The sequence below is a fragment of the Peromyscus leucopus genome, chromosome 11 (genome assembly GCF_004664715.2).
Source record: "Peromyscus leucopus breed LL Stock chromosome 11, UCI_PerLeu_2.1, whole genome shotgun sequence".
In the NCBI taxonomy this organism is placed as follows: Eukaryota; Metazoa; Chordata; class Mammalia; order Rodentia; family Cricetidae; genus Peromyscus; species Peromyscus leucopus.
The window spans coordinates 34,348,911-34,420,999 of NC_051072.1; the positions used below are offsets into that span (position 1 = coordinate 34,348,911).

Sequence of the window (72,089 nt, forward strand, 5' to 3'; positions counted from 1 at the left end):
TGTGAAACAAAAATAATACTATATTTTATCTCATAGCATTTTTGTGAAATAACTATTATTAAGGCCTAACATGTAATAAATGTTTAATAATTACTAGCTGTCTTTGTAGCTATTACTGTTGTCACTTTAAATAAGTGTTTTAAAGGGAAGAGAATACAGTGTCAGAGAAGGCAAAGCTGATGGGATATTGGAGCAGTAGCTCTCAACCTTGGTTGGACATTTAGAATAACACAGGGAGTGTTCCAGAAGAAAAAAGAGATGAGGAGATGGCTCAGTGGGTCAAGGTGCTCGCCTCCAAGCCTGATGACCTGAGTTCAACTCGCAGGACCCACACAGTGGAAAGAGAGAATGAACTCCCACAAGACATCCTTGGACCTCCACACAGGCCCGATGGCATACATGTGCTCACACATGCGTACACAGATGCCCACATAAATAAATGTAATTTTTTTTTTAAGTTTCTCAGGCTTACACTTCAGACCAACTGAATCAGAATTCCTAGAGCTACAACTCGGGTATTGGTATTTTCCTCAAGTCCTCCAACCGATTCGGATATGTAGTTTTCCCTAATGACATCTGCATTAAAATGACTAAGAAAGACTGTATCAGAGAGGGGTGGTAGAGAAAGAGGTAGTCTCAAAAGAAACGCCTGTCTAAAAAGAAGCCATATAGGGAATGATCTTGGAGGTAAGGAGTACATTTTTGATACATGGATATATGGAGATAAAATATAACCGCTCCTTTTTTCTGTTGAATTTAACCTGGCAGTCTATTTACCAATCTGATAATCAAAATGCTATGAAAACAGGAAGGAAAAAAAATCCCTGAAATTTAGCACTATGGAAAAGTGACTAGAAAGTCATTTGCATCACATCCAGTGAGAAAAGTAATGCTTTGGAGAAATCTAGAAATATAAAAATAGCCAACACCAAGAATTCAAGGCTAGAGAAAGTGACCTAGAGTCGGGTGTAGTTTGGTCTATTTTCTGCTGTTTTGCCAAAATACCTAAGACTGAGTATTTTCTAAAGAAAACAGATTTGTTTAGCTCAAGGTTTTAAAGCCTCAAGGTCTAAGATCAGCCACCCCCATCCGGACGCTTTGGTAAGGACCCTCTTGGTTTTGTCCTAGCATAGAGAAGAATTCATGGAGAGAGGGCATGGGAGAAAGATTGATAATCTGTCAAGACAGACAGACAGAAACAGTGGAGAAGTCAACCCTGTGATAAGAGCCTACTCTCATGAGAACCAGGAAAGCAGTATTACCCTTCTGGGGTTCCCCCTGCAACTGTTGCCTTCCAGTGGGCCTTGCTTCTTAAAGATCCGAGAATGTCAACACAGCCACACTGAGGGCCAAAATTCCAACACATGGCCCTTTGGGAAACATGCTCAGAATATATACAAACCATAACAAGTTGAAAAGACTTTCAAAAATTAAGAAGCTGAAGAACTATTCAATAAAGAGTCCAGAGAAACCAAGGAATAGTTACTTATTGTTGGAATTTTTTAAGGTTAATTTCACACAGATTAAGTATCTTGTTTCACTGTCTAAGGAAACCAAATGACTTAAAATCCAGTAGACTCTACTGGACTCCTGTTTCATCAAGAGAACTCAAGCCACAATTTAAAAACAGAGCACTAAATGACATATGTGCCATTATATAAATCCACTAATCAAAAGGAAAATACATTTTCTGTTCTCACTTCTACAGTTGAACTTAGCAGAACAGCTTTGCTAGCATTCAGGACCCAACACTTCATGAAGAATAAGAAGAATCTCTATTGGCAGGCATCAGTTTCCAGTCCATTAGGATGCCAGTCTCTGGAACATGAGATTTTTGTGATGGCTGCTTTCTGTAATTCTGCCTTCTACCTTAACTTCAAAGCATTTGTAGCCTTCATTTGGTGACTACTAAAACAAATCGCTCAACATCCTGGAAGAAGTTTTCAGTTTGCTTATTTGCCTCTAAAGGCCTGTTAAGCAGATCAAAACATAACTGCAAGAGTAAAACCACCACTTGAGCCTTGATGTCCTGTTGTATTTTCCTTTGTGCTTGCTATTATGGGCCTGTGGAACAATGCAAGACCACCACATAGAGTAGAGGGAGGCTTGAATCATAACAGCTGTGATCTCAGTGCACACTGTGAAATTCTGCACAGCTCTGGATCATGATTGGGGTGGCACCTGTGCAAAACAGGTTTCCTCTGATCCCCTAGAAAGCCTTCTATTTCACACAGGCCCTGGGCTGTGTTTGTTGTCCTTAAGCCAGTTCTCTGCCTCGGAATTTAGACAATCGTTCAACTGCTCAGTTTCATCCCTCTAAAGCAATCCAAAGAGTTCACAGGAGATATATCAATGAGTCAGTTCATTCCTGCCTCACCCAACCATTCCCTATGTGACGCGCCGGGCAAGATAACTTTCATCGAGATGAAAAGGAATCTCCTTTGTCTACAATGCCGAAAGGCTTTTTATGAAGTCAAATCTTCCACGATATGGATGGCATAAAGGAAGAACTGGGGCACGTGATCGTTCTGTTTCTCCAAGGGCCTATTTCACAAGGAAAAGATGCACAATTGCCTGCCTGCCCCAAAGGAAACAGTTACCAAATTGAAGCCATCATTTACACTAAAAAAATTTCTGTGGTTTCTGCTTTTAAAAAGTTCGAAAAATGTCCTTCTTGGATGCTGCAGAAATCGTGACTAAGACAACTCTTCAGAGGTCCACAATAGGGAAAGGAAATGTCAGAACCAAATTTTCAGGCTCAATTATTCATCTCATAAATAAATTTTGAAGATGGGTTTCTCTTAGGAAAGCAGAGAAGTACAGTGTTTAGCAATTATGCAAACCCTGAACACTTGGCTCCTTGAAAGCATTTCTGTTGGTCTTGGAATGCTCTCTGCATCCAAGTAGCTGACAACGTTTCTTATTATTATTATTAATAACCCAAGACTTTAAGGAAGGTATGAGCTCTCTTTGCGTGAATAAAGAGACTCTGGCTTAATTCCATTTTTTTCCAGCTCTACGGTGAACCAATGGCTGCTGATTTTTCTACTTACACTCCACTCTTAGGTGTTTTCTAATAATAATTTGTTATTCAATTCAGAATGAATTTAAAGTCCTTTAAGAAGCCTTACAGAAACGTTGGCACAGAAGAAACACAGTTAAGCTCTCAGCAGTTGTGATAATTGTTCTCTTAGCATGCCTGGCCACTGAAAAATGGCTCCAAAGCAGCTTGTTGGTGTTTTGTAGCAATCATTACCAGAGGAAGCATGTGGACCTGGAGACTCCTAGTGAAGTTTCTTTCTGTTGCTTACTGCCTCACTGCTCTGTGGGAACCCTTAAAAAAGACGCCTGCAAGGCTGAGACTCAGCCCTCTAGGAGCTTACAGTTTTAAGCAGTGTTCGACTTGAGATGCTATGTATGTAGCATTATGCAAGACCCTACAAGAGCTCCAGAAATAGAAAGCATACCTTATCTTCAAAGAAGATTCAGTCAAGTTGGAAAGGCAAGATCAATGCTAGAAAGGTCATCAGCAAGGGCTGGAAATAGAAGAGAAATGTTCCAAGGATATGGGGGTGCCTTTAACTGGATTTTAAAAGATTGATGAGATTTGAGTAGAAGGAAGGTATCTAAGAAGCAGAATAAGAGGAATGAAAATGTGAAGGTAGAAATGAGTACATCACTCATGTGGGAATCAAATGGTGTTTTGTTCCCTCCTTTTTCTTTTGGTCTTATTAGATACATCAATAAGGACAAGGCCAAAATTATTTGAAAGAATTTCAGCTCATCTGCATGAACTTTCTATTTAAGTAGAAAAACCAGGGAACCACAGAGAGTGGATGGGAAAAGATAACTCAGTGGGTTGGAAAAGTCTCTCTGAAAGGAAAAAAATATGGGAAAGATTATAATTATAATCCAGTCTATTAAAGAACTGCCACAGGAACATAGAATCCTGGGGCACAAAGAGTCCCAGGAAGACACGATTTCTTTCACTCAGCTAGGTGACTGTATACATGAACAGAAAGAGAAATGAAAAAGAATGAGACTTGGGTGCCATACTGTAAGAGTGCAGATATTCCAAGGTGGTTCACCAAGTTCTCATCTTTGTGTTGGAGCTGTCACTGAAATTTTCCATCCACATGCCCCCACAATTCTTCACGAAACTTCTTCTTTGGCTTCTTGTAAAATCTATTCATGTTTAAAGACTTCTTCAATTGACTATCTTGACTGCAAACATATTCAGTCATGAAGCAAACACTTGCATGACTCTCCATCATCCAGGTAGGGCTCTAGTTTTCTGTCACACCCCTCCCACCAAGAAGTGAGCTTCTGTGCTCATCTGGTACATAAGAACTCCATCAGAAATCTAGGGACCTCATTATAAACTCTAAGCACTTTCCCAAGGAGAATATTTGCCTAAGTGAATTCTATCAAATGTGAATTTCTCAAACTTGTTAAAAAGGGATGGGAGTGGGATGATAGTATAGAATTTCAGTTATAGAAGATAGATTCTGGAAATTTACTTGTTAAGAAAAAAAAACTACTATATATATATATATAATATATATATAATATATATATATATATATTATTAAACTTTGCTTAAAGCAAGTCTTGAGCCGCAGCTTGGTGGTCGAGCACTTGCCTAGTTAGCATGCACAGGGCACTGGGTTGGTCCCAAGTACCACATGAAGCAAATGTGCTGATGCATACCTGTAACCCCAGCAGTCCAGAGGAGAGCCAGGAGGATCAGAAGTTCAAGGTCATCCTTGGCTATATATGGAGTTTGAGATCAGCTTGGACTACAGGAGACACTGTATCAAAAACCAAAAAAACAAGCAAAAAAAAAAATGTTGAAAAAAAGAGATTCCTTGTCTTCTGATTCAACCTAGCCCTGGCTTCTTTCTGAAGTAGTAATAGTAAGAGAATGAATGCCCCTCTCCCTCAAAAGAGTAGTTTGAAAAAAAAAAAAAAAAGCAAAGACTTGCTGTAGGTTAAAATTTCAGCCCAAGGTTGGGATATGCAAGCCCTGGGCCTCAGAAAAGGCAGAGTAGAAAGGCTACATGAGCATGTGGAGGAGGCCACAGGCGTCAGGTTGCATAGAACACAGAGAAGGGAGCAAGTCTGTGCCAATAGCTTCCTTCTCCTTTTTTATCCCATGCCGGAGCCCCAGCCCATTGTTTAATGCCAACCACACTCAAGGCAGGTCTTCCTTCCATGGCGAATTGTCTCTGGAAAAGCACTTCCAGACACACTTAGAAAGATGTTTTACCAGTCTCCGGGGACTTCCCCACCCAACCAAGTTAACAATCAAAATTAACCAGCACAACAGTCTACTTAAATCTTGTAAAGTTGTAGCATTCCAAACCCCATGGGATTGTAGCACCGTCCTCCTGTGTTTCCTGTCATTGTTCAGAATTGGCCTCCTTCTGGGCCATACATCAATCAAGGTAGGGAGTCACATCTTTTGATCACTGCATCCACCTAAACACATTTTAAGGTTAGAACCTTTAGGAAGACTTAGACACCACACCCTACTCTTCTTTATCTCTTTCTCCTTTTCTTTTATCCCCCTCCCTCTCCTCTTTTTTTCCTCTCCTTCCCCATGCCATCTCCCGTTGTCATACACAGAACATTTATGTTCACAGTCAGAACCTATGAACAGAAAGAAACCTGGTCCAGTGTTGATCCTGTGATATTACAGATGGCTCTATGGCGACCAATTTGGGGTATCAACCAAGATCAATTCTGTCTTATTGACTGTACTGATGACGTCTTCTTTCCCTAATACCTTTGTTCCTAGCTTGCCTTGTGTGTTTTAGATAATTGTCTCACGAGCTTTCCTCAACTTTTGTTAAGTCTAGTTATTATTTTTATCCACTAGAATCTAAAATCCTTAAAATTAGCAATGACATTGTTTTCTTTTATCTTCCTTCCAATTCTTTGTCATAATTCATTTGTCCTTAAATGTTCTTAGTGGATGAACCACTAACCAGACAGGAAGCCTGCTGAGAATTATTTACTTCAAGGCTGTAGTTGTAGATGATAGGAATATGTAGAAAAGGAAAAGGAATGAGAAGTCTTTGGGTCAGAGAGAGAAGTCAAAGGAAAACACATCAAGGAAGAGAATAAGAGGAAATGAAAATAATATGGAGAAAGGGGGCCCTTTGAAGAGGAAACTAAAGCATATGGCAGATTGGTGAAGGAAAGCTGAGCCGTTCTAATGGATGCACATAGGGGAAAAATTCCTGGTCCACGTGTATTCAGCTGGAACCAGAAAAAGGAAACACAACTAGTGATTGCACTTGACTGTATTATATTGAACTACAAAATGTTGCTAATGTCTGACTGTTCTTCACCTATGGGAAGAACAAGAACTTGATTGAACCATATATATGTAACCAGAGAGTTCCCTTGATGGTTACCCAGCTAGGGAAGGATGGTAAGAATAACTCTGAACACGTGACTCACTTACTTTGTTATTTTCTTTTGCCAAGTAGCTTTAAGGAAATTAAAACATAAGCAAATACTAAAGTTACCAGTAAAACATGACAAAATCAACTGCATTTATTTCTTTACATATTTAATATATATGCACATATATTTAAATATACACTTTATAGTAACTGTGAATGCACATTTTAATTATGACAGTCCCACTAATTATCAACTAAGTGGCTATTGGAAGGATAAAGTAACTTCTTCTTTTAACTTGTTTGTATCCCACAATCTGCCACAACTATATACATATGAGACAGGAGGCAAAAAGAGGGACTGAGGATTTCTGTTTTGTAACTTTATGTCGTCCAAGAAATGACAAATTGCTTTTAACAAATACATTAATTTTTTTGTCTCTGTTTATTTCTTTTAAAAAGAAAAAAGAGGAACAGAAACTTGACAGTTGGGAATAGAAAATACCTCACGGATGTGGATTTTATTGCAAGCTCTGTGCCTGAGTTAAAGACATTAACGCTGAATTCAGCCACAAGGATCAAAACTCCTACAAAACTCTTCCAGCCGCAGCATTTATGGCTCCAGGTTTCATTTCAGAAAATGAGAATGTGCTCCAGCATTGTGGTCCTAGGTCCCCTTCTTGCCTGCTGTAAGCGCAACCACAGTCTGTTCTCAATGCAATGGAAATGTTCAGTTGGTATTGTTTTCAACCACCATGGAAACACCTGCTTCCAAATTAATTTATAATCTATTTTACACCTATGGCTGCATGCCACATTCCAGCTTGGGTTTTTTTTTTTTTTTTTAGAGAGTTTTGGTAAAGTGTACAAGAAAATTTATAATGTCTGCTTCTTCTCTTTTTTGTTCTCTGTGACATAATGTTGGCTTTTACACATTTCATTTTATGTCCAGCTTTTTAAGATGTTAATAATATGTAAAGATATGTGATGTGTTGGAATATATGTGAAGTCTTTTTTTCTGAGTCTTTTAAAGCATATCCCAACACAGATATTGTACACTGCACATACTTTCCTTACATCTTGTTCCCAATTTCTCCTTTTATTTGGCCAGACTAGACCATGTGGTAAAGTATCTTTTGAGTTTCTTTAACAAAGAAACCTGAGGGTGCCCATAACTTCACTAACTTCAAATGTGAATGACTCACTTCTGTGAAAATATTTATTCCCATCCCCCCCTTAGGTTTTGTGGTAAAGGGAAGAAGTGTTTAATGCATCCCAGATGACCTTGTGAAGAGGGGATTATGAAAATCAGCTTAACTACTGTTTCATTGATTTTGTTTGTCCTGTTTGTCAAGTACACACCCACAGAACTCCATAATTTAGAAAAAAATAAATATATTTAAGCTATTTTCAACACTAACATTAGTATTTAGGTTGATAACACACATTTTTAAATACAGTTTAAATACTTTATGAAGAGAACCACCCTTTCTCACAGCAAAGAACAAAGAAACACAAAACCATTTAACGATTGAAATGTCTAGTCCCCACTGTAAGCAGGTCAATGAAACCAGCATGGATCCTACGGTCTTCAAACACCTGCTGTTGTCCAAGAATGCTGTTATTATGTTACTAGAACAAAATCATGTCAAATCATGAACTTGAGAGAGAGAGAAAAAAATAAGAGGGAAAGATGGGAAAGGAAGTATTAGCTACCAATAGCAAAACCTGAGCCATGAAGTCAGGCAAAATACTATTTGACCATCCCAGTTCCAAAACTGAGGGTGAACCATATGTAACTCCTGAGCATCAAAATTAAAGACAACCTTTTGTTCCCTCCCACTACTCAACAGTGGTCTATATAGATCAACGATGCAAATACTTGATGTCTCTTAGGGCAGTGGGTCTCAATCTTCCTAATGCTGTGACCCTTTAATACAGTTCTTCATGTTGTGGTGACCACCAACCATAAAATTATTTTTGTTGTTACTTCATAACTGTAATTTTAGTACTTTTATGAATCATAATGTAAATATCTGTGTTCTCCAGTGGTCTCAGATGACCCCTGTGAAAGGGCCATTCAACCCCATTAGGGGCCACAACTGACATGTTGAGAATCATTGTCTTAGGTTTTCTTTTGATGTTTTTACAACACATGGAGTTTTTGCTGCAGTAGCTGTTATTATTTGTGAGTATTTTAATTACATGCAAGTCAATAAGTAGGATAAAAGAAATAGTAAAGTGGTTTTATCAATGGCAATGGTCATAATGACAAGTGTCTTAAAGGCAACACTAAATGTCATTCTCTTTTCTTCATTCCTTTTTCTTTATTAAACTTCTATAAAGTTTTGATTCTTAGAAGAAATCATTAATATTTAAGGTTTTGTAATGTAATGTGAAAGTCACCATCAAGTTTAAAGTCTCAAGGATTATACTCTTGTTATTACACCACTGTTGTTTATCAAAGCAGTCTGCAAGTTCACACAAGAGTGTCAGCAAAGGGTGTCTTTATAGCTCACAGGTTAGGGCTCATAAGCCAGTCTCTGCATCCTACATCACTCTTGCTTCACATGTCTATCTCAGTGATCTTTTAAATTAAAAAGAAAAGTAATCAAATGCAGAGGAAGCAAATAACAGACATCTGGGCAGCCAGAAAGGGATTAGTAATATTACCTTATAAAATAATGAGAAGTGATTGCCTAATTGGTAAGCCATGCCCTCAGACGATAGTGTTAGTCATCTATTTATTCCTTTGTGTATTATGTTTGTTTACTGGTGTGTTTCCCTATCTAAAGAGCCTGCATACCATGCCACACTACTGTACATGCTAAATTGTAAAACTTCCATATTGGCTGACTAACCACAGATGACTAGCAACTTTCCGAGTATTTGCTGGAACTGCTTTAGGATATTACCAGAAAGAGATTAAAATTGTGGGAACAGAAAGACACTATTGATAACTTCCAGTCTTCATGAATCGCCAAAACACAACCCGAAAATATTTATAAATAATAAATTCTTTTCCTTAACTCTCTCTCTCTTGCTAACTCTGGTGACAAATCCTCCTCCTTGGAGACCAGAAGAAGGCATCAGATCTCCTGGAGCTGGAGTTACATGAAGCTCTGATCTACCTGACCCAGTTGGTGAGAACAAAACTCCGCTCCTCTCTGATTGCACCAAGAACCTGAAAAGCCTACTTCTTCAAGGAACATCCCCACATCAGAGCTTCAGCTATTCCAGCCATGCTAATGCTTCTCAAATCTACATTTCCGGTCCCAATGCCCTATAAGAATTTGTCGGTTTGGATCTCCCAGAAAACGCCACTGGAAGCATTTAGATTCCATACTTTCCTGACACCAGCTCCTTTTCCACCCCTTGCTTCAACTATTTATCACCAGAATATCAACATCACTCATCAACACCCCCAATTCATTATTCCACTTCACCACATACACTTTTTTTTTTCTTCACAGAATTTGCCACTACGTGCTCTGTATCTGATTAAAAACTTCAGTGGGAGCCGGGCGGTGGTGGTGCACGCCTTTAATCCCAGCACTTGGGAGGCAGAGCCAGGCGGATCTTTGTGAGTTCGAGGCCAGCCTGGACTACCAAGTGAGTTCCAGGAAAGGCGCAAATCTACACAGAGAAACCCTGTCTCGAAAAACCAAAAAAAAAAAAAAACTTCAGTGGGTCTCCGAAGTGGGACTTTCTCTTTATTCTCATTGAGGGTATTTCCCATCAGATTCTCAACCTCTTCTACCCTCCTCCTTCTGTGAAGTTGAAAGAGTTTCCCATTTGTATTTTTATTATGCTCCCCTCCCCCATTTAATATACACCCCATGAGGTCAGGAGGCATTCCAATGATTTGGTTCAGTTAGTGGGTGCACTAGGCACTCAATCAATATTACTCCAGCAGATAAAAGTATACATAGGCAAATGAAAGAGCTGGCCATAATGCTGGGGGTAGGGAATGCTCACCCAGAAAAATACAAGCTTGCATTTGAATCTGTTCTCACATCTACCCTGAACTTCCAATCAGTTGCGAGTCCTTATGGTCTGCCTTTTCAACATTTCTTCTCCACCAAAACCGAACCCCAAATAAACTCTAATCTGTCTTTTTAAAACAAAATTCCCAGGCTTCCTCCACTGTACTCATTTCTTCCTGAAGAATCTTTCTAAAAATCCTAGTTTTCATCACTCTACACAACTTAAAACTCTCTATGGCTTCCAGAACCCTGCATAATCTAACCACAGATACATTCTGCTTTTCCTGCTGCCTTCTAATTTCTAGTCACTGCTCAACTCTCCCTTTCATGAGCTTCAACTGATGGGGCTGGCTCCTCACTTGCAATGCTCTTTCCACCCTCACTGTCTTTGCTTAGGATACCACATCTAACTTAACACCTCCCCTCCTCCCCATTTATTCCAACCCTATACATTTTCTCGCGATCTAAGACCCAGTTCTGTTCCCCTAAGCTCTTGGAAACCCTCACCAACAAGCCCACCTCCATAGCCTGCTGCTCTGTCCAGTCTGAACCTCACTCATTCACTGTATTGATGATTTCATCATTTCACCTTGGCTCCTCCATACCCCAAGAAGGTAGCACACATGATACTAGACCATTCTCATGAACATTCCTGAACTAGTGCCCTACATAGTCATGAGTCCAAAAGCCTCATACACCTGAAAATATCTTTAAATTGTACCAAGATATTTCAAAGAGATCAGGCAAATATCTAAAGTGCCCCCCTTTCCATCATGATCTCTGACGTCTTCGTGACAGCTGCTCATGAACAGTTCTCCTCTTTTGGAGTTATATTCCCTACCACTAAATTCTGATCCATTATGATCTTCATGTTTTTCTCTGTCTTCTTACCCTTCAACTCTGAATTTATTATTCTTCTGGGAATAGCAATTTGCCTTTGTCTCTCACTCCTTTCAATAGCAGGCATTAACTGGAAGATTCCCTATCCTGGGAACTGTGAAAGTAAAGAGAACTTTTCTTCTTTCAAAGGCAATGAAAGAGGAAGAAGAGCTCTGAGTGTAACGGGTTAACACTGTTGTTGTCGCCATGACGTCCCTCCAGTTAAATCTTAGGGGATCACTGCACAGCTATATTATTTGTTTCTCCTGGAGGACTTCTCATCAGATCCTCAACCCTTTCCTACCTTTCCATCTCCTGTGATGTCAGAAGACTTCTCTTGATAGCAAACATCACTGTTGGGTAGACTAAGCTAGACAGTGGCCTAAAGCTTCAGTTATATGTTATGCATATGTAGCCCAGCAGCAACTGCCCCACCTCTGATCCCCATCCATCAAAAAAGCACAGAGGATGGACATGTGGCTCATGCTAGCCCTTCTCTATGCACAGCCCTCATCCACAGAGCGATAGCCTCATCACCCAGAAAGTTGTTCTCTCTGAGTTCCCAGACACCACCTCATCTGTTGGTAAAATGAGCTATGGCATGCATGACCCTGGCGCAGCTCAGTGCCATGGAACGTTGCACAGTCCAATCCCAGGAAATATCCACAAATGAAAACATCCACAACAGACCAGAGAAGGGTGAAGACAGTTGAATCTATGAACAGGAAAATGGAAAATCCAAAAACTGCTACAAGAAAATGTCCATGCTAACTGAAGGAGACTTTGGGAAGAGATTAGTTCTGCCAACAGAGTCAGCAAAAGTACATAACTAAACATCAGTAGTCAGTTCCCCACTTGAGCCCATGACCTCCTCATGCTTACAGTACCAGGCATGAGTTCCTTTGCATGATGTGGCTCTCATATCCAATCAAAGGGTAGCTGATTAACCTCATGACAACCATGCCAAGTTGCACAGAAGGGCACACCTTGCCCAGTAGGTTGGTTTTTAGGGTTCACAGCTAAATAAGAAAATGGATACCTTCTCTCCTCCAACAGCCTAATGGTCCACCTTCTGGCACTTAGAAAGCTAGCCAACAAGGAGGAAGCATCCAGTCCAATCCTAGGCTGTTTCCTCTATATCTTAGAGCCAAGGTATATGTGTCTTCAGCAAAGGATATTTTCAAATTTTTTTCTGTATTGTTGAGACTATCATACAGGTATACAGTGAAATATGGTCCATATCTACATCCATATCTCTCCTCCAACTCCTCCCATATTCTGCCACCCAATTTTATGTCTTTTTTTTGATAACCCACTAAGCCACTAATTTAGTTTTGTTCCATATATACATACATGTGTGTGTGTATGTGTTGTCATCCATTAGAGCATGGGAATCCCACCAGTTACCCGGGTTTTGTTGTTATTGTTGTTCTTAGAATAAAATATAGGGTAAACTTTAACTTTGAGTTAGGCAAAGAATTTCATCTTATAACATTGAAAGCACAGTAATGAAATTTTTTAAAAATATATGACAGTGATTCATGATTTTTTTTAGAAATCTCTGATACAGACATTTAAGAATTTGAAAGAAGTGGCAGACTTGCAAAAAATAATACAAATCATATTTCTGGAAAATATATCCAGTATATATACAGCATTCTCAAGTATAATCATAGAACACAAGTTTTGAAGTAGAAATTTTTCTATTTTTTTAAATCATAATTACATCATTTCTCCTTTTCCTTTCTTCCCTCCAAATCCTCCCATATACCCCTCCTTTCTTGGTCTATTTCAAATTCATGGCCTCTTCAAATAATATTTTTATTAATTCTTTGAGAATTTTATACAATGTATTTTTATCAAATTCACCACCCCCCAACTGGTCCAAAATTCATCCTCTGCACCCTCACCTCCCTACCCACCCAACTCTGGGTTGTCATCATCACTGTCATGGTTATTTCCTCCTTCTCCTCCTCCTCTTCATCCTCCTCCTCCTCCTCCTTTCTCTTCCCATCAAGCCTAGTTTGTGTTGCCCAACTACTCTTGAGAGAAGGTCCTACCCTAGAGTCTGGTCCACCTATCATGGGTCACACCATTAAAGAAAATAAACTTTTCCTCTCTCAGCAGCTATTAAACGACAATGGCTCCTCAACTAATGGTGGGGCTTCATGCCCCCCTCCACATGCTGGGACTTTGGCTGGCTTGGGCTTGCTGATCTTGTGCATACTGTCACAATTTCTGTGAGTTCATATGTGCAGCTGCTCTGTTGTGTTAAAGAACCACTGTCTCCTTCAAATGATCCACAACCCCTGGCTCTTAGAATCTTACCACCCTATCTTCCCTGAAAACCTGAGTCTTGGAAGTAAGGGTGTGACGCATATACCTAGTTTCAGGCTGAGGACTCCACAATCACTTATTCTCTTCGTGCTGACCAGTTGAGGATCTCTTTGCATTGATCACCATATACTGCAAGGGGAAGTTTCTCTGATGAGGTTTACATCGTTTGAATTCATTTTCAACTACGTCCATTTAGCAGAATAACAAGAGATTCTCCCATAGGGTCCACAACCTATCTTAAGCCACAGGTTCTTGGCCTCATTAATAGTGCCATGTTTGGGTTCCAGCTCAAAGACTGGGCCTGAGGTCCAATCCCAAAGTCATTGGTTACTCCCATAGCATTAATGCCACTATTGTGCCAGTGAGCATATCCTGTTGGGCTGGTTATTCTTGTAGCTCCCAGGGTTTACATCTGTGTGAGACTGACGATTGCTTTTCTCCTCTAGTGGTGTGCATAGCACCTTCCAGCATTGTGAAAACTATGGAGGATGAAGCTTCCAGGTAAAGGGCAGCTGGGTTTCTCCCTACTTTGTGATTCAAGTATGCGGTGTGCTAAACCGCAGAGTCTTAGCATCAAGTTCTAGAAGTTAACCAAGAATATTGGCAATAGCTTGTAACGTTTGGGAGGGTCTATGAAATCCCATTGGCCAACAACTCAAAAAGAGGTATCCCATTCCTGGCACTGGGGGTTTTATTTGATAGCAAGTGATATCGGCTTGGGGTATTATTGTTCTGTCATTGTAAGGTAACGCCATTAAAGCTCTTCTTATATATGTATTTTTATATATTTTAGGAAGCTTCTACAATAGTAGGTTTCTATTTTTTTATTTTTCTTTAAATATTTTACTTATTTTTATATGCATTAATGTTTTGCCTGCATGTGTGTCGGTGTGAGGGTACTAGGTTCCCTGGAACTGGAGTTACAGGCAGTTGTGAACTGACATGTGGTTGCTGGGAACCAAACCCAGGCTCTGAAAGAACAACCAGTGCTCTTAACCACTGAGCCATCTCTCCAGCCCACCCATATGGCTTTTTCAAAGGGGCCTTTCTTGTCAGTTACCTCTCCCCATAAGTCTCCCTTCTGCCCTACCCTCCCATCCCCTACTCCATTTAATCCCTCCTGTTCCATTTTTCTCTCTTTACATCACTGTATTTTGTGCCCTCTCCCTTGAAAGATCCCATCCTCCCTCATAAGCTCCTACTAACTTCCTGGCTTCCATGAGCATTCCAAGTAGAATGCACATATTTAGAGAATCAGTAAGAGGGTCTCACCCTCTATTTCCAGCAGCCCACTAGGAGAATTGACAAGAACTTGTGGGGTTTTTTTTGGGGGGGTGGTATTTGGGGCCTCTATGGTCAATGCCTGGGAAGGCATTCCATACCTTGGACAGGGGATTTTGTTTAGTAACCCACTGTTTCTAGCAGCAGCATTATCCAGCCATGGAGATAATTCCCTGTGTGTTTTTATTTGGGTTATAAGATAATAGATTTTTTGTATGGCTTTTTCACACACTCTTTATTATAGTTAGTTCCTGCCTTCTACATCCTCATCTCCCCAATCCCCCTGCCTCCCTCATGACCCAAGTCTTTTCTATGTCAGCATTTCCCTTTACTTTCAACTGTGCTCTACCATCCCTCCTCCCCTAAGGTAATCCACCCACAACATCTCATTCCTTGTTTCCTGGAATTGACCACTGCTGTTGAGCTAATTTGGCATAGCATCATACTGACTTCTCAACCTCTGTAGAGACAAAAACTACCCTCAGGCTTACGCCAAGAAGCCTCTCTCTGCAGTGAATGTTGGTAATCAAAGACCCGTGGCTGCCCAAGATGTTGAATGTAAGTGGCAGTTGAGGGCTCAGGCCCAAACAAGGCATTTCCAACCACCCCCCTCTAAGGCTCAGGAAGCACTGTGGGAGAGGGAGTAGGAAATACATGATAGCTGGAAGATAAAGGGATGCAGAACGTCATCCGTACAATGCCATCCTCTAGACTTGCTATACCCATTGAGTACTGGCTAAATTTCTGTCAACTTAACACAAGCTAGAGCCATTGCAAAAGAGACAACTTCAATTGAGAAAATATCCCCCCCCCCTTCACCAGACTGGATTGTGGGCAAGCCTGTGGTACATTTTTCTCGACTGATGATTGATGTAAGAGGGTGCAACTCACTATGCATGGTGCCTGGGCTGGTGGTCTTGGATTCTCTGAGAAAGCCATGGGAAGCAAAGTCAGTAAGCAGCACTCCTGTATGGCCTATGTATCAGTTCCTGTCTTAGGTTTCTGCCCTTTACTTCCCTCAGTGATGGACTGTTACCTGAAAGTGTAAGCAAAATAAACTCTTTCATCCCAAAGTTGCTTTTTTGGCCATGGTGTTTTATCACAGAAATAAAACTCTAAGATACACTGAAATCCTGAATTCACAGCAATTGCTGGGGGTGGGGGGTGCTCATGAGCTCCTACCCGTTACTGCTGAACTATTAGCTATCTGTATATTGGAGAGGGGCACATTTTGCCTTCAGCTGTATATCCACTGCTGAGCCCACCAGGCTCCAAAAGATAACTCCAAATCCATGGTTACACAAATGACCCTGGTTAAACTCAACAGGTAACAGGGGGAAAAATGAATAGACATGAATGTGAGAAAGCAATTTATAAGGAAGAGGGGATAGACAGGGATGGTAGGGATAAGGAGAGAGGGTAAGAGTGATCAATTTGCATTTACATGCATGAAATTGTCAAAGAACAAATTTAATTACTAAAAAAAAGTGCATAATTAGGAACAAAATAATACTGTTTGTATGGTTCCTGTTTTATTCCATGGCTCTGTAACTGAGAAAACGAAGACATCATAGGAAATAAGATAACCTTAGGTAGGTCTAAATGTTCATGTACAATTTAGAAAGTCATAGATAATGTGCACTCGGGGCCAGGAACATAACAGGAATACTATCGATAGTTTACTCACTACCAGTCTCTCCAACCATGTTTTCCCTTCCATAAGAAGGCTCTACATCTTCCAGTGATTTATTCATTCAAAAACACTCTTAAAGGGGCTGCAGAAATAGCTCAGTCATTAAAGTCACAGCCACACAAGCATGAGGACCAGAGTTTAAATCTCCAACACCAATGTAAAAGCCAAACTTGATGTACATCTCTTACCACATCATTAGATGGGCAGAGACAGGCAAACCTCTGGAGTTCAGGCTGCATGGCTAAGTTAATGAGCTCCAGGTTCAATGAAGACTGTGTCTCAAAAATAAAGTGAAGAACAGTGGCTGGAGAGATGGCTCAGCAGCTAAAGGCACTCACTAGCTGTTCATCCAGAGGACCTGGATTCCATTCCCAGCACCCACATGTTGGCTCACAACCATCTATAACTCCAGTCCCAGGGGACCCCAAATGCCCTCTTCTGGTTTCCTTATCTATGCACATAGTGCACAAATATGTATGAAGACAAAACACCTATACACATCAAAATAATAAATATAAAAAGTTTTCAAAAAAAAAAAAAAGAAAGTGAAGAATAATGGAGGAAGACACCCAGCATCCACTTCTGGCCTCTATATACAGACACTCCCAAGTGTATGCATGCCTGAACACACACATGGACAAGCACACATATACAAAATAAAAATATTCATGAGATATGTGCTTAGCCTTGGAAATACAGTGGCAAATAGGAAAAAAAAATGACTGTACCTTACCAGGGATTTGGGCACAAAGCAGATGGTTTAATAAACATCTGAACATGGACAAAACCAGACTCCAGTGGTCCCATCTCAGACAACCCCCCACTGGAATCTGCATGCCTAAGAGAGCTCTAAACAGGATTTGCTGTCACAGGAAGTAGTTAATGTTGACTTTATGTCTAAGGATAACCAAGAGACAGAAATAAAAATGGGTGTCCTGAGAAAACAGTGATGCCTGAGAGGCCCCACTTAAAAACGAATTGCTAAAATAGACATCCTCATCAACAGAAAGGAAATCTGGTAAGTTCCAGAGGGAATAATATCAGCATTTGCCATTCCAAACCATGCCAAATTCCATCATAAATCAAAGTAAGAAATAGCCATAAGAAAAATTTTACTACTGAGATTTGTCATGGTTGTGTGTATATCATTCCACATATACAAGTTAATTTTCCATCATAGTTAATATAAATTTTTAAAAGGTCAAAATGCAATTGGATTCCATTTAAATAAAGGACACCTAATAAAATAGAATCCTGCTTTTTATTTTTTGTTTTTTTTTAAACAGGTTCTCACTGTGTATCCCGGCTGGCCTGGAACTCACTATGTAGACCAGGTTAGCCTCAAATTGATAGATTCACCTGCCTCTGTCTTCCATGTGCTGGGATTAAAGGTGTGTGCCACCACACCTAACTCCACATTTTGTAATATATCAACTATTAGAACATATCAACAAAATTATAGTAAATGTCCATCTTTTAAACCCTGTTACAAAAGATGTAAAGTCTAAATGGTATATTCTTGAGTCATACATTTTCAGGGAATAGTTCCTCGGTTGATAAGCACTTACTGAGTGCCTGCTTATCATTTAACAGGTAGCTCTCTTTTCTCTGAAGCAGTAATGATCAAGACAGAACAGTATGTCACGTGGATGCTCCAAATCCTTGTGGGGGGAAAACAAAGAAATACAAACAGCATGAAAAGAGAGCCCAGTGAGAGAAGTGTCCATCCTTCTTAGGGAAGGAAAATGATAAGATGAAGTATATCAAGAAGAATAGGTGGTTGTGGCAGAAGGGTTGGGGAGGTGGGGGGACAGATAATGTAAGAGACTTCTAAGCAGGACATGGACATGGGGAATGAGAACTCAGAGCAGCTGTGTATACTGGGCACTGGGTCCACAAAAGCCAGGCCCTCCTAAAATCAGCCACAGGATGGGAAAGGACCTCCAGGGATCTACTTCCCACTGCTGATCTATCAGTGACCAACAGATCCTAGGGTGACAAGAAGCATCCATATCAAGTTGTGTACCACCCACTGCAGAGCCCACCAGTTCTGATGGTTAGTTCCAAGCTCAGGATCACAATGACTGGCCTGATTAAACTAAACAAAATCCAAACTAGTCAACAGGAGAGAGACTGGGGGGAGCTGGTAAAGAAGACAGAAGGAAGTAAAAGAGGGAATGGGGAGACAGACTGGAAATACACAGCATACATGTGCAAAAGTGGAGAACAGCAAAATTTGCTCATTAAATATACATTGAAGCAATCAATATTTTAAAAGAAAAATAGTCCTTAAGGCTTGCAAAATAGTGTTTTAAGGCAGATGCCAGTAGAATTGAAAAATAAAAAAGAGATCTCATTTATGACAAAAAATATTAGTTATATAATGCTTCCCCTAGAGGCAAGTATACCATTAGACAGTATTTTCAATAAGGGATAAAAAGAGATGTGATTGAGCCTTTGCCTAGCATACACAAGCCCATATTTAACCCACAGTGCACGCTTGTGCACATGCACAAGCACACCCACACACTCTCACAGAAAAAAAAAACTAATAAAGGATAAGAAAATACTTTCTTATTTGCCATCCAGTAGATTCTCAGGAACAGAGTAGGTGCTCAATAAATATTCCTGATGTTCAAAGAGTATCAAGGATCAAGGAATAGACAAGTCTCGAAAGACAACAGATTTTTCAACACTGAACTGAGAGTCGATCCTTTGTAGGGCACCCTGAAGACTCTTCAGGCATAGCTAGGTTTGGGTTGGAGGCATGCTTTCTGAACAGATACACAGAAGATGGATTGGAGGAAAGGAAGAACAGAAGCAGGGAACTGATTGGAAATTACTACATGTCACAATGAGCCTATGCCAATGGCTGGAAGTTGGTGGGGACACAATGGAAGAGAGGGTGGCACGAAAGTACATACATAATGGCAGTGAAATTAATAGGGTGACCTGGAAGAACTCCCAGATTTCTTCCACCACCCCCACTAGGAGAACAAGGCACTTGCGACAGTATAAGAAATATCAAGTATCTTCTATAAAACTGTTTATTAAACACAAGTTCACATGTATTTACAACAAAAATCCTGGGCCAGATACATGTGGGGAAGGTTTGGATTGCTTTCTTATTAATTTATGCATTCAAAGATCATTTAGTAAATTCCTGGTCTGTGTCACATACTGTATTAAATGGTCATTGCGAATAAATTTATGGGACAGGGTGTTTTCTCTCCCCTCATGGAGGTGATATCTTCATATAGGAAATAAGCTATCCATCACATCACAGGCAGATAAGGGATGTAGTATAAGAGGACTTAAAGACTGTACAATGAATGTTCTTTATGAACATTCTTTATCTTAAGGGTTATGAAAATCATAGAAATGTCTTAAGAACCAAGGGGTAAGTATAACCAAATGGTATTTATGCTTGGTAAAGGTCACTCTGACTATCTGTAGAGGATCCACTTGGAGGTCCTTACAGGGTCCATGACAGAGCCAATTGGACCTTAGTTTCCCAATAGTCACCTGTTTCCATTCTTGTACGTCAATGCCTTGCATTATAACAGTTATTATACTTTCACAATAAATCCATACTGGAGTGTTAGTAGTGGAGGTAGATTTCTAGTAGATAAGATGAATAGCCTGTTTGGATGTCATAGGCTTTATGTCTAGACATCAGCTTCTTCTGGCTGTTGACAAGTAGAAGGTACAAGAAGTGACGACATACAAGGAGGCCAAGAGCCAGCCCCTTGGCAATAAGACAAGTTAGTCCCCATCAGTGCCCTCTCTTGTTTCTGTTCACCCACACATACCCTGGCACTTGGCCACCTCCATCTCCAGAAACAGTACCACTTAGCCTCTTGGTTTATAAATGAGGGAAATTAGTCATTATAAAGTACATAACATTCCCAGACTAGTTTCAGTTCACCCTGAAACAAATTGTCAAATATTTATTTCTTCACATAGAAAGGCCAAAGACGTATTCAGTGATGCGTTTAACACATATTGCTCTCTGACCAAAAGGACCAAACACAATCCAGTTGTCCTGTGCAGAATCTTTGTCTCTCTCTTTCCCTCTGGTTTATGTTCCTTTTGCCAAAGCTGCCAAAGCAAGCAGACCAGATGAAACTCACCAATTTGCTGTTTATTTCAACTCAGCTCAGATAAAAGACTCAGTTGATAGGGATATAATTAAACCTTTGTTCTAAAGGAGCTTATGGGATTATCTCTAGGTTCTAGTTCTCCAGGCCATCTTTGTCCCCAAGTGCCAAATATAATCCTGTGTAGGCTAGAAGCAGGATCTGATAAGAAGAAAAAGTATGAAATGAGCAAGGCAAAAATCAATAACCTGTCAATATATTTGTATCAAACATTTTTAAAAAGTATTGTTCTGCTTTCCATGGAAGGAATATATTGTTGTACCCACAGAAAGCACACACTTAATTTAAAAAAAAAAAAAATGGCTCCTAAGAAGCCTGGGATTTGCATCAACCAGAGCATGAACAGGAAGTTTTGGTGGGTCCTGAGAAGAGGTGGAGTTTGGGGAGCAGCCAGGAGCACAGCCAGAGCGCCAACAATGATGGGTAAGATGAGAAAGCGAAGTTCAAGAATGAACAAAGCTGAGAGCAGAATAGATAGGATAGGGGCTTGCTGACTCCTGGAGGGTTTTAGGGATTGAAGGAAAGTGGAAGGGTTTTATTTGTCCGGTGGTTCTGTTAGTGGAATGCTTTCCAGTCGTACTATCTGTTTACCTGGACTGTTTGGAAGTGACATAAGCCATAGAATAAAAAGGTCAAGTTTGAAAGAGAAGAAAGAGTGGACTTCAGTGTGAGACTCAAACCTATGGGAGGAATGAATATCTCAGAGATTAATAAGCCAGAGACATGTTCATCTGTGGATCCCTCAATCTACACAATTCTTGTACATCCCAAAATAGGAGACACGAGTGACAACAGAAAGCATATCCAGAGGGATAGAGGATCAATCATGGTGGCACCGGAGCAGAACATGACAAGAACCTACTGCTTGAGAGAGGCTTCATGGCCCACTAAGGGGACATACTAGCACATTTTAAACTCGTCCATTTGGGATTTCAAGGCTTTCTCTCAACAGAAGGCACTGAAGGAACCATTTGATTCTCATCAAGCTTGTGCTTCAAGATGCCCATGAGCACACAGGGAACTTGGCTCACTGCAGTATCACAGTGCTTCTCCTGCTTCAGGTCTGTCTGCTCTACAGCCCTACTTTAGAGTCACATGACTGGGGACAACATACCTCTCTGTCTCCTACCTCCCCTGGAACTGCAAACTTAGGAAAATCTGTAACGTAGGAAGGTTTTGGTTTGGGTTTTTATAAAAAATAAGGTGGATAATAACAGCCACCTTGTATGGAGTACTCATACATAGACGCTGTGTTTTGTCTATTTCACATTCTTAAAAAAAAAAATGTTTACAGCAACTCAATGTCAGAATGATTGTTTTCAGAGTTAGAAGACAGGATCGAGCTCCTAATCTAACTCTGAAACCTACTGAATTCTTCTGCTTTCTTCAGAGGAGCTACCAAAGCAGTTAGCAGGACCTGAGATGGAAAACATTGTGGCGGGGGGAAAGAGAGAGAAGGCCAAGGTGGCTGGTGGAAAGTGTGAGGCAAGAATGGATCTCCAGGGAAGGAAGGCTAGGAGGCGAAATGGCAGCTTTTGAACATCCGCAACTTGAAAACCCAGATGCAGGTGAGCTGGAGAGGGGACTGGTGGGCTTTCAGAAGATAAGGAAGAGTAGACACACACACACACACACACACACACACACACACAACACACACACACACACACATGCAAGGCAGACACTCATACAAAGAGAGCTGGTGAGTGTCCCAGGGCCGGGTTCCAACATGACAGGCATACTTGGCTTGGCCAACCGGAAAGTGCCTGAAAGAAGAGAGCTGGATGGAGATGAAAGGAAAGGAGCAGACACACCCACCTGCTGGAAAACAGAAATGGACCCACAGCGACAGCAGCTGATACCCCACATTTTCAAACGGCCACAAAGGAGTGACAGATTGGCAGCAACTGTTTTCAAAAGAAAGTCTATGATCACAAGATCCAGGACATATCTGGATCTCCACCACATGTCACTGGGGCCAGCACAAATAAAAAAGCCTCTACCCCCAGGGGCTCAGTTAAGTCAAGGGAGTTTATCTCTGAGAATTCTTTGTTTTTCATGCATTCTTGCGGTCTAGCACTGCCATTTCCAAAGCAGGGTTTTCATGTCTCCCACTTTTCCTGGATGAGGGAGATTAGTCATATAACCACTGACCGAAGTGAAAATGACATCCCCAGGAACAAGCCCCTGGGCAGGTCCTCTCTGCTGGGATCCTCTCCTTTTCCTCCTGCAGTGCCTACTTTACATTCTAAAGAACAGTGTTCTCAGAGAGCTCTCCTTGAGTCGGTTCAGTGATTCTAGAACATCACTGGGTGGAAGAATCATCCCGTCTCACCACCTCCTCACCCAGAGGCTCCGTCAAAACTCAAGTGTGGGGTTCCATACATGAGTGTTCTTAACAGAACTTTAGTTAATCCTGATGGAGAGGCTCTGTAGATGGAGCAAAACACTGCACTGGAGTGTGTGTATGTATCGCTGAAGTATCATTGACCATGGCTCAAGATTTAATATAGAACCTGTGGCTGGCATGATAGAAAACTAAAGATTCATATCTCAAATGGTTGGGATAATGACTAAAGAATAAGTACTTTGAAAGGCAGAGGATCATGTCTTCTATCCAACATCTTTCACCTAAAAGGAGAAAACAATTCAGCTCATCTATGTAGCAAATGAACATTTTATGTCATTTCACTGACCCTATAGCTTAAAAACAAAAACCAGCCACCATAGCCATTGGAAGTTATGATTTTGAAATATAACTAATCACACAAAGGGTTGTTTAAAACAGATTTAAAAATGAAAATAAGGTGGCAAAACCGCTTTTAAAAGTCATTCACCTTATAAACAGTTAGGATTCAAATCAAGATCTAAGGAAGGCGATCACTGCCCTCCTCGTAAGGTTGACCATGGGAGTTTCTGCCCCTGTAGTCCTCAAGGTACCAATAGAGAGTTCTGCTTCGGTTGTCAGAATAAATCCATTGTATCATCTAGATGTTTATAAACTGTCCACAGGAAAACACAGTTATACAAGAAAATATTTAGTTTAGAGATATTTTCAATTTTTCAGAATCATGGCCAAAACCAAATACAGTTACCTCATAATAGCTGACCATACTTCTATACTTCATTTTTTTTTTTTTGCTAATTCTACTTAGAGCTTTGACATACTTTTATACAATTATAATTCCCTTGAAAACATAGCCCTTACCTATATGCACTACTATTCAAATGGAAAGAATAGTAAAGTAACAAGTACATATCCTACAGGTGACATTTGCCCTTCAGCTTTTCCATTTTAAATGTCCATTCCCATCACTGTTCCAATTTTTAAAACCCATGGATTTTCATACAGCCCTTAATCCTATGATAGACCTTTCTTGGACACCTACACCCATATTCAGTAGGCTCTGTTAGAACAGTTTCCTGGGTTCTTACAACCTTTTGAATAAATCTAGGAGAACTAATTCTGATTGATCATTACTCACCTTATAACTAGTTGGGGGAAATAGAGGGCTGCAGGGAAAACCTCAAACTCCAAAGATCACACTTTTGATCCTACCTAGCACTGATATAAGGACCATGCTCCAAACTTGAAAATTCTGGATATTTTTTAAAAACAAAAACTTTTTTTTTTTGAGACAGGACCTTATCTGTACCAGGCTAACCTTGAGTACTCTGTGGAGCTTATCCTGACTCCACCTCCCAAGTGATTCAAATTACGGATATATGCCGCCACACCTGGTTTATGTTGTGCTAGGAATTCAACTCACAACTTTGTGCATGCTAGGCAAGCGCTCCATTAACTGAGTTACATCTCCAGCCCTTTTATAAAAAATAAAAATAAAAACTTCTAAAGTCAAGTATGTGATACCTTCCTGAGAGCAGAGTGAAGTTTTCAAAAAGTTACCCCTTTATAAAAACACCATACATTCTTTAGTCTTTAGGTAAACAGGGTTAATTGACACAAAGTAAAACCGCTGATAATGTCACTTTAAAAATAACTTCTTGGTGCAGCTTATTTCCAGTAAATACACTTGCTGTTCTGAGATTCACCCCTTACTTTTCAGAAGGACTGTCAATAAGGCAGGTACCGTACACAGCTAGAGGTGGATTGCTGTGAGTTCCGGACCATGCTGGTCTACAGAGTGGAATTCCAGACCAGTCAAGGCTATGTAGCAAGACTCCGAACGAAATAAAGAAACCAGTTGTACACATTGATAGATTATTCTGAGGATGAATTTTTACAAATTCAGGGAGGTAGGGTACTAGCTGGAGAAGCCAGGAAGGGGAGCCAAGGGCAATGACTCCCTAGAGCTGTGGTTCTCCACCTTCCTGACGCTGCGACCCTTTAATACACCTCCTCATGTTGTGGTGACCACCAACCATAAAATTATTTTGTTGCTACTTCATAACTGTAGTGTTGCTGCTGTTATGAATCATAATGTAAATATTTTTGGAGCTAGAGGGCGGGTGAAGGGGTCACGACCCATAGGTTGAGAATGGCTGCGCTGGCGCCTTTTGCTTCTCACTTTTCATAGACACCAGGGGATCTACATAGACACAAGTCTTTAAAGGACACTAGCGTTCTTGAACAACTCTTATATGTGCCTTTTCAAACTCTTTATGGCCTCTCCCTGCCCAGAGTATCACCAAGAAATCTTTAGTGTCTCTTTGTGAATTGAATCAGGGTTCATTCATTCATTCCACAAATATTTATTCATTACTTTCTATGTGCCAGAATGGTGTAAAAGAATCAACAGTGCGGTAATCAAACAAAATTGACCTCACCCTCCTCTTCAATTGGTTGGGAAAGAGTTTGTTAATGCAATCAATAGGTTAAATGTTTTTTTCTTTAATTAGAATTTTTAAATGTTTTGTCATCTTGAAAGTAAAATGATTAAACCGTGACCCAAACATCTCAGGACATTTTCTACAAGAAGAAAACTCATTCACCTATCCAAGGAATGATTACAAAAGTGAGTTCTAGTAGGTTTTCTAATTTATTTAGTATGAACCATAAGGCATTGTACAACTACTCTTTCCAGTCCTCGGACCTTTGCTGGAACATCATTATGTCACTGTGAAACAGACCACATGTCTCACTGGACTCCTGCAAGCCAGAAGTAAGCTTTGCTAGGGGGCGCTTACCGGAAGCTGCCTTCATGGGTCCAGGTGTGTGTGGTGTGCTCATTTTCCTTTTAATCAGTACCCAGTCTATTAGAGGGACACAGCGAAATGGTTAGGAGGGCTCTGGCCTGTGTTTCTGGAGTTTGCAGTTAACAATGTAGTAATTGTGCTGTAGCTTGCTCTGTATAAAAAGATAATAGATGACAGGTAACGAGATAGGTAAATAGGAGATAGATAGGTAAGTAGGTAGATAAAATACGTCTACCACATAAAATTACTGTGACTTGATGTTTGACAATACAGCATTGGGAGTCAGAAGCAGGCAGATCTATACGAGTTGAGGCCAGCCTGGTCTACATAGTGAGCTCCAGTCCAGCCAATAATAAGTTCCAGGCCAGCGTGGGCTACAAAATAAATCCTTGTCTTAAAAAAAAAAAATCTGCCAGATGTAGTAGCACATGCCTTTGATCCCAGCACTTGGGAGGCAGAGGCAAGCCAATTTCTGTGAGTTCAAGGCCAGTCTGTTCTACATAGTGAGTTCAGTTCCAGGACAGCCAGAGCTATATAGCAAGACCCTTTCTTGGAAAAATAAATAAATAAACACAAATAAAAAAATAAATTAGTATAAACTGTCACAGCAAGAAAGGGAGGAAAACAGGGTGACTGTTGACTGTGTGTATCCTGCATGGCTCCAGAGGATGAAAAAAGAATCAACAACTAAGGAAATTCAAATTGCATATGGACTTTCAAACTTTATGTATACCATAATGAAGTTGTCTTAATTAAATATATACTTGTGTAAAGTATAGGTCATATAGACTTTCCTGTACTATCTTTGTAACTTTTCTATAAACCAAAATCTACTCTAAAATTAAGAAAATAGCTGGGCAGTGGTGGCACACACCTTTAATCCCAGCACTCAGGAGGCAGAGGCAGGCAGATCTCTGAATTCGAGGCCAGCCTGGGCTACAGAGTGAGTTCCAGGAAAGGCTCCAAAGCTACACAGAGAAACCCTGTCTCGAAAAACCAAAAAAAAAAAAAAAAGAAAGAAAGAAAATATATCGCTGAGGAGCTGGCAGATGGTATTGGGTAGAGATGCATGTTACCAAGCCTGATGACCTGAGTTTTATTCGTACGATACATATGGTACAGGAAAAGTATCTCTGAACTCTACACATTCCCCCCCCCAACACACACACAAATAAATGAATGAATGTAATATTAAATATATTTTTAAGTAAAACTTACAAAGTTTGGGGTTGGAGAGATCGCTTAGCTGTTAAAGCACTGGCTGCTCTTCTAGAGGGCCCAAGTTCAAATCCAGAGTAGACAGAGGAACAGATGCATCCATGCTGCCTGCTTGCTTCTGCTTCCACTCAGCTAGCTTTCTTCACTCCTGCACAGTCCAGGGCCCAGCCCAAGCAATGGCGCTGCCCCTATTCAGGGTGGACCTTCCTATCTCAACTATCAAAACTCTCTTAAAAAAATTAATGTTGTAGAATATCATTTAAGACATGTTACATTTGTTTTTAGTGATGCAAAGATGTGTTGCATTCATTCTTTCATGTTGCATTTGTTTAACTCTCTGAAGCTGTGTTACTGTGCCCATCTAAAACACCTGATGATCTAATGAAGAGCTCAAAGGTCCATAGCAAGGCAGGAGAAAGGACAGGTGAGGCTGGCAGGCAGAAGATAAATAGAAGGAGAAATCTGGGAGGAGAAGAAGAAAGAGCAAGAGAATAGGGAGAGGAGGATGCTAGGGGCCAGCCACCCAGCCACCCGGCCACCCCGCCAGCCGCGGAGTAAGAATGAAAGTAAGAACTACAGGAATGAGAGAATGGTAAAAGCCCAGAGGCAAAAAGTAGATGGGATCATTTAAATTAAGAAAAGCTGGCAAGAAACAAGACAAGCTAAGACCAGGCATTTATAAGTAAAAATAAGCCTCCATGTCATAATTTGGGAGCTGGGTGGTGCCCCCCCCTCAAAGAACAAAGAGCCAAAAGAGTAAAGGCAAACACAAACAACAACAAATTAAAAATCCATAACAGATGTGCTCACACACAGACCTCATCTAGGCAAGTCCCCTTAAAGATTTACATCCCAGATGATTCTTGGTTGTATCAAGTTCAAAGGAACCAATAAATATAGTTACAGCACTAGAAGAATATATGGCCCATAACAGGCATTTAGTTAAAAGTGCAATGCCTGGATTCAGAAGCAACTATAGTACAAAGCTAATAAAAACCTATGAGCAAAATTATTAATTTCTTGGTCTTATGATTTTTATTTTTGTTGTTGCTTTAAAGGTTCTATACTGGCACAATACTTAACAAAAATCTGTAACTCTAGCTATTACTACTTGGACTTTATTGCTTTACCTATATAGGAGGAAAGGTAGTATGCCAAAGACTATATTCATTGTAGTGTCTTTGGTCATGATTGTATGGTATATAATTGGTTCAACAGGCATGCCTGAAATGTCAGCAGTGTCTATATGAGAAGATATATAAACTTATCCCATAAGTTCCCATTTAAATTGTTTTAATTTCTAGATCATGATTTTGCTTTACAGTAGTAAGTGCATAGTTGTGCTTCATATTTCTAATGGCTTTACATTGTCTACAGGATCAGGTCTAGCTGGGACCTACACAACATAAACCTTCCTAGATTCATCACTTACCTGCTCCAAATGCTAAGCTATTCAGCCATTTGTGTTTGCCTTTGCCTAGAATCTGTTAATTATACTTGCAATAAAAGAATTCCCATCTTTGGAGACCTCTTCTCTATGTCATGAACACATTTGTTTCCTTGGAGGGAATTAATCACTGACCCCTCCATCTTCCCATAGCATCTGAACATAAATATTATAAAAATTATAGTCTTCTGAGGAAGATTGTTACATGTGGTTTATTCATCTGTATTAGGGTTCTCTGAAGAAATATGGACTGATAGAATGGATCTATGGATATAAAAAATGGAATTTAGTAGAGTGGCTTACAGATTGTGATCTGATTACTCCAACAACTGCTGTCTCTTGACAAGAATCCAATAGTTGTTCAAATCCACAAGTCCAAGAATCCAGTTCCCAAGGCTGGATGTCTGATATGGTCTTTGGTATACTTCAGAATTCCAAAGAAGTGGCTATAACACCAGTGAAGGAACGGACTTGCCAGTGAGAACAAGAGCAAGCAGGTAAAGAGCAAGTACTTTCTCCTTCCATGTCCTTTATATAGGCTGCCACCAGAAGGTGTGGCCCAGATGTGTGGCGGGTCTCCCCACCTCCAATGATCCAATCAACAAAAATCCCTCACAAATATTTCCAGCAGTTTGGACTTTGGTTAATTCCAGATGTAGTCAAGTTGACAACCAAGAATAGCCATCACGTGGTCTTCATATTTACTTTTTAAGTTGGACTAATTAGTTTCAAGTGACTTTTTCTCAGAAGCACAATAGCCTCAATTAGCTAAACTAACAGACCTACCCAGAATATATTCCTACCAAATTCTGTTGGTCATTAATCTAAGTATCTATACACCATATTGCTACACTGTTAGAGTTTGTTGGGGGACAGAACTTCCCCAGGGAGATGTAACACACTCATCTACTTACCCCAGATAAGGCTCTCACAACAAACCTACGTTATAGATACCACCAAAGTCCAACTTGGCAAACCAATAAGTCTTACTGGGATTATGTACAGGAATATGGGTGAGGGGTTACTTACAGGAACAGATTTGATTCAAAGACAGCTGCATCACCAAGGCCCACCCCAGCATGAGTGACAGCCCACAAAATCTGGGAGCCTGAAGCACACTGCACAGCCTCTAGACAGCTCAACGGGTTGGAGAGTGTCCTTTCCAGGTGCCTCAGTTGGTCTGAGCCTCTTCCAGGCAGCTCGGCTTGTCTCTGCTTCTTCCAGGCAGCTGGTCTGGTCTGGGTCTTCTTTGCAACTTGTCTTGTCTGAGAGAGACTCTCAGCTTTTACTGCTTACTCTAACAGGGAGAGGCCTAGTGAATCTGGTCATTTTCTGGGACTTCCTGAAACTATTTTGAGTTGTTTACTTTCCTGTTTATGGAGTTTCCCCCGCAGGATGGAAATGCTGCAATCTCAGAGCAAAGGAAACTTTTACAGAATAGAGTTTTTTGGAGTAGTCCCTTAGCCTGTCACATCCTTACATTCTATGTTTATTAGATACTCTTTAAGGGACATGATCATATCTCCTCTTTTATTCTCTCTTGAGCTGAAAGATTTGGTCACGGTGGCTGCATATGATGAACAGTCACATATTTATTAAGAACATGGTCTACCTCCATTCTTTTTTTTTAATGATTTATTTATTTGCATTGGTGCATGTGTGTAAGGGTGTTGGATCCCCTGGAAGTGGAATTACAGACAGTTGTGAGCTGCCATGTGGGTGCTAGGAATTGAACCCAGGTCCTTTGAAAGAGCAGCCAGTGCTTTTAACTGTTGAGCCACCTCTCCAGCCCCTCCATTCTTTATAGATGCTAATTCTACTTTTACTCTTTCAAGCATGCTAATTCTTAGTGTTTATTTCCTCCCAGTTTCTTTCCTCAGTGTTCTCTCATCTAACTGAGTACTAGCCTATATTATTTATTTTTAAGAAATCCTTTACAAATGTTTCTCTTTGTAGAGATAATTGAATCTTCTCAAAGACTGCTAAAGTTGACCATTAAAATATGTATTTTTTTAAAAAAATATACTGAGTATAAATATTCAGACAATACCAAAAATCAGAAAGACAAATTCCTTCTTAACCCCCACAATATGTCAATTTATTGCATAATATATAAGGCACCTTCTCATGTCTACATATTCTAAATATCTCATGTATATTAAACATGTACTTCTTCTTATTTTAAATACATAGATTGATATTTCAACAGCTCTGCTTTTAAAGAATAAAAATAGTCTTATGCATTTAGTTCATCTCTTTTATTTTTCCTATGTCAAATAAGCCTATGTGGGAAAGAGAAGTTTTAATAAGAGGCAGGATATTAAGTATAGAACATGGTTTTTTTAAGGCCCAAACTTCACCTCTGACTTCCAGACATACTTCATTCTTCAAATAAATCTATTTAGAATGAGAAATTTAAATAAGAAGCTATTGGGGGCGCTTTGGTGGGAGGGATTGAAGTTTGGGACTGGCCAGGGCAACATAGCGGCTCCACCTTAAAAAGGAAAGGAAAAAAAAAGCACAGAATTTAATTATGAACTTAAATTTCATCTTGCTTCATTTTATTTCCACATTTTTACTACTATGGGTTCAATGTCCTGCATTAGCCCAGTTCACACTCTTACACCAGACCCTTTTCACAGGACAATTTTCCTCAACTCAGAAAATTACAATGAAGCCAACGCGTTAGATTCAATGGCAGACTCTGCTAAGCTGTGAAATCTGCTCTCCACCACCAGTTGAATTTGGGTACATCTATTTGTGCAGTGTGCTAGACAAAACCATGCTTCTAAAAGCCAGAATCAGACTATGCCCAGCATCCTCTTAGAAATCAAGCCAGCACAGAAGGCAGTGTCATGTGACGTTGGTGCACTCATTCAGGAACTTCCATGCAGTCTGTGACTCCTACCTCTAAACCCAAAGCACAAGAAAGTACATGAGACCCATGGGATCCTTTCCTAGATTATGCAAAAATGCAAATCAGCACTGAGGGAGCACAGCCAGTTTCAACAGAGGAAGCCTCCCCAAGTCTTTGGGGAGGAGAACAATGCAGATTCCACCTCCTAGCACCCATGCTGGTCAGACTACAGAAATAGAACATATTCAAGCAGCTCCCTGCCAGTGGAAATGACCCCAGCAGGACTAAGGCATGGCACTGCCAGCAGCTGAAAAAACCTGGACACTCTAAGCCTCTGTTTAATAGAAGAATGACAAAATGTGGGCTCCCCATCTGCTTCCCCCAGCAGTCTCCGCAATATCACCCACTGGCCAAATCGACATGAGTGGAAGCACAGAGTGCCAGAAGAACAGACCCAGAATGTAGTCACTCCATTAGCATTCAAGTTCTGGTCGTTGACTCTCTGACCCGGGACATGTCCTACCAAATCCCAGCAGTGGCACCTACCATAAACCAAAAGGCTTGATCAGAAGCTGGGCCAACAAAAGAGATGGGAAGAGCGTGTAGAAGCTGAACGGTTAGCAATGTGGCATTTACTCCGATCCCTGGAGGACCAGTCAACAGATTGATGCTGCTTACTTCAGACCTGGAGGAACTTCTGTTAACTGAGATGTCATGCAGCCTCGGAGAAAAAGAGGTAATGCCATCAGAGTGACAGACAGGCTGGCTACCTATGTACTTACACAGAATTCTTGCATGTCGCTTTGAGGTCCACTCAGATACATGAATAGCCATGCCATCAGAAGCAGTATTTCCAAATACCAAGGCTAATAAATACATCAATATGAAGTATAGACACAGACCAAGATGGGCCTCTCTGTCTTAATAGTTTATTTACTTTTATTTTATGTGCCTTGGTGTTTTGCCTGCATGTATGTCTGTGTGAGGTTGTCAGATCCCCTGGAATTGGAGTCACAGTTGCCATGTTTGTGCTGGGAAATGAACCCAGGTCCTCTGGAAGAGCATCCAGGGCTCTTAACCACTGAACCATCTCTCCAGCCCCCTCACTCTCTCTTGAACTTTAAATTCTCATCATAGCCGAAGGATGGTGGACGGTGCTGGTGCTGAGTTAGTGGACGTGTTACTGAATTTCCCATCAACTTTTCCAGGACCCATTGCAGATTTCTTTCTGTCTTTTGCAGCCTTTGCAAATGCTACCCTTTCCCCATTGCCTCAGCTCACCTACCCCTTCCACTGAGCTTCATTTCTACATACGGCATGTAAGCTCTCATTGTTCATTGACCTGAGCACTCCCCCATCCCCAGCGCCCAACCCCTCCCCCACCATCCCGCCAGATTGTACTAGTCTATCAAGATGAAAACAACACTATGACACTTGGAACAAACTTCTCCTGTCAGATGCACACAGGAGCCTCTGTTGCACAATCTGCACTTGCCCCACATGCAAGAGAGATTCAACTCCCAGATATGAGATCCAGACTGTAGATCACGGAGTAGACTGACTTCTGCCCTTCATTGGAGTGCAAGAATACTTATCTCCTTATTTCCAAATTCTTCTCAAATTGCAGCTAGACCTGGGGAGATGTAAATATGTAAGTAAAACCCAAGACCGTATTCACAGGTTACCCTTTCTCAGATGCCAGCACTTTTCAGTTGCCTTATCAGGGGCTGGTTCAACTCCTTATTCATAAAGGACCAATAACAAGAAAGGGCAGCTAAGCATTCAGGGAAGACCGCAAGAGTTACCACCATATACTGATCCTTTTGTTCTGAACTACTGTGTGGGATTGGGCTGTGGGCAACATTTCTATGTGTCTTTCTTGTGGCCCGGGGCTACTCTTAATTCATAACACTGCAGAGGAAACCTTTTCTGAAGCAGATGCAGAAAATTTTAACAATCGTTGGTGGTGTTGAATATTTATCCAACACCCATGACTAGACTAGGCACTCTACTGATGTGTAGCTTGCAAACTAGTTAAAACTTTCTAGAAGAAGAAAAAAAATCATATTGAAAGCTAAACACTGTTAAGGCATTGTAAGGGAAACAAAGACACACATTCTTCAAATATCTGTAGCTGCTTCCATAACACAATGCAATTTCCTGCCCCTACCATTAAGAACAGTAAGAAGCATAATAGACTCAGTGAGCACATGTCTAACTATCATACTTGAAGCATTTGTCTAAGCTTGCCAGTAGCTTGGGCTGAAAAAAATGAAGTTACATGTTAAAACATATTTCAAAGATTCTTTTTCTAGAAAATGTGCAATATAATTGGAAATAAATTGATCCATTTTCTCTTTTAATTTTCATTTTATTTCATGTGTATGGGTATTTCTCCTGCACATGTCTGTGCAACATATACATGCGTAGTGCCTGCAGAAACCACAAGTGGGCATCAGATTTCCCCGGGCTTGGAGTTAAGAGGGTTGTGAGCCACCATATGAGTGCTAGGAATCAAACCTGGAGTTCTCCGGGGGAGAGGCCTATGCTCCTACCTCTCAGCCAGCTCCCCAGCTCCAAACAGATTTGTTTTCCATCTGTACAATGTTGCTCCTTGTCTTGTTTCCCTCTGTGGCTGTCTTCTAGAACCCAAGGTTGGGCACCTTTACTGAGTTCTATCTGTGGAGGGCAAGTCAGCTCCCTTTCCTAAGATGGCTCTAGCAGGAAAAAGCACACAGTGGTCCTAATCCCACCATTCTTCTAGTTCTCAGTCACAGGTCAATATTCCCACACTCAAATACCGCCTGTCCTGTCTCCTTTATCTCCCTCATTGGAAAGCAGATCTGGCATTCAGTCTGAAACTTGGTGTACAAGCTGAGAACCCTGAAATTGTGTCAACTCCCTACCAACCTTCTTTCTTTTCTCTTCCTTCTTAGACGCTGCATGTTGGCAGAAATCTTGAAAGGTGAGCATTTTTACATTTTCCAGAATACCTAGATCTCACTAGGGAGATTCTGCCTGCCATCTTGGACGGTATTGGTGACTGCCTAATAACAACAATAAAACTGTTTGGGCATGTACCAAAGCACTAATCATTACCTCTGTGTGGTAAAGGAACATGTGACCTCAATTGTCCCCTTTACATCCTGCATTCTCCATTCTCCAAATGTTCTGCAGTGATAAATTACTTTCATGCTCAAAAAGAAAGTTTTGGGTTTTTTTTTTTTTTTTTTTTTTTTTTTTTTTTTTTTTTTTTTTTTTTTACATATATATCATTTACCTTGTCCTGTGTTTCTCCCTTAGTATATTATTTCTTCTCTTTTCCAGACCCAGCCTGATGGGAAAGGGCTTTTTTCCTACAAAGAACGTTAAAATCTAAAGATGAAATTTTAAGAGAAAATGCATTTTAAAGATTTTTTAAACCTTTTAGAACATAAACAGCCTGGTTTGACACAATCTTACAGCACAGGAAAAAGAAAGCAAGTGATTTATTGATGATATAATATATTTGTATTCTTGTGGTACCATAAGAATTATAGAACTAAAATTTAGGTTAAATATAGATAGTTTTTATGATTAAATTTAAACAATGCAAAACTGAGTTGAAAAAAACATAACTCACAACCACAAATAAGGGATGCCAGGAAATGGGGAACTGTGTCTTAGATACAAAGCCAGATGTTCTTTAGCTGTGGATAAGTTTTCCCACACCCTACCTCCTGCCATGCTTTGGTTACAAGACATAGGTCCTTCTGCATTGATGGGGTATATCTGTCTTATTGGTCTCACTCTACCTGGGAAGTATGTGTCCTTCAGAGCATACTCTCTATGTTGTGCTGAAGAGTTTGAAAGCCGCTTTCCTCTTCTGTGTCTAGAAGTATCAAAACCCACCGTTGTATATTTGGATTTCTTTAATGAGAAATCTACAGGCCTCTGTCACTGATTTCCTCATTATAAAAATCCCCACATGTGAATTTAGTAACTAGAGTTTACTTCCAAAAATTGGAACATAAGGGGAAAAGCCTACAATAAGCTAACATTCCACACGTATTAATACAGATACACTCAAAAGGGAGATTAATAACAAGTGTTAGAGAAATTGGAACACTCACACTCCTACATTGCTGGTGGGTATGCTGTCAATATAGAAAACAATAGTTTCCAAAATACTGTTCCAAAATTGTTTGATAATTCCTCAAAATTTTCCACATAGAATTTCCAAATGATTCAGAAATTCCATTCCTGTCTACAAACCTAAAAGGAAAAAAATTATACAAAGACATGTACTTAAATGTTGATAGTAGCATTATTCATAATAGCTTTAAAAAGTAGAAATAACACAAATGTCCACTAACAATGTTATAAATCCATACAATGATATATTGTTTGGCAGTGAAAAATAAAGAGGAATTAAGAGGGATAGTGAAATGGTCTAGTAGGTAAAGGCATTTGCTGCCAAGTCAGGTGAACCGAGTTCAGTCCCTGGGACACTGGATAAAAAGAAATTGTTGCCGTCTGACCTCCACACATACGGTGTGGCATATGCACACGCCTTGTTACTTCATTTGCAAGAAGTACCCTTAGCACCCAGTTTCAACCTTGACATCAGTCCCCAACTTTAGAGAAAACTGGCTCTTCTTGATAGAAAGATTTATTTCATGCTTACCTATGACAATATGAACCAGAAAGCAGACTTTGTGATCAACAAGAGTGTGGGAAGCTGACATGAAGCTATCTATGAACACTACCCAAGGCTCATGAAAAGTGATCCACGTAAGTTTTCTGCTATATCATATGTAATTACTTCCTCTCTTCCCTTCCATCACTTTTAACCTTCAGTCAAACAGAGACAAACAAATTCACAAAACACCTCTACACAGTGTTCAAGACAAATATTTCTTAGTACATCTTCGAATTCTTTTCTAATCTCCCTAGGTCAAATTTACTTATTTACCATTCCTGTTCTATACTCTAAGTAAGCACATACTTTTAGTCCTAATCCTAATCAAGTCAGAACTCCTATGTTATATAGAAAATATTACAGAGTTTAATAGTTCCTTAAATCTGTGGGAAGTACTCTACTTCTTCTGTGGCTTGCTTGGAAAGCAAAACCTTTAATAAAACATAAGTGAATCTTAAACTCCTTCTTGGAGGATATAAATCGTGGACCAGAAGTGAGGGATACAGAAGAATAGAGAAGGAAAGAGCCTGTGAGCTCAAGTCCAAATGTACGCGCTTTTCTCTTTACTGATGATGTTGTCAGCTTCTCAGATATCTATTATTTTGTATGAGGGCTTCATTCCTGATCCTATACTGAAGTTGAGTCACTTAAGCCTACATAGTCTAGACTTTGTCACTGACAATAATTTTTGTACAGAAAGGGCAAGCATTTATTCATGGGCTCCCATTACTGATGATGTTGGGTCAGCTCTCTACAGAATGATCCTACTGCTGGATTGGATTGCTCCCTGTGATGAGGGCCTTCCATTTCCTGAATATCCTATACATGGAAAGTTAGAGTTAACACCTTGATTAGATTCAACTTACATATTTTTGTCTAGAATTTATCCTGGGTGAAATCATTTCTCAGCACTCAGTCACGTCAGGACGCACTTCCAGCTGATTGACAGGTACAACAGCTGACTGCTGGGTTGCACTAGTGGCCTGCTCTATTCAAAATGCCATCCTAAGTTTCTCCTTGAAACAAGAGAGACATATGATTACACTGGGATGATATAAATGTCAATTGCTGTTGTGTAGACGTTTCCTCTGAGATTAAAGCGTTCCATCCTGCAGGAAGCTCCTGGTACAAAGTATGTAACAAGTCATATCATTTACCTTCAAAATTTTCACACTTACTGTATGTGTATGAGTATGGACCTCAGAGTACAACCTGCTGGAGCCAGTTCTCTCCCTGCACTGTATAGTTCCCAGGGATTAAACTCAGATCATCACGGCCAGTACCAAGTGCCTTTCTCTCATAAACCATCTGGCTAGCCCACATTCCAATTTTCATTGCTGTAGTTGCATTGTTACAGAAAGGTAAACAACTCAAAATGGCTTCAGGAAGTCCCTGAAGCTAACCAAATTCAAACTCAACTGATAGAGTAAGCAACAAAAGCTGAGAGCCCCTCTCTGGCCTTCAGAATGTGAGCTGCAGTGAAGACTCTCAGCTGCCTAGAAGAGGCCCAGACCAACTGAAGCACCTGAAAGGGACACTCTCCAACCTACTGAGCTACCTGCAGGCTGTGCAGCGTGCTCCAGGTCCCCAGCTTTGTGAGCTGTCACCCATGATGCAGCAGTCTTTGAATCATATCTGCTACTGTAAGTAACCCCTCACCCATATTCCTGTAAGTAACCCCTCACCCATATTCCTGTAAGTAACCCCTCACCTATATTCCTGTAAGTAACCCCTCACCCATATTCCTGTAAGTAACCCCTCACCCATATTCCTGTAAGCAACCCCAATAAAACTCACTAGTTCACCAAGTTGGACTTTGGTGATATCTTACTTTGGTCTGCTGTGGGCTCCCTGTCCGAGTTGAGTATACATGTGTATTGTGTTCCCCAGAAAAAGGTTTGTCACACAATTACCCATCAGTCATTCCCCAATGGCATTCATATCAACTGTCATTCAATCATATTTAATAAATCTTACACTGAATAATATTGTTCAGTGTGTAAAAGTATACCAGAGACATGTGGGGATATGTTTCTCATCTCTACTCTCCTTAATCCCACTCCGGTTATTGGATTTTAGGTGGCCTCCAAGACACTGAGATTAATCTGCATAACACAAAAGGCTCCAAATAGTTCTGCAACCTGAGAAAGTGTTTGGCGACTTTCATCCTATTGATAAGTAAGTTATGGATCAAGTTGTTGCTTCCCAAAATACAAAGGGGAAATGCATTTTCCTGCGTGTTAGTTTCTGAAACATTCTCATTCATTTGTTGGCTAATTCATGCCAAACTACTTTGTGGCATCGGTGATAATTGGTCGTATCTTGGTGCAAGAGGCTGTTTCCCAAATCATAAAGGAAAATTAGGCTTTGGTACCTAAACTGGACTTGTCTATAAAGATGATGTTGATGATTTCGGGAACTAGAAAATGTTTACCTTCTGAAAGCTCCTTAAATCCAAGTCCTAAACAGACACTGGCCCCTTTTCCATTATTGCTTATATCACGAAATGAGGCTGCCACCCACTCACTCCATCACGCTGGAAACACAAGAATGAGCCTTGTTTCCTCTTTTCCCTCAGTCTTCAAACCAACTAACAGAACCTGTCGATTCTGCCTATTCACGAGCTCTTGAAAACAGCTCTTTCATCAGTGCCCAGGACCTCTGTATCCATCTCCACACATCAGGTGGGAAGGGCATTCCAAAACACAAAATGGCTCCACCGCTTTCATTCCCACAGGCTTTCCCCTGGAGCAACCAAAGCATCCATCACGTTTGCAAGAGCTTATATAATGTAGACCACCAGCTTTTCCATTGACCTCAGTTTCTATGTTTCTCCCACTCCGTGCTTTGGTCATTAAAACCTCTTGGGGTGTTTTGAACGAGTCCTTTCTTAACTCCTAGACTTCATAAATCTATCATTCTCTCCAAAAAAACACCACCATCAGACACTTCTCATAACTGGCAACCCCTCCACACATAGGACTTCTAAATCCCACTTAAAGAAGGTTCCTCCTCATTCTCTTTATTGCTATTCACTGTACTTATTGAATAGCTGCCTTCTCTTTTATACTACAATCTCTATACAGGCTCCAACTGGATTTCCCATCTTTCTTCTTCCTCATAATGTATCTCAACTGCAGAGACAGCAGAAATAATATATTAAAAGTATCTTACTTTTACTAGTAGTTACAGACCTATTTATTTATCCTGGCAAACCAAATTAAAATCCATTTTTTTTTTTTTTTTGGTTTTTCGAGGCAGGGTTTCTCTGTGTAGCTTTGCGCCTTTTCCTGGAACTCACTTGGTAGTCCAGGCTGGCCTCGAACTCACAGAGATCGGCCTGCTCTGCCTCCCGAGTGCTGGGATTAAAGGCGTGCGCCACCACCGCCCAGCTTAAAATCCATTTTTAAAAGGGAAGGGATTCTCAATATAAAAGTGTTAGTATATGTAAGGAGTCTATTGATTTATTGATTTAAAAGCTGGGATAAGGTCAGTTTGGTGACTCGGCAGCTTAGGTCTCTTGGCACCAAGCCTAACGTTAAGCTTGAGCTCAATCTTTGGCATCAACGTGGTGAAAGGAGAAACTGACTCCTGTGAGTTTATCCTCTGTAGTAGTTATCCGCTGTAGTAGCATGTGCACTCACAACAAATAAATATAATGAAAACTGGAGTATTTCCTAAAATTACCTCAGCTTTGTTATATGTTTTCTGGAACAACCTCAAAAATGGAAATGATAATATATATGTGTGCTGCAAAATACAGTTAAGGAAAATATTGGTGGCATAGTTCATATTTCTGGCATGCAATATGTACTCAATAAAGGTAATTATTATTAAAGATCAAAATAATTAATTAGTGTATAGAAGGGGATTGGGAAGGGGGAAGAGAGACACTCAAGACACTCAAGCCATGATGGTAGCAATTGCTAATTTTGTTAAGACTACATAATATATGAAGTTATGCACTAGGAAGAACATTCTAACTTCTAAAATCTGAAGGGTTCTTGGAAGGCAAGTTGACAATTAAACTATGCTAGAGGCTCACTCTTTCAAAATCTGGGTCTTCATCCAGGATCCAGGAAACCATACAGTATCCGTGCATGGATTTCTCTGTCTATAACTCTTCCATAACAAATGCAGCTTTTCGTCTGAGTGTGTAAGTGTACTATTTGCTGTACTATTCTGGGAATATGGTCCATATATTGCAAAGCTGTTCAAAGGGACCACAAACATGAAAAAAGTTAAGAATCGCTGCCTAGCAGTTTCTTCGGGAAATCTGGTGCTTTGGCAAAAATGGAAATGTTGACAGTGTGGTGGTTGTGTCATCTGGCTGGCCAAAACAATGTTTTCTGCTAAAGCAAAGATTAGAAGTCTTGAGGCCAAAATGATCTCAACTAAACGGTTCTTCTACTCTATGTTTCCATCTGTCCAGCATGTGAGCCATTAGCACATGCTTCCTGTTGATGATTTTCATACCCTATTTGCAAGGAAATTGCACTGAGACGAGTTGAAAAGAATTATTTAGCTCATGTATTGGAAAACCAAATAAACATTCCTCTAATATATACTATTGTATATTGCTACACAGTGACTATGGGATTAAGCACATATTGACCAATACTGCCTCTCACTCATTTGTCTACCACTTTTTTTATATATAAACACATATGTATATATATTCCCATTCTAGTTCAAAAAAATAGCAGGGCTCACCATGTGTTGAAATAATTTATTTCAACACTTAATGCATCATCAGTCCTGTACTTCCACATGTTGCGTCATCACCATTTGACCTCAACCCATTGTTAAATATTTAATAGTACTGTTGAATAAACAATACAAAGTATTGTTGACTTTTGAATGTGACATTTACATGAAAAAAAAATAAACCAATACATGCTCCAAAAGGTACAGGGTATAGTCAGTCGTTACCCTTTTGATGGATGGAAAATGAAATACAAGGGCAGGGAGAGTCCAGGGAGGATCAATGAGTCAGGAGCAGCAGCCACAACTGAAAAGATGTCATAACTCACCAATAAAGAATGAAGGCAGACAGTAACTGCCACCCAAATGCTAGAATAATGGAAACTGCATGTTTCCACCTCTCAAACGTGTAATGATGGATGGTCCTGCATAGGGATCTACTTACATAAAAAAAAATAATAATAAAATAATATTCAACAAACCACTAGCCAAGAAGGGATCTTGCTTAATACTCACTGAGTGTAAATCCCATGGTGAAAGGTTGGTGTTTTTTTCTCCTTGAAAAGAGTGACTATGGAATAAAAGAAACACCAGCGAGTACATGTAAGAGTTTTGGATGAGTTAGCATAGTTCTTCTGGAAAGTGTGTTCAGTACATTCTTTTCGACGGCCACAGATAATCAGCCTTTGGAAGGATGAAGACAAGTGTCAGCCTGCACGAGGAAATGTTTATAACTCATTCAGCTCCTCTAGATGAAAAGTAAATACTGTGCACAAAAGCATCCTATTTCAGCATATGTTTTTCATTGACCAACAAACACAATGTGGATCCTGAGCCATAGTCGAGAGAAATGACTTTAAGGTGAATGAAAGGATATACTATGTTCATTGTTTAAAGAGGTGTTACTGTTAACAGGCAAACTCTCCACAATTAACCTATCTCAGTCATATGAAGATTTTGTAAAAGTAAGCAAGCAGATTCTATGAATTGTATATAAAAACAACTAGACTACCTAACGTGGTCTCAAAAAGAAAGAACAAATCAGCAGAAATTACTCTATCTGACTTCATTGCTTCTCCTAAAGCTGGTAGTCACAACAGTTTGGCCCTGGCTTAGGATCAACAAATAGATCAATAGAACAGATCACAGACCAGATATAGAGCTGGATGATGAGGCCATCTGACTTTTTTTTTTTTTTAACAAGATGCAAAAGCAATGCAAAACAAAATTGCCCTCCATGGAAAGGTGACTATCTTGTGCCATTCTGCTACTATAACAACACACCTTGTATCAGGTCATTCATAAGCAATAGGTACGTGTTGGTCATTGGTTTGAAGTGTTTTGGATCCCAAGATCGAGGCACCAGCAGATTCAGTGTCAGGGAAGGCTCCTCCCTGCTTCCAGGACAAGGCCTTCTTACCACAGCTTCACACAGGATGAAGTACAAAGAACTTAAAGAGACAAACCCCTTCCCTTGCGCCCCTCGATAAAAGCTGTAATCCCACCCATAAGAGCATAGCCCTCACGGCCTCACCTCCCAAGTGCCTTCTTACCTCTCATTATCGCTTTTGGAGTTATGTTCCTAAATATGTTACATTAAACTATAGCAATGACTGTGGAAAAATCATAAATATAACACGGTAGATGTCCAGAGTTAGTCTGTCTACAAACTGAACTCTGAATCTATCCTAAACACTACTTCCTTCTTGAATGAAGTATGCATCAGAACAAAGGTAAGATTCATGCCAATTTTTTTTAACAAAGGTGACAACATGACAGATGACCAAATAACAATTACACCAACTACTAACTCCGATATTGAATAGGCAAGCCCTTAGAAAAGAGCTAATTATTTCAGTATGCAATCCATTGCTTGCTACTTGATGGAAAACCAAAATGAGGTATCAGAAATCAAAATAGAGTAACCTAACTATAACATACTAACTCACTTTTAGCCAATGAATAAACCAAGAAGGAGGTTCTTTCTTTGATTAATGCATTGTTTTGAACCTAAGTTGGAGAAACAGACCAGCAAGTACAAGTGTGTCCTCCTCATGATCTTCATGATGTAGAATGTGTAAACAGAATTAGGACAAAAAGTACTAAAGTTCACACATTGACATTTTCAGTCACACCCAAATATATGAATCCTTTGTATTATTAAAGCGACCTGAAACACTTGGAACTGTCTATTAATCCCACATGATATTTTTATCCTGGGGCATAATTTGAATGGTTTACTTTAATGACTTAATTATATTGAGCCAAACATGCTGATGGTGACTAGTCTAAGTGCCTGTGTGTCCCATATCTTAGCTGCTTTCTGAAAACTCAAAGCAGTTTTAAAATTGAAGGGGAAAATAAAGCTATACAAATGTTACATAGGGGGAAAAAATATTCCCCAAAAGAAAGAGTGGACTGTGGTTGATTGAGACGATATAAAACAACCAATCAATCATTACCTTCGTGCTTTATTTAAAAGCACCTATTTTATAATAATTTTTCTCAACCTGATCACTTTGTGGTCTTCATGTCATGTATAAACACTGCCTGATTGGGACCACATTTCTTAACACTTTAGGGTTATAATAATTCAGCCAATGCAGAAATACTGCTCCACCAAATATTCGTTCTAGTCTATGAAATTGCACCGTTTCAAAAGCTACTGGTGTACCAACTGTTTTTACACTTAGAAGGACAAAATCTGATTCAAAAAAAGTTTGACTTTTAAAACACAAAAGTAAATCTGCCAGGTTATGGCTTCCAAATTCTCTACTTGCGATCTCATCTCTCTCCTATGTTGTTTTTTAGGGACTGAAATTAAACCAAGTCATTCTAGTATGAGTTTAATAGCTGTCTTAGGAGCTGGTTTAAATCATTTGTTAAACGCTAATATTTTAAATTTATAAACTTCAGAAGGAAGATAGCTTTTGAAGATGGAAAAAAAAATCAGAGAACAGTAGTCTTTTTTGTGTGGTGCCCAGAAATTCGGTTACAAAGTGGTCCTATTGTGTTTCTCATAATTTACATTTACTTTTTTGGCAAAGCAGAAAGGAAAAAAAAAAGTCAAACTTGAAGGCATCCAACAAAACTGAAAGATGGCTTTTTTTTTTATTATTTAAAAATGTGCCTTTGACATTTAGATATCAACCAAGCCAATATTTAACGTTTATAAAAGACAAAACAGTAAAAGAAGCTGCAGCTGTTCTTCGTGACGTCACCGAACAGGTGTGTGGTACCGCATCACACCACAGAAACTGGATGGATCTCTTGGGGATGCCCACAGCAAGCCCATGCAGAACTGGTATTCACGTGAGACTCATTCCCTCAGATGTGGCCAGAAAACAACCGGGAATGACAAGCGTCCTGGTGATCAATCTGGGCAAATTCGGAGCAGACATTCTCCCAAACAGATCAATACTATCCAAGGTGCAGCTGAAAAACAGGATGGTTTTGTACCGCTATGCAAACACAGAAGCTGCTTATTCACAAGGTCAAAAGCACTGGCAACTTGTGTTTTCCACAGTATGTTTGCCAGTGACCTCAACCCTGACCAGCAGGGCCACCGTCTCTGGGACTAGAAGTAATCTTGTATTGGGTCTTCTGGCCATGAGTGAAATCTATGGAGTGGTGGCATTTCTGACCATGATAACTACTGTATCTGTATTGACCTAGCCAGACATGATACCAAAATGACTCATCAGTGCAGCCCAATTAGTAAAGTGGGTGCTCTGAGTGTTTGATATGACAAAAAGAAAAAGAAAAATAGGAATGGATGGCCAGCTAGGGTGGCACACGCCTCCCATCCCAGCACTTAGAAGGTGGAGGCAGGAGTTCAAGGTCATCCTCAGCTACATAGCAAGTTTGAGGCCAATTCAGGTTACATGAAGCCGTCTAAAAAGGCAAACAAAGAAAACTTACTTTTTCCCCAGTTATTTTGGAATGATGTAGGCACATCTTGGATTAAATTAAGTAGTTTTATGGCACATATATATTCATATGTGTATTGTGTGTGTGTGTTTGCTTAATTTGTGTTGATAAACCAAATACTTTTATCTAGATAAACAAGATTTTAACTCCCTCATATTGTTTGTTTTCTAATTTCCATTTAGCTTGATAAACTATACTACCCTCTAAAAAGGTAGCATTCATAGATACTTGTATGACCCTTTTATACCCGATTATGTGTGTTTATGTAAATGAATATTTAAATCTAATAAGCACATGCAAGGTATATCAGTGTTTTCACTGATTAATGTTATTTTTAAAGGGGGGAATTTTAGTTCTTAAAGCAATATTTCCAAAAAGAGTGCTAAGAAAAAAAAACTGAATTAAAATGTGACAAACTTTCCATGGGGAGATGCAACACACATATCTAGTCGCTCCAGAAAGGGATCCCATGACAGAACAAAGGACAGATGGCACCAAAGTCCAACCTGGTGAATCAATGAGTTTGATTGGGGTTACTTACAGGAGTATGGGTGAGGAGCAGAAATGACTCAGACAGCTAAATCATCATTGCCCATCACAGCCTCTGACAGTTCACAAAAGCTGGGAAACCTAGAGCATACTGCACAGGTTAGAGAGTGTCCTTTCCAAGCGACTATAGTCTAAATCTCTTCTAGGCAGCTCTGCAAGTTTCTGCTTCTTCCAGGCAGTTAGTCTGAGCTCAGAGTCTTCTGTCTTCTTGGTAGCGCAAGCAGGGAGGAGTCTAATGAATCTGCTCAGTTTCAGGAACTTCCTGAAACTACTCTGTGTTGTTTGCCCTCCTGTTTATGGAGCTTCCTTTAGGATAGAATGGTTCGGTTCCATCCTCTCTGTTACACAACGGTCCTATGCTCATCCAGGCAAACTGACCTCATCTAGGATGCTGAAGAGATGACTCAGGGTTAAGAAGGTTCAGTGCACATACAGCTCTTGCAAAGATTAGCTGAGTTCAGTTCCCAGCACCCATCATGGTCCAACTTCTGAACCCCTTGGACACCTGTACTCACAAGTATATTGGCAAAATTAATTTTTAAAAAATAATAACCTTTTTATAAAATGATCCTATCTACAAGTGGGCATAAGTATTATTTAAACATCTTACAAGGTTTCAATATTGAGACGTTTAAGAAAGTCCCCTCAACTTCAAAAGACTAACTGATGACTTGAGACCAAAAGATGTGTTTAAACTGGAAACAAATATAAAATTCTGTAATTATGTTTCAAAATTAAAGACATTTTAATGCCTATTGGTAGCCATAAGATTCATTCCTCTGCCCTAAGATCTCTGCATTTAGAATGCTTATTTTCCAACTCCAGATATACAGTTGGATAAAAATTAGCTAAAACAGAAGCTGGGTCTTTTGCTGGCTGGAAAAAAAAAAAAATGTATGGGATGAGGAGGGGACATGTAACAGTAATTGGTAATTGTTAGCTTTCTTTTTAGTAGGTTTTCCCTGGAATGGGGGTGGGGACGTTTGAAGAGGAGAACACAAACTTTCCCTCTAGCGTATCACATTATAAGCATCTCTTAGTAAAGAAGAAATAATTCAACTTTGAAATTCTGCCATTAAGTGGCGGCTCCTGCAAGGGGGACAGTTTGCTATTAATTGTTAATGTCGCCTACCATTAGAGGGCACTAAACAACTCCACATTAATGCGTTGGAGGAAAGAGAAAAGGAGGCGAGCAAAGGGGAGGGAGACTATGGGCAGAGTCCGGGGAGAGGGAGGGGAGACAGAAGCCGGGAAGGGCTGGGAAAGAGAGAAGAGGGAAGTGGGAGGAGGGAGGAAAAGCCAGGAGAGGAAAGAGACAGACAAACAGGCAGACAGACAGAAACAGACAAAATGAATCTGGAAAGATTAAGAAGAATGTGGAGCCCCAGAGCCGTCTAAAGTGAGCAAAAAAGCCCAGGCCACCCACTCCCCTCCCCTCTCCTCCCGTCCTCATGACTGTAATTATAAAGCGAAAAGCGGCGGCGAGGTCACCCGTTTTTACCAGCCTGCTGCACCGAATGCGCGCGGTGCAGGTGCGGCGGCGGCCGCGGGGCTTTGTGATTCATGCCCACTTTCAAAGGGGGGCTTGGGCCCGTCTGAGAGGCACCCAAACAACTGTCTTCTAATATTAGCACGGCTGTATTTCGGGATCTATTATAGTCTGTCCAGACAGATCCCATTGTAATGGGATCTTTTATTAAAAGATTAGCACTATCTCCTGCAGTTGGTGGAAAAAAATCTGTTATCACTGAGTTATTTGCAGTTGTGGAGGGGGTGGGAGGAGGGTGATGGAAGACGGGGGTGGGAGGATGAGAGGAGGACCCGAAGAGGGTCGGGGGGGGGGGTAGGGCGGGGGGGGGAGAGAAGAAGGGCGAATTTGAAATCCGTAGAACAAATCCCAATGACCTGGGAATGTCCAAGAATTTTTTTTTTTGTCTGCATAGTTCGCTGTTTGTTGTCGTTCGGGCTTCAGAGGCGAAAAGAACAGAAATTTAAGAGGCAGCTCTGAAATAAACAATATAGCATTTTCCGTGAAGTAATCGTTTTATATAAAAGGAAATATCGCCTCCTCAGTTTCATTCAGCCGTGCCAGAAAATGTTATAAATGAGAAGACCCGCCAACTTTTCGGCGAAGAACTGAGGCTGCAGAAGTTCATTATCGTGGTGCAATCTTTTTTTTTTTTTAATATGGGAGAGAGAGAGAGAGAGAGAGAGAGAGAGAGAGAGAGAGAGAGAGAGAGAGAGAGAGAGAGAGAGACTGAGACTCGGGACAGAAACTGGGGCGTCTCGGAGCGGGGGAGGAGGGGGGCAGACCGCCTACGTCGGCGCCCCCGCTCCGGGCTGCGACTCCAGACGCGGCGAAGTGAAAGGGGAGAAAAGAAAGGGAGAGGAGGGCGAGACTGCCGGGGGGCGGCCGGCTCCGAGGTGTTAAACATTTTTGTTTGCCTCTGACTTGTGGGGACCGAGGGCCGCGTCTCCGCAGCGCTCCGCCGGGGTGGAAGGTGTCCGGGGGTCGGGGTTCTTAGCAACCACTCCAGGCTGGGGGACTTGGGGGGGGGCGGGGAGGGCGGGGAGCGGGCACGGTGGCCGCAAAGTAAGACTCCCGCAAGAGACACGTCCCCCCCCCCCCCCCGGGACACAAAACATCGCCGGGACCCCGCGCCCAGGCTCCGCGGGGAGGATCCTGAAACTGTCCCCCGGGGCATTTCAGCAGCTCCGGGATCCTGCGGCATTTGAAGAATTCTCTCTGGAGCCCCGGAGCAAAGGTGCCTGCCGGGGACCAACTCCCGGGGTCCCCCTCGCTCCGCCGGCCGCCTCCTCCAGAGCCCTCACTCACACGCGCACACACACACACACACACACACACACACACACACACACACACACTCGCACGCCACCACACACACACACACACACACACACACACACACACACACACACACACACACACACACACACACTCGCACGCCACCCCGGGCGCGCCGGCTCCGAGCGGCGGCGTGCAGGACTGGTGGGTGTTCTCCAGCCCCGAAGCGTCGCCCCCGCCCCTGGCCCTACCCCTCCCGCTTCTACGCAAATAAGAACTCGGCGATTCCCCTCCTGCCTCTTTGATTTCGGGCACCTCCGACAGATAATTGGGAAGGGTTTCCAGAAGGTGGGAAATGTCACCTGATTCACACTGAACTTTTAAAAGCTCCCCACCCCCAAAGAGCCGGCACACCCTCGGTCGCGGCCGCCCTCCCACAGCCCCACACACTGGGAGACCGCCCACCTCAAACCTTAAGACCCCCGTCTAGATTTAAAGCGCGGCTGCGCCCGGCTTCTGACGTCCATTGAATCGCGCGGGCGGCCGGTGGCGAGCGCGGGGCTGCGCCAGGATCGCTGCGCCCTCCGCCGCTCGCCTCTGCGACGCGCGCCGCTCGCCCGAGCCACCCGCCGCCGCGCTCCCTCGTCCTGCGCCTGCCCCAGGATGGTCTGCGCCAGGCACCAGCCCGGCGGGCTCTGCCTCCTGCTGCTGCTCCTCTGCCAGTTCATGGAGGACCGCAGCGCCCAGGGTGAGTGGAAGGGGATGCGCCCGGAGGCTCGGCTGGGGCAGGGGTTCTACTTTTCTGTCCTCTCCACTTGGTCTGTTCTGACCGACGCGGCTCTCTCTCGGAAGATGTTAGAGCCACTCGGCTACTCCCGGAGAAAGGGGTAAGGCGAAAAAGGACCGAAACAGTGACACTTTAGGGTAGAGAGCTGAGTTTAGAGCTGGGTTATCCTCCAAGGAAAGGGCGTGAGTGGGTGACCTGGAACCTCAGTAGTTAGGGGTAGATGCTCCAAGTTCTGGTCATAATGACTTTAGATGTTATCTCCCCTGGTTGGCTCGGGAGAAGGGCGAGCATCCGTAGCCTGGAGAGTGCAGTCGACCTACTAACAATCTAACCTATCTTCCTTCCATATCTTTTGGTGACTTTTTTTTTAAAAAAAAATGACTTGGGGTGGGGGATGGGAGATACCGAATTTTCTTGGGTGGCTGGGGGACGTGGTTTCAGAAACTTTGCCCAAACTTGGAAATGTGGGTACTGAAATTTTTAGAGGGAGGTAGTGTTGGTGGATGCTCCTTCCACCCCTCTCCCTAAGCCCCGCGAAAGAGGAGAAGAAAAAGGACAAGCCAAATTATTAGCCCGAAGTCTTTTAAGTACTTTACAGTTTTCTCCACTTTGGCCCATTCGTCTGTTAACTTTCTGTGAAACAATAAGCAGCCCACGCGCGATTTAAATCCTGACGTGGAGTAAAGAGCAAATTTCTGAAGTTTATCTTCTAATTTTTTTTAAATGGATTTATTTTATTACAATTAGTCTCCGGGCAAGATTTTTTTTTTAATAGTGGTGATCGTGCAGCTTGCGCCCCAGTTGCTCAGTCACTTTGGTGGCTCATGAGAAGTCTTCTTGTCCAAAGTCCGAACCCAGAAAGAGGGCTAGGGGAAGAAACTATTTGCAAAGAGTTCTTGGTAGACATGAGGTAGGTATATGTGGCCCGGTGGACACCTCCCCCCTTTCACACGGCTGCTTTCCTGTTCGAGCCCTAAGGTTTTGTGTGTTGTAAGCTGCCCTCCCGGGCACTGGCCCTAGCCGTCTGCCCAACTCTAGGCTGGGCAGCCCGCCTTTCTGATAGGGGCGCTGCCTGGGTGCAGGGACGTGGGCGCCAGGGAAAGCAGCCCTCGGAGATTTCGAAAGATCGTGGTGGCTGCGGGCGTGCTCCGGGCTGGCCGATTGCAAAACGGGCCCGTCGGGCGGGCGGGCGGGCGGGCTGCGCCTCGAGGCCGCACGGGGCAGATCCCGGCTTGGGCCCGGCTGCTTTTTTGCTTTCATTTTTTCACTAGTGTCTTCTGCTTGATCTGTTTCTGAAGGTTCATATTCAGTTCTCCCTACACCCCCCCCCCCCTCGCTCCCTCCTTCCCTCCCTTCCACGTCTCCCCTCTCTCTACTTTCTTAACCCCTGTCACAAATAATTCTCTTGCCGCCTACATGAAACCAACATGTAAAAACATCCGTCGCATCCTGTTTTTGTCAGGTTCTTTAATCTGCTCTTCCAGTCGCTGCAGGTTATGAAATGGGACGAATAAAAGTAAACAGTCTAGTAAAAGTCAATGCAAGCTGCACGTGTTGTGTCTGGGTCACTGGTAACTGACATTGATATGGCTGGGGCGCTGCAGCGGCTGCTCTAGCCCACCTCCCACCTCGGTGATGGGTCTTTCCCCTCTCTCCGTTTGGAGTCCCAGTCTCTCTCTCTCTCTCTCTCTCTCTCTCTCTCTCTCTCTCTCTCTCTCTCTCTCTCTCTCTCTCGTCTGTCTCCCCCCCCCCCCGCGCGCGCCCTCCATCGCTTGGTCCCCCAGACCACCAGGCCTCTCTGCGGGTCTCCAGCAGCCTTCCTCCCACCCCCCACCCCCCACCCCACTGCTCACTCATTCACCTCCTGATCCCTGTCTCTTCCTCCTTCACAGCTGGGAATTGCTGGCTCCGCCAAGCCAAGAACGGCCGCTGCCAGGTCCTGTATAAGACCGAGCTGAGCAAAGAAGAGTGCTGCAGCACCGGCCGACTGAGCACCTCGTGGACCGAGGAGGACGTGAACGACAACACTCTCTTCAAGTGGATGATTTTCAACGGGGGCGCCCCCAACTGCATCCCCTGTAAAGGTGGGCCTCCTCTTCCCTAGGCGGCAGGCCCTCAGTAGAGGGCGTCTTGCCCTCAGCGTTCCCACCGTCTGGCTGGGGCTTAGGACTGGCAGAATTTTGTTCGATTTCTCCATGCCCCCCCCCCCCCGTGGAGTTAGCTAGGTGAAATCCAGCTCGCACTGTAAGGCAAAACAAGGTCGGAAGAGGTCGGTCCCCCCAGGCTTCTTAGCTCAGTGTTGTAGTGAAAGCGGCCAACCCGTGTGGTCTTTTGAGAGAATTTGGATACAGGACCTGGCCTGAGGTTCCCAACCCCCATCCCTTCCAGTCTTCCAGGAGACAGCCTGGGGCCCTCCATCTCGGAGGCATGATTGCGCAAGGGCATTTGAGACCACCACCCCACCCCACCCCGGTCTGACCCGCCAACCACCTGGCCTTGGTTTGAATCCCTGCCTCTTTCCAACTCCTAGAAACGTGTGAGAATGTGGACTGCGGACCTGGAAAAAAATGTCGTATGAACAAGAAGAATAAACCCCGCTGCGTCTGTGCCCCAGACTGTTCCAACATCACCTGGAAGGGTCCAGTGTGTGGGCTGGATGGGAAAACCTACCGCAACGAATGTGCACTCCTTAAGGCCAGATGTAAAGAGCAGCCGGAACTGGAAGTCCAGTACCAGGGCAAATGTAAAAGTAGGTCCCGCCCTTCAGTATCTTACACATTCATAGACAGTCTCCATAAAGAGCCCGGGAATCAGAATAGTGATACCAAATAAGGGGCTCTTTTCTAACTCCTAAAGGGTAACGAAGGAGCCAGTCTGGAGTCACAGATCCTCCGGGAAACAGCCGGGCTCCCCAAATGCCTGTTAAAATCTGGATGCTACGCTTTAACGATTTCCTTCATAATATCAACTGATGACTCCCTAAAGACCAGAAGGTGCCTATTGAAATGTCTCCCTCTTTTTTTTTTTTTTTTTCTTTTCTCCAGAGACTTGCCGGGATGTTTTCTGTCCAGGCAGCTCCACCTGTGTGGTAGACCAGACGAATAATGCCTACTGTGTGACCTGTAACCGGATTTGCCCAGAGCCCTCCTCTGCGGAGCAGTACCTGTGTGGAAATGATGGAGTGACTTACTCGAGTGCCTGCCACCTGAGAAAGGCCACCTGTTTGCTGGGCAGATCGATTGGATTAGCCTATGAGGGAAAATGTATCAGTAGGTATTCTGGATTGAGGAAAGAAAAGAAACGGGGGGGGGGGGTATCTGTTCTAATTGTGTGGGGCTATTCAATGAGTAATTCCAAGTCCTCAGTTTAGGTGGAAACTGTTTAACTAAAACATTCCTCCTGGAGAACCATTGTCTTCTAGATTCACTGGCAGAAAGCAGTTTTCTATCTTAGAAAACTTAGAACTCACACAATTTTACACATTTTTTTTTAAAGTGCTAGACTTGCTGGAAGCGAAAAATAATTACTTAACAGTTCCTAAAACCTGTTATCAGATTCCAGTAATTGATGGAATTTTAGTTTTTTTAATCCCACTTATAGGAAGTAATCAGATGCCTGTTTCACTCAAGGATTTTGTGAAATTCTGTTTCAAAGAATATTGTGTTTAATGAAGTTCTATATAATGTAAGAAACCACAGTGTGTGTGTGTGTGTGTGTGTGTGTGTGTGTGATTGTAAAGCAGTTTAATATAACACCTTCCTTACCCCCTTTAGTAAGTGATAAGATGTATATAATGTGTACATCTATGAGTAGGGAATGGAGGAAAGGAAAAAAAGAGAGGAAATGAGACACTCAGTTTGCTCATCACAGGTGTATTATATCCTAGAAGCAAAGTCCTGTGACGACATCCAGTGCGGTGGTGGAAAAAAATGCCTGTGGGATTTCAAAGTTGGCCGAGGCCGCTGCTCCCTCTGTGACGAGCTCTGCCCGGAGAGTCAATCGGAGGAGCCAGTCTGTGCCAGCGACAATGCCACGTATGCCAGCGAGTGTGCCATGAAGGAAGCGGCCTGCTCCTCTGGTGTCCTGCTCGAAGTGAAGCACTCCGGCTCTTGCAACTGTAAGTGCGATTTTTAAACCTTGCTGCAATGTCAGGGCACTTTCGGGCAAGCCCTGGGGAATGGACAGTTTAAAAAAAAAAAGCACGCAGACCTCGCTGTGTAAACCTGTTTCTGTTAAAAGGCTAGGTAGCTGCTGCATTACGCCAGCCATTCATTGAGCCCTCAGCCAAATTCTCTCTGCAATGTTTCCTGGCTTCTAGGATCCACCTGATGGCCTCCCATTGGGGTGCCTCTGAAAACCTCTCCAGTTATCTGTCGCTCCTTCCTTCCTTCTAGTCTTATGCTCTGCTGTTGCCTCACGAACCCTGGAACCTAAACTAACCGCTTCAAAAGTTTGTGGGTTGATTTTGTTTTGTTTTGTTTTGTTTTGTTTTTCCTAGTTTTGTTTTGTTTCCAAAGACAGCTTGATATTATCACACCTAGGCTGCGGCTTACGTCAGTTGCGGCTACTAACTCTGACTTAAGGAGAAAAGCAGTTATACCTAGAACACGAGCGCTTTTTATCTGATTTCAGGAATCTGCCTGTAAAACCTGAGCCATTGATTCTTCAGAACTTTCTGCAATTTTGACTTCATAGATTATGGTGGTTTGTTTGTTTATTTGTGTTTGAGTAAACTTACTGCATAACTGCAGATGCCCAAAACAAAACCAAAAAAAAAAAAAAAACCAAAAGCATCACACTGCAAGTCATGTAAAAATACAACGCTGTAATGTGGCTGTATCAGAGGGCTTTGAAAACGTACACTGAGCTGCTTCTGCGCTGTTGTTATCCGAATTTAAACAACAGCTCCCCCTGTATTCCCCCATCTAGCCATCTCGGAAGATACGGAGGAAGAGGAGGAGGAAGAAGACCAGGACTACAGCTTTCCTATCTCTTCCATTCTAGAGTGGTAAACCCTCCAGCAGTGTTCAGTGTTGACATAGCCCTTGGGCAAAACAAAACACAACAAATGAAAAGAAAAAGGAAAAAAAAAAAGAAAAAAAAGATAGAAAAGAAAATAACAAAAAGAAAAAATATATTGTCCATAATGTAAATAAGTGTATGCTTATTTATTTGGGGGGAAAAGTATACATGAAAGGACCTTTGTCCTAAAGCTCTCTCCCAGACCACACTGTTACTCACAGGGCCTGGAGAGATTGTCATTTTGTGGTCTACTGGATGAGGCCTATAGTTGAGACGTGTAGACGTTTATTTATACTGTGTCATGTTTTATAATTTATACATAAAATGTCTGGTTGACTGTACACCTTGTTTTTGAAGAAATTTATTCGTGAAAGGAAGAGCAGTTGTTATTTATTGTGAGGTCTCTTGCTTGTAAAGTAAAACCGTTTTTCCCCCTTGTAAACCATTGAAGTCCATTCCTTACAATCCACTCACTCACTCACCTGCCTTCTCTTCATTTCACTGCTGTTAGAATTTTTTTCTTCCACTTTTTAACAAATTTGCATGTCAGTTCCTGTCATGTTTATTTATTGGATTCTCAGCGGCCTACTCTGTACATACCTGATCCTTCGGGTTTTGTTTACAAGGAATCTTGACTGACCAAAAGGCATTATAACTCTGCCTCCGATACCAGGTACAGAGGATATGCATCTTGGAGGAAACATCTGCTTCCGTTCCCTTGTTCTGATGAAAACATTGTGAGAGAGGCTTTAAAATTCTAGAACTGTACTTTTAGGATGTTACAGATCCAAAGACCTAGTGATGTGGGTGTCAGGAGACTACACAGAGGTGAAAGTACACTTTCAACCTGTCATTCGGTGTTTCCTTTGAGGGAGTCGGCTGTACCTTTTCAATTAGTTCTTTTTCAACCAATGTGTCACTAAAAGTTCCATCAAAGCTTTATCAGTTCAAGTTTCTTGCTTTTCATAATACTTTTTTCTGATGCAATTTTATATTTTCAAACATGGCAAGTTAAATATAAATTCATTTAAATATATAGTTTTGTACTTTTCTACCATGTAAATGTGCAATGTACATAAAAGTTATAATGTGTATTTGTAAATAAACGATGAGTGAAAAAATAAAAAAAATTTAAAAAGCCAATGGTCTCAGTTCCTATTGATGAAAAGTAACTTATTTGGGCTTTTGTGTAAAAATGCACATGGTATAGGGATATAGTTACCACTGGTATTAAGTGCTGAGGGCAATAGATGCTGCACAGTGGGGTAAGATACAAATCACCCAGAGCTGAAAAGGTGGTTCAGAGGTTAAAAGAATGTGTTCTCCATCCACTTCCAGAGGACCCACGCTAGGCTTCCACAACCCATAATCAGGTGGCTCACAGCTACCAGTTAGCTGTAGCTCCAAAGGATCCAGTGCCCTCTTCTGGCCTCTGAGGGCACCTGCACTCATGTGCGCACAAACCACGATTTTAAAAAATAATAAAATGATCTCTTTTAAAGTTACAAATTGGGGTTAGAGAGATGGCTCCATGGTTAAGTACTCAACTGCTCTTCCAGAGGAGCTAGGGTTGATTCCCAGCACCCACACAGAGTCTCACTGTCATGTCAGCTCTGTGGCGTCCACCTCCAGGCATGCCCATGGTATCCAGATGTGCAGGGAAACACATGCATCGTTTTTAAAATTACCTTATTTGCATGGTTTTATTGTGACTGGAGTTACAAGCGGTTGTGAGCTGCCATATGAGGGCTGAGAACCGAACTCTAGTATTCTGGTAGAGTAGCAAGTGCTCTTAACTGCTGAGCCATCTCCAAATTAATGAAGCTTGGAAATTAAGAGGATCAGAGAGCCAGCAATTCTTACAGGACAGGCACGTGGTAATAGCCACTGTAGATGTGACCGCTTCTCTGAAGCACATCTACACTCCAGTAGCCCTATGAACACCTTCTCATTACAAGTCCTAGCTGTCTTGTCACAGCCATGGACCTGCTGTAGCCTACTGAACTCATCTGAAGCATGTTTCCTATTGGTGAAAAGGCAACACTTTCTAGAGAATTTGCTCAGTGGTTAAAAGCACTTGCTGCTCTTCCAAAGGACCAGAGTACCATTCCCAGCACCCACATCAGGCGGCCCAGAGCTGCCTATTATTCTAGCTCCAAGGGATCTGGTGATCTTTCTGGCCTCCGTGAACACCTGCATGCATGTGTGCACACTCAGACACACAGACATACAGAAAAAAGTAAAATTGTTTTTAAAAATAAAAAAGGCAATCAGGTACATCACAAGGAAAGTAGAAACAGACTGACACATATCTATCTGATAAGCTCAGTCAAAAATCCAGTATCAAGTACTGGACTGGGCGGTATAGTGATGGCCCATTGGGAAAGTGAGAGTGGAGGTGATTTCTATCATGATGTCTATAGTTCGCAGTGAAGAATAAGATAGGAGAAAGCCTGCCAATAGTCTGTAGTTCTATGATTCACTGAAGAGCCTCCGTGTGGTATTTGGGACAGAAACAATGCTCTCTGTGATACACAGGAATACACAGGTTTCTAGTTTGATTGTGTGCTTCATATTCTGAACATAGGCATGTTAAAAATGTCAGTGGACTGTAAATGGAAAGAAGTGAAAGAAACTAGGAGGGAAAAGAGCCAAAAGCAATCAATATCACCAGTGCTAAACAATCAATATCACCAGTGCTAAACAATCAATATCACCAGTGCTAAGCAATCAATATCACCAGTGCTAAACAATCAATATCACCAGTGCTAAGCAATCAATATCACCGGTGCTAAACAAGTATGTTTAGGACCAAGGTCCTAGTTGTTAAGTTCATCCCCTTTTCTTATAAATGATTACTAAAAATTACCATCAGAGACCATTGGCTCTCAACTAGTCACCTAAGGAGACGTTAGGTGGAAACAAGGGTAGGCACTTATTTAAAGATCAGGAGATCAGGAGCCTGAAGAATTTTGTTCCCCAGAGTCCCAGGAAAGGGGAAAATGGAGGTTCAGAAATCTAACCAACTGCTACTAACCTTAAGAAGGAGAAGGTTATAAATTCTCCGGGGCAGAGAAGCTTCTGGCTTCCACTAGGGAGAGCCTCTCAGGAGGAAAGAGGACTGGCCAGATACAGTTTCAGGGCCCTTTGGGAAGTGGGTTTGTGATGCTACACACCCTTTAAATCAGGGTTTTAAAAAAAGAGGCACTGGTGTACCTCTTTGCAAGCAAGACTGGTAAATCTAACAGCTTGCCTTTTAAATAACATCCAGGTTATTTATTTAAAATTGTACTCTGTAGTTGCATCAATCATGCCTTTTGTAAAAGCCTGTATTCAGGTTCCATCTCAGAATCGTATACTTCACAGTAATCTTACATTAGCTTCAATAGCAACCCCGCGCCATAAAGAAAGGAAGGGAGGGAAGGAGGGAGGGAGGGAGGGAGGAAGGAAGGAAGGAAGGAAGGAAGGAAGGAAGGAAGGAAGGAAGGAAGGAAGGAAGGAAGGAAGTTTTTCTCTGGGTGAACACTCTACCATGTAGTTACATTCCCAGCCCTAGAAATTTCCTTTTAAAGATTAATATTATTATTTTTTGGAATTTCAACTATGACTCAAAACTATGGAACTTAAACATTATCTAGTAATAATGTTATTAGGAGAAACAGTTGCTAGTAAGTAATTTTAATATTCGTTTGATACATCCTAATCCTTCAGAACAACAAAATACGAAATGACAATGAAAAACCAGCCAAAAGCCCAATTTTTGTCAAATGTCACTCAAATTTAGATTTTTTTAAATGATATGGAATATGACTCCTCAGAGATGACAAAAATTAAATCTACTTTAATTGAAATCACTCTCAAGACACCTAAAAGGCATCTACCTGCAAGACTGTACCTAAGAGAGAAATGCTATAAGGCACAGTGGGTTAATTCCCAGATGCAGAATGTCCTCCAGTGAAAAGTCCTGTACCCACAGTAATTATGCTAAGACTGATCACTACACTGTAGTTATGTGAAGAGTGGTCCTACAGTCAGGGCAGACAGAAGTACTCAGGGGAAGAGCAAAATGTACCAATAATCTTTATGCAGCTTCAAAAGTGTGCGCGTTTTATCCTCGTCTTCACGTCTAGTATATTGAAAGACAATACAAAAAGATAAAGGGAGCAGGTTGCCAACCGACAAGTCACAGTAAAAAGCTGTAGGAATTTTAGTGCTATCGTTTTGGGAAAATTTCCTGTATGTTTGAAAATATATCCAAATGAAAACTTAAAACTTTAAAAAAAAAATCTCAGAAAGGAGAGGTACACAGACATCTACTCATGCAACAGAAATACAAAGCCATTTTTTAAAAAATCTCCTGGCAGTGAGTTGGCCCTGTGGGAAAGTTCAGGAATGTGCAGCCAAGCCTAAGGATCCAAGTTCGATTCCTGGAACCAGCTTGGTGGAGGAGAAGCCCTGACCCTGAAAAGTTGTCCTTTTCCCACTGCACACACAAACAAGACAAATAAATGTAATAAAAAAAAACTCATTCGTATGACAAAAGGCCTGGAGAACAATTCCAGTGAGTCAGCAGTTTGACTTAAATTTCCAATGTTGGCTGCAAGAGAGTTCCTGAAAAATGAATTTCCCAAATGGAGAATCAGTCTTTTCTTAAAAATGAGAGTAAAACACTTCAAATCCCCAGCATCACTGTTCTCCCCACGGTTGGCCACACGAAGTACACAACTCACTTAACCTTTCTGGGTCTCCATTGCTTTGTCTCTGAAATCAGGGTAATGAAAGGACTTATCTCACAACAAAGCCATGAGAATGCAAAGATGTTTATGTGTAAAGTGTTGACTTCAGTGGCTGGCACCCCACCCTGATGTAGTAAGTTTCCTCCCCTACTCTAACGATTCCTAGTAGCTAAAGAAAAAAATACTAGTGTGGTTATCACCCAATTATAATAATAAATGAGAAATGATACCAATTGAGACCTGAAGCAGGAGCATAAATAACTTTTGAAGGGAGGGTAAATAAAATTTTTAAAGTATTTTGTCCATGTTAGTATTTACCAAAACTTAACAGTTCTGGGTATTATAGCAAAAGTGTACTATTTTCAAAAATAGACTTAGAGATATTATTTCCTATGAAATTCTATAAAAAAACGAAATCATCTGTCAACTTTTCTAAAACCCATCTTTTTGTTCACACACCCAACTGAGTTCTTGCTAGTAAAATAAAGAAAATCGATGTTCTTTAATCTGGGTTCAAATTTCTGCATCAGGCCATAGATCACTAAAGAGGGTAAAAGAGCCGATGGTTTACAAGCTATCAAATATGCAAATATAAACTATGCAATTGCCAGGTTAGAAAGAAGCCTGTTGACTAATGAAACTCATTTATTAAAGGAGATTTTCTTTTCCAAAACCTAGCTCCCAAGATTGACGCATTTCTGCTTGTCCATCCCACTTTCCATTTGCAGCAGGACACAATCCTGCTCCAGCCAAAAGTTGTTATGTAAATAGACTCCAGGCATGCTTGCCCTCTGTAGTCAGCAGACCTGCCCAGGCATGTCCAAATCCCAGCTTCTATTTTGCTGGAATCCCCCCATGAGCACTGGATGGTCACCGGGGTTTGCCATCCTCGGGCCTCAGACATCTTGGCTGGTGCTACCAAGATTCCTGTGGCAGAGTCCTTCAAACACTTAAAAACATATTCTCTGGATTAGAACAAATGTCGTCCTGGCAAAGCTATACTTTGTCATTTTTCTATTTTAAGAATATGGCCAAGAAACCAACTGGCAAGGCCAGTGGCCAGATATATTCCCACCAAATATCTCTTGTATTCATTCCCCAAGGACTCAGGGCTCTGGCCCCAGCGAAGAAGCTTTTCTCAAGAACTTTGGGCTCCAGCAACAAGTCAGAGGAAAAAGTTAAAACTTGGGTAAGGAAGAGGTTTTAGATATACTGTTTCCCATGGAAATTTGAGGAAAAAAAATTCACTTACCCACAAACATTTTTAAAACCAAAACTGTGCCTCTAAATTAAGGCCAGTTTCAAAAAAAAAAAATCAATTGGATGCTGCCACAGCCTTAGTACAAAGCTCCTAAGTAACGATGATGGAGAAAGAATGATATAAAGACCATTCCACGGCTGACAATGTCTGCAGGCAACAGGGACTGAATAATTCAAAAGGCAGTGAGAGAAGAGACCCCTAAGGTAGATTTTTCTGTGGGGTCAGTGCCCCAGGAGACATCATCAAAATGGGCTTTGTGCAGTGTATCCATCCAGCATGTGAAACTAATGCAGTATAAAAACACAGTAAAAAAAAAAAAAGGGGGGGGGTGACCTGGAACAGGAGAGGAGACTTCACCCCAGAGACTGGCTGAAGTCTCTCGCTGGGTAAGAGTCACGAATTACAACATACTTAGCAACGTTGCCGTGAAGGTCGCCTACACAGAGATAATATTCCATCTATAGAGAGAGATTTCAAATACGAATGGTAAGAAAGCAAGGCATCATGCGTGATGCTTGATGGTCAAGCATGTATGACCTGGTGTGGCCTCGCTCTGTTCCCATGGATAAACCTGCAATTTTCAGGGAATCTCAAAAATAAGCCTATAAACCATTTACAGCTTTAAAAAAAAAATTGCTATTTAAAAAAACTGTCTTGGGGCTGGAGAGATGGCTCAGAGGCTAAGGGCAACAACTGCTCTTCCAGAGGTGCTGAGTTCAATTCCCAGCACCCACATGGTGGCTCACAACCATCTGTAGTGAGATCTGGCACCCTCTTCTGTGTACATAATAAATAAATCAATCTTTAAAAAAAGAAAAAAAAATCCTGTCTTAACTCCCTTATGCAACCACTATGACCTATGGCTTTACCTTATCAGCTGTAATCTTATCTACTACACCTCAGAAATCACATTGTGATCTCACCAAAAAACCCCTCTGATCAAACCAACTTCAGAAGACACCAAAACTGTCTATAGGGCTACTGCTAAGACACTTAAGCGCACCCCACACCCTCCACACCCCCAATACAGCAGTCCCCACCCACACTCCACACCCCCACATAGCAGTCCACACCCACACTCGAGTGTCTGCCATCCTTTTTTAAAGCATGGCTCTTTCTAGTAAAGGCTGTACTTCAGTCTATGCTAAAATTTCTTCTCTATAAACTCCAGTTCAGCTTCTTACTGGCTGGTCCTGAAATTCTTTTCCAGCAGCTACGTCAATGGTTCTCAGCCTTCCTAATGCTGCAACCCTTTAATGCAGTTCATGCTGTGGTGATCCCCGATCATAAAACTGTTCGGTTGCTACTTCATAGCTGTGATTTTGCCACTGTAAATATCTGACATTTGGGAATCTGATATGCGAGCCCTGAGGGAGTCATGACCCCACAGGTTGAGAAACACTGGTCTACACAGTCAAGAACCCCAGCTTCACGGAGCAGAACATACTGAAGAAAGCTCCAGAATGCCCCAAACAGCAGCATGGAGCTGGCTGTAGCTCCAGCTCCCTCTACCACTGACAAAATGCCTAGACCAGAGGCATCAGTGTGGCCAGAAATGTATTACAAAAGTAAGTTCTTGTGCTCTACCTCTGTGTCACTCACCCAAATTCACAGACAGCAGCACCTTGTTCAAACAAACTCTTCAGGTAACTCGAATACAAAGCAAAATAAAGAACTTCCCTGGAATGATTTCAAGCTCTCTGAGTGATCCTCAACTACCTGGAATTCTCATGGACAACTTTTCTAGAATCCCAGTAAGGCCAATCTCAACATGCACTTTGTGTACATCGCTAGTTCACATTCCCCTCGCTCACATTTCCAACCGTGTTCCACTCAAACCCCCCCTCTCTCTCCCCTGTGGTCAGTATACCTTGTTCATCCACCAAACCTGAAATGATTTCCCTCCACTGGCATCACGAGCCTAGGTGTGCCCAATTCCGTATGATTCTGAGTTCCTCCCCTTGGGCCCTGAAAAACCTTGTATCTGTGTTCCCTACCACATCGCCCCTCTTCTCCATCTTTTTACACATTTCCTTCTGCAGTGGTTTTATTCACTTTCATCTATGCATCTACCTCATATTTTTAAATTATATTAAATTGAAATAATATGGCGAGTAAAGTTCACCTAATTCATTCAAAGTGTGAGTGTGAGTGTGTGTGTGTGTGTGTGTGTGTGTGTGTGTGTGTGTGTGTGTGTGTGTGGTGCGAGGCCTAGCTAGATCTTAATAAAGCTCCTTCTTGTATCTCCCTGTAGATGAGACCCTAGCAGAGTCATCACTCTCTGTCACCTCCGACCTCACCTCACCCATTCTTCTGGACACTGTCATTTGGACTTTTCTCCTGTCCTCTTCTGAGGAGGCTTGACAAAGATCACCCAGGACTCCTGAGATTCCCAATACAATGAGCACAATGGACACCATTCAGTCTTTATCTTAACCGGGCCTCTCTTTGCATTCTACACCGCTAACCAGCCTTTCCTTCTGTCAATTCTCCCCACTCCCCAGGGCCCACCCTCTCCTATCTCACCATGTCTTTATCTTCTTTATGAACTCTGTGCTTCTCGCTGTGAAAGCAGGCAGGCGACCCACTGGCCCCATCTGACTTGAATTTTATTTGGTGGCGCAGAAGCATAAAAACTTACCTTAGTTTGTTGGATTTGAAACTTAGACATCACCGTGACACACAGGACCTTCCCTGGGAGGAAAGCAGGCAGCAGCTGTCTCCTTTAGGAGGGAGAAGGCTTTCCCCCTTCACTGCCCATATCTTTTACCCACTGTCCTGACAGATTTGCTGCATTCAATGCAGTGGCCCAGGACCAGGGCTTCTCTGTCCCAGGACCAGGAACTCTACTCTAGACTCTCCTGCTCACCAGTCCACTGTCTTCCACCCATTTCTCAGCATCCCACTAACATCAGGGTTTGAACTGCAGACCTCTGTGGCTGACCCTGACACCTGAGCTTCAGATCACATCTCATCCTCTACGGTATACCCATAAAATACGCCACCTCTCTTGAAGGAATAACCCCCATGTGTCCTGCTTGTTTCTCCAGTTGGAGTCCTTTCAAATCAGAAGCATATCAGAGAACATCTGATTTGTGAAACTAAGTCACTGTGAGGCTTACTTAGATTCTAACTTGGAAAAAATGGAATTCATCACAGGGAAGTAAAAGATTATAGCAAGGCTGTTCCAAAGATCTTAGCAACAAGGACGGGTAGATACAATTAGATAGTCAATAATAATAATGGACTGGGAAGATGGCTCCCTGAATAAGAGCACTTGCAATGCAAGCATAAATACCAGAGTTTACAGCCCCAGCAGCATCCAGGTAAAAAACCTAGGCACTGCCTCATATGCCTGGCACTGTGCTGGACAGAAACTGGAAGATCACTGGAGCTTGGTGGCCATCAAACTAACTACAGATTCAGTGAGAGATCCTGTCTCAAAGGAATGAACTGGAGACTGTTGGAGCAAGATACCCTGTCTTCTCCCTCTGACTTCCAAAGGTTATCCCTTTAAGAGAGGTGGCATATTTTATGGTATGCATAGCCCCTCTACATACAAAAGAGAATAACAACTGCAGAGTGATTTAAAGTAGACCTGTAAGTGGCTGCAGCCAAAGAGAGAACATGGATACTTTCTACAAGGTCCAAGAGTGTCTTCTGAAGTACATACAACATCTGGGAGCTGTTCAGAATCGACTTTGAGGCAGTGGATTGGCAGCTGCCAAACACTGCATTGCTTCAACACAATCTACAGATACACGGAGGGTGTCTGAGAAATACAGCAGAGAATAACAACAACGGGAAAATAAAGAAAAGCAGATTCCCAGATGCCCAACAAGAGTGGTAAGCAGAACTCTAGCCTTCGGTGGATCTGGACAGATGGGAGCATTTACAAATGTGTATTCCCAGTCCACACCTAACCTCCAGGAAAGGCTGGTGAACAACTAAGAATTCTCTAACAACAGAAAAACCTCCCATGGGGAGCTCAGATCTGTGTTTGCAAAGTGTGCCAGCATTCTAGGTGATAAAATGAAAAGGACTAAGCCAAATATGGAGGCTACTTCTAGGATTCCAGCACTTAAGAGCTGAGGCAGGAGATTTGCTGTTAATTAAAGAACAATCTAAACAATAACGTGAAACCTTGTCATCCCCGACCCCCCTCCCCAAAAAAAAGGAAGAAAAAGAAGGAAGGAAAAAATAAACAATTAGAATAAATATTTTCCTTCACCAATATATAGAGACATAGGAAATAAATACAGATTAATATAACATCATTAAGGCTATACTGTTTGATGATTTTTTTTTTCAAAATTGCCTCACCTCCCTCTTTAAGGACCTAAACAAGCATTCATTTGTGTCATCTGCATTTAACATTAGCAATTTGCAAGTCAGCCATAATTTTCTTTCAAAATTCTTATTGAAACCCAAATTCTTATGAACCCAAAACATCATGAGGAAAACATGAACAAATTTTTACACTATGAAGATTGAGAAGTGGTCAAGGGTAAATTGCACTTTTAAAATTTTGCTCCAATATCCAGAACAAAGAAGAGAGAGAGAGAGAGAGAGAGAGAGAGAGAGAGAGAGAGAGAGAGAGAGGAAATGGAGAAGAGGTGGTGATCAATTGACAGTTCTTAGGAGAGACTATACTTCAAAACAAACGGTGTGCTGACAGTGGTCCCTTTTTGCTGATGTATAAAAAGTATTGAATTCACACTTTAAGTCTATGCAATGTATGTTGTGATTATATGTCAATAGAGTTATTTTTTATTTTTGCAAGTAATTTAAATGAAATAATTTCATAATTTAACTTAATTCTTAAATTTTTCTGTGCTATTACAAAGACCAATTTATAAAGGAAATATAGTGTATTTATTTAACACATTCTAACTGTGCACCCACATTTACCTTGGATTTCTAAACCCTTAGGTGCTAGTTTTGATTAAAATATATATAAGTACTGAAAATGAGAGTAACTAGAAAAAGAATTGAATTATATCATGGGTTAAAAATAATATGCTTAATCCAGGTTTTATTTACAGAAATAGTAATTATTATTAATAGTTGTACTGTTGCCAGAGATGATAGAAAAAGAAGTCATGATTCTAAGAAATAAAAAAAAAAAAAACATTTATTGCCAGGCAGTGGTGGTACATGCCTTTAATCCCAGCACTCGGGAGGCAGAGGCAGGCAGATCTCTGTGTGTTTGAGGCCAGCCTGGGCTACAGAGTGAGTTACAGGAAAGGCGCAAAGCTACACAAAGAAATCCTGTTGAAAAAAAAAAAAGTAAGAAGCTAGAAAAATGAAAAATTTCCTATGCCTACACACAACTTTTCCATGATAGGCTTGTATCATTAAATTAAAGCAACCATCACCAAACTCCTATGAAAATTTTACCTAAGATGAAAGAATTATTTTGATTGCATCTATCTGTTAGCAGTCTTTTGTTTTGTTTTGTTTTGTTTTTCAATACAGGGTTCCTCTGAGTATCCCTGACTGTCCTGAACTCACTCAGTAGACCAGGCTGGCCTCGAACTCAGAAATGTGCCTCCTTCTGCTTCCCAAGTGCTGGATTAAAGTTGTGTACCACCAAGCCCAGCTTCTATTAACAGTCATAAAGCAAATAAGTATGTTGTTGAATGCTTTTCTTTGTGGGCTGTCGATTTTCACCATCAGATGAAGTTAATGTCAGGGCTGGCAAAATGACTCAGTGGTTAAGAGCATGTACTGCCCATTCAGAAGACCTGCCAAAACACCTATTGCCCCACTTATATCTGCCTGTAACTTCTGCTCCATGAGATCTAATGCCCTCTTCTGGTCTCTAAGGGTATCTGAAATCAAGTGCATATACCCACACATAGACACACATATATACATGCAATTAAAAAAATATTTTATTGTATATATTATATATGTATATATATAATCCTTTAAGCTAAAAAGTTAATGTCCATTTTAGATGCAAAATGATATTAGAAAGGGAAATCATTTGCATAAATCTTTCAAACTGTAGTAATAGTATAGTTTTACTTGTTATATTTTATCTCAAAATAAAAAAGTTTGCAACTTTTTTTTGCAAATGTATTTATACTCTCATTCTTTCCTGTAGCAGCAAATTATTCCTTCTTTAAGAAATATTTTCACACCTAAAATAAATATGTGTTACTTTCCACTTAGAACCCATCTGAATACTAATTTTCTTTAGCTAACTTAAATTATTGTCACAAATTTCTTTTAAAATTGTATATTGCCCTTTCAGAATGTTGGAAGAAAGGGGTAAGCATCTTTAGTCTTAAACCAGATCACTCACAATAGCTTCCATTTTATGCAGATTCCTGTTGTTTAAAGTTGGGAGTGGGTTGGTTGTTTTTTTTTTTTCCTCTACAGGTTTTAATTTGTTAATTTAACTTTCTGTATGGGGGGAGGGACTTGTGAATTTATGCAAACACTTTGATGTTTATCTGGAATACTAATCATATATATCAGGATATCATATGAAACACAGTAAAGCTTTCCTTAAAACTTTACCTGAATTAATAGGGCTTTGAAAAAAATCATCCCAAACCATTTGGAGTTGAGATGAACTAAGTTCACCAGTAGCTAACCTGGCAAGACACATCGCTTCATCTTGAGATTGTCCCAAGTGAGGATACATGGGCTTGAGCATGCTGGCTATTCTGTTATATGTTTCCATTCCCCATCCATTTTCTGTCCATCTCTCTTGAGGCTGAACCCTGAAGACGGTATCTCCCATACACCCAAACTGGTTTCTATCCAACATGCCCAAATCATGCAGTTTATAGCCCCCCCCTTTTTTTTTTTCACAAAGAAACACATCCTGGTTGTAACAGTTCAATGAGCAAGAAACAGAGTTGCAGAAGCCAAAAAAGCAAGTTTAGTACATGTAAAGACTTTCCTGGAACTATGGACTAGGTCTTTGATAGATTAGATTTTTGTTCCATTTTGGGCAGGTGTTAGGGCCTATGTGCTGGGCTTCAAGGTCAAAATGGTGCCTCTAACATGGTATCAGTTGTGCTAAGGTCTGGGTCCTGTTACAACATAATGAAAGGAGAGATTTGGCTCCTATATGTTGTCCTATGGTCTCCATACATGTGCCATGTAGGCACACACACACACACACACACACACACACACACACACACACAGTGAGAGAGGGGGAGAGAGAGAGAGAGAGAGAGAGAGAGAGAGAGAGAGAGGTGGGAGTCCAGCTCTGACCTGTCAAAGGATTCTTGGGGGGAGGAGAGAGAAATGAGGAAGTATTAGATAGAAATATAGACGTGGATGGAGAGAAAAGACAGAGACACCAGATAGCTTCAGGAGGGCCCTGGGTCAATACCCAGTTGCCTCGAGGTTTATTCCAAAGGACTTTTTATACAATGCCCAGGGAAGAGGCAAAAGTCCTCCCCCTTCAAAGATTAAAGCACAATGTACAGCCAAGTGTAGACACTTCAAAACACCTGGTAACCATGGGGGGGGGGTGGCGCAAATCACCCCAGTATGCAGCCCTGCTGGGTAAAGCAAGCTCAGATTCTCTGACCTTGAGTAAGGTCTTACTAGGGAGCCTCTGTTGTCCTCCACAGAAAGAAGGCATCATTTTTTTTTTTAAGTTTAAAAATAATGAAATGCTATCAGTGTGGCAACATGAGTGAGCCCAGGTGTTATCTTAAGTGAAATTACTCAAGCACAAAATGACAAATAACACATTTTCATTTACATAGAGAAGCTTTGTAAAACAAGCCTCTTGCAAATAAAGGGAGGGTAGTGAGAGGTCTGAATGAGCAAGGAGAAAGGGAGATAGACAAAGGCTGAGCACATGAACTTGGGTACCACTGCCCAGGAGGGTAGCTGGTCCTGTGGATGGTCCCATAGGTAAGCATGGGTGACAGCAGTTACTCAGAGCTCTTGAAAGACTTAGTAGAGGGATTTTTGATGCCTCCAAGGCAGAAAAAAAAGTGCACATTTAGGGTGATAAATATATCATTACCTTTATCTGGTCAAGATATTAATCTTATATGTATATTGAAAGAGATTGTTCACTATCCCACATATGTAGACATTATATACCAATACTAAGTAGATGAAAGACTGCTTTTGCTGACACTGTCCTTCAATACCTGAATGAGTGTGTGTGTGTGTGTGTGTGTGTGTGTGTGTGTGTGTGTGTGTGTGTGTGTGTGTGTTTTAATATAATTTAGAGAGTAAAGAATTTTCTAGGACTAGAAATACACGGCAAAGACAGGCAGATTCCAATGAAAGCCACAATGGGACTTTGGGAAGCTCCCCAGTCGTTATTAGCAGGCTCCATTTTGGGGCCACTTCAACCTTCTGTTCAGACCATCTCGACACTTCACTAGAAAGCATGTTCTTCAGCTATGTTTCAGATAGTGAATCTGCAATCAGTACGATTTGATTCCTGATGCAACCAACTGTAAACACAGAACCTATTTCATTTTGGAATTAACGTAAGAAGTTCGTGGTGCTTATTCAACAGGGAAGAAGCCAATAAAAGGGCTGGTAAGACTGTAGTCAATGGATTAATTATCACAAACTCGGTGGATAAAGTCAAGCTGTTAAGGTAAACATTTATACCTTTAACTGAACAATGTAATTTCTTGTAACCATCTTCTGATATAAAGTATTTATATCTATCAGGATAGTGACACAATTTGAAACCAACCTTAACTGATAACAAAACCAACTCCCTACTTTTAAAGTACTCCACATCACAGTAGATTTTCTGTCCTTGTATAATAAGCAATTACAGTAAGCCATTAAATAGACAAAACATGGACCTTTAAGGAGGGAAAACTTTGTTCTCTCTTCAATATCAGACCAAGGCTTCTTAAGTATGTTCTGCTTACTCAACTTTTTGTCTACGAAATTTTTCATGACCCTGGGTATACGGGTCTGTAAAGACAGGAATGAAAATCAAACACTGTTCTTCATGACGCCTCCTCAGCAGTCAGCTGGACAAGATGAAGCTGAATATCTCCTTCCCGGCGACTGGCTGTCAGACACTCATTGAAGCGGATTGTGAAGGCAAGCCTTGCGCCTTCTATGGGAAGAGCATGGCCACAGGAGCAACTGCTGGTGCTCCGGATGACGAGTAGAACGGTTGTATGGTCTAAAATCAACAGTGGGACGACAAACAAGGTTTCCCATGAAGCAAGACGTCTTTACCCGTGATAGTGTCAACGCAAAAAAAAAGGGGGGGGGCATTTTTGTTATGGATCAAGGAAAACTGGAGAGGGGAAGCAAAAGTCTGTTCGTGGATATACATTTGGATGCCTGAGTGCCCTCAACTTGGTTACTATCGGGGTGAGAGGGACAGAGAGGGGATATTCCTGGACTGACAGATCCTACTGAGTCTTGGTGGTTGGGGCCCAAAGTAGCTAGCAGAATCCAAACCCTTTTCAGTTTCTCAAAAAGGGGGCATTCCCAATATGTTGCCAGGAAGCCCTTAAACCAAGAAGGTAAGAAACCCAGGACCAAAGTACCCAAGATTCAGTGTCTTGCTATTCCATGTGTCCTCTGGTACAAATGCTGACATACAAAACACTAAGGAAAAGTAAGGAGGAAGCTGTAGGATATGCCAGGAACAGGCTGCCAAGAGATGTAAGCCATCCGTGCTGACAGTTTTCACTTCTGAGTCCAGTCAAAATTAAGTCTTTAAGAGGAACAAATAGATAGATGGTCAGATCTTGGGAGGACAAAGTCAAACATTTGCAGATAATTGGCAATAAAATTTAATTTTAAAATGACTTTGTGACATCCATATAATTTCACCATTGATTAAAAATGAAAACAAATTTGCACAATAAAGAGATTAATGCGTGTGTGTGTGTGTGTGTGTGTGTGTGTGTGTGTGTGTGTGTGTGTATCTCCCAGGGTTTCTCTGTGTAGCCCTGGCAGTCCTGGATCTTGCTCTGTAAACCAGGATGGCATCAAACTCACAGAGATCTGCCTACTTCTGCCTCTTGAGTGCTGGGATTAAAGGTGTGAGCTACCACCAGCCAGCTGCATTTGTATATTTTTACATAAAGAATTAAATATTGGCTGGATATTTGATACTGCAGGAGAGAGAACATCTTCAGTTGTTTTTTCAGAGTTCATTGTTATTTTGATTTTATAATTATCAGTAATAGTAGTTGCTACAAAGGGCAAAAATATGTTTACAGTCATTTCAAACCAATGAAAATTCTATTCCTAAACAAAAAATTTGTTTAGTGATGTGTGTGTGTGTGAGTGTGTGTGTGTGTGTGTGTGTGAATAAAACTCCAATAAGCAACTCAAACAATGGTTTTTTGAAAACAAACATTTTAACACAATACAATTCAGAATTATACTGACCTATGCTTAAGTGTTACAGAATGGTGGTAGGAAAATGTTAAAAAAATCTTTATTTTCCATAATTAAAACATGTGTTTCCCAAAGAGCAAAATGTAGTTGGTATTATTTTTTTTCAGCTGCCAATCAGCTCCCAAGTAAAGACATGGAGATTTAGTATTAATTATGAATGTTCTGCCTTAGCTTTACATTTATCCCATTAGCTTTTTAAACTTAATTTAACCTGTTTCTATTCACCTACATTTTGCCTCAGGGCTTTTTACCTTTCTTTCGTTCTGTATGTCCTACTTTCCTGTTTTCTCTATGTCTGGCTGGCCCCTGATGTGTCCCTGTGGTCTCCTTTTCTTTCTTTTCTAGAGCCTAAATTTCTCCTTGTACTTCCTGCCCGGAAGTCCTGTTTATTCCTCCTCCCTCACTATTGGCCATTCAGCTTTTTATTAGACCAGTCAAGTGCCTTAGGCAGACAAGGTAAAGCAGCAACACATCTTTACATAATTAAACAAATTCAATGTACCTTTACATAGTTAAACAAATATTCCACTAAACAAACGCAACACATCTTTACATAGTTAAACAAATGCAACACATTTTTGCATAGTTAAATATCTGCAACAGCAAGCCATTTTGCACATTCAGTAAAATATTGCAGTAAACAACACACCATTGCCAGGAATCTGAACTGAGGTGTTTCAGGCTGAGTTTATTGGCAGTACATGAAATGATGGAACAGCGCGAAGTGTGAGTGCAGTGTGCCAGGCTTTTTCTTTGGGCCACCAACAACCAGCTCCCAAATCATGACAAATAGACTTATTAGTTTTGAATGTTCAGCCTAGCTTAGGCACGTTTCTGGCTAGCTCTTTTAACTTAAATTTACCTGTTTTTCTTCATCTAGCTTTTGCCTTGGGGCTTTTCACCTTTTCTTACTTTCTTGCATCTCTATGGCTGGCTGACGGCTGCCTGGCTAATTGCTCTGGTGTGTTCCTCACTCCTCTCTCCTCCTTCTCTGGTCTTCTTCCTCGAGCCTAGATTTATTCTCCTGTTTATTTTCTCTGCCTGGCAGCCCTGGCTACCTCTCTCCTGCCTAGCTAATGGTCATTCAGCTCTTTATTAGACCAATTAGGTGCCTCAGGCAGGCAAGGTGAAACAAAGCTTTACATAACTAAACAAATGTATTAACCACAAAACATACTATTGATGGATTTGGGGAGAAAGTGACATGCACAATCCCCTTTCGCAGCAGTACTCGATCAGGGCTTTGCCTGAAGACCTCAGAGAAAGTCTGTGTTACCAAGGGCCAGGACATGTGAGAACTGCAACAGGCTGAACACTTATGTTCCTCGGCCCCAGGTAATGTTGAAGAGGTGGGGCTTTTGGAGGTCATGGTCTTAGAGTTCTTATGAATGAAAGTAGAGTCCTTATCATAGAGACCCAGGAGTGCTCTCTCATCCTCCTTTTACTATGTTGGAATGCACTGAAAAGCTGGCCATCCACAACAGAACTCTTTTGAGGTTGGCGCCTGATCTTAGACTTCTGGATCACGGAATACTAATAACTGCTTATTTAAGCCAGTAAGTCCTTGATGATTTGTTACAGCTGCCCAAACAGACAAAAATGTACCATTTGCCCATCACACTACAGAATTTAAAGAAAAAAGTGTTGCTTGTCATTATTTAATGCCTATTGCTTCATAGTTCATTGTGTTCACATAAGTTATAAAATCAAGCAAAAAACAAATTATGGTCTTAGAAATTGTGCTCTCTTGATCAATCACTCCCTCTCCCTCTCTTGGGACACTCTACTTGTTCCTCAAAATTGGG

General features: G+C 41.4%; 1 protein-coding gene and 2 long non-coding RNA genes across 7 annotated transcripts; 1 reads left to right on the plus strand and 2 right to left on the minus strand.

Annotated features, from left to right (window-relative positions):
- Positions 1-32,457: 32,457 nt before the first annotated feature.
- Positions 32,458-37,512, minus strand: LOC119088716. Of its 3 annotated transcripts, none has more exons than XR_005092417.1 (3): positions 36,973-37,512; positions 34,706-34,781; positions 32,458-33,058 (listed from the first exon to the last, which is right to left on the minus strand). It is a non-coding gene; the product is annotated as an uncharacterized LOC119088716 (long non-coding RNA). The 3 variants fall into 3 exon arrangements; XR_005092416.1 differs by lacking the exon at positions 36,973-37,512 and adding an exon at positions 35,538-36,497; XR_005092415.1 differs by lacking the exon at positions 36,973-37,512 and adding an exon at positions 35,220-35,523.
- A 6,386-nt stretch (positions 37,513-43,898) lies between these two features.
- On the minus strand, positions 43,899-48,632 carry LOC119088717. Its single transcript, XR_005092418.1, has 2 exons — positions 48,561-48,632; positions 43,899-44,245 (listed from the first exon to the last, which is right to left on the minus strand). It is a non-coding gene; the product is annotated as an uncharacterized LOC119088717 (long non-coding RNA).
- Fst (follistatin) lies at positions 48,237-55,047 on the plus strand. Of its 3 annotated transcripts, none has more exons than XM_028884588.2 (6): positions 48,237-48,843; positions 50,775-50,966; positions 51,413-51,631; positions 51,927-52,151; positions 52,772-52,999; positions 53,812-55,047. In XM_028884588.2, the coding sequence occupies exons 1-6, from the start codon at positions 48,759-48,761 to the stop codon at positions 53,892-53,894; spliced, it is 1,032 nt and encodes a 343-aa protein (XP_028740421.1). In that variant the 5' UTR covers positions 48,237-48,758; the 3' UTR covers positions 53,895-55,047. The 3 variants fall into 3 exon arrangements, with proteins under 3 accessions (XP_028740421.1, XP_028740430.1, XP_028740418.1); XM_028884597.2 differs by having other exon boundaries at positions 48,242-48,843; positions 52,769-52,999; positions 53,515-55,047; XM_028884585.2 differs by having other exon boundaries at positions 48,244-48,843; positions 52,769-52,999.
- The last annotated feature ends 17,042 nt before the right edge of the window (positions 55,048-72,089 follow it).

Bases quoted from the DNA above. Each gene is read 5' to 3' on its own strand.
- Fst (XM_028884585.2), top strand. From the start codon at position 48,759: ATGGTCTGCGCCAGGCACCAGCCCGGCGGGCTCTGCCTCCTGCTGCTG. The intron at 50,967-51,412 runs GTGGGCCTCCTC...TCCAACTCCTAG, and splicing joins CAACTGCATCCCCTGTAAAG to AAACGTGTGAGAATGTGGAC. The intron at 52,152-52,768 runs GTAGGTATTCTG...ATTATATCCTAG, and splicing joins CTATGAGGGAAAATGTATCA to AAGCAAAGTCCTGTGACGAC.